This window comes from Ptychodera flava, chromosome 9 (assembly GCF_041260155.1).
Source record: "Ptychodera flava strain L36383 chromosome 9, AS_Pfla_20210202, whole genome shotgun sequence".
NCBI lineage: Eukaryota > Metazoa > Hemichordata > Enteropneusta > Ptychoderidae > Ptychodera > Ptychodera flava.
The window spans coordinates 11657582-11729670 of NC_091936.1; the positions used below are offsets into that span (position 1 = coordinate 11657582).

The 72089-nt window shown below is 37.4% G+C and overlaps 3 protein-coding genes across 3 annotated transcripts; 1 reads left to right on the forward strand and 2 right to left on the reverse strand.

Moving 5' to 3' along the window:
- The first annotated feature begins 24618 nt into the window (after positions 1-24618).
- Positions 24619-40670, forward strand: LOC139140396 (cylicin-2-like). Its single transcript, XM_070709611.1, has 3 exons — positions 24619-24829; positions 34880-36423; positions 40659-40670. The coding sequence occupies exons 1-3, from the start codon at positions 24619-24621 to the stop codon at positions 40668-40670; spliced, it is 1767 nt and encodes a 588-aa protein (XP_070565712.1).
- Positions 40671-47091: 6421 nt separating this feature from the next.
- LOC139140419 (QRFP-like peptide receptor) lies at positions 47092-48246 on the reverse strand. Its single transcript, XM_070709643.1, has one exon. The coding sequence runs from the start codon at positions 48244-48246 to the stop codon at positions 47092-47094; it is 1155 nt and encodes a 384-aa protein (XP_070565744.1).
- A 17211-nt stretch (positions 48247-65457) lies between these two features.
- LOC139140442 (adenosine receptor A2b-like) lies at positions 65458-66744 on the reverse strand. The gene has a single exon (XM_070709729.1). It carries the CDS (start codon positions 66742-66744, stop codon positions 65458-65460), a length of 1287 nt encoding a protein of 428 aa, XP_070565830.1.
- Between the last annotated feature and the right edge of the window lie 5345 nt (positions 66745-72089).

Genomic DNA, 72089 nt, shown 5'->3' on the forward strand with positions numbered 1-72089 from the left:
ACCACAAAATTGTTAATAAGAATACTGTATGGGTTGAGATTTTCGTTCCAGGTGACACCAAATTGACAGGCAATGAATTGTGGGATACCGTTACCAAGCAGTAGAAGGAATAGGGCGATGAATGATAAATCATCAACAGTGAAAGTCAAGTGTATTGTGGAGGGTGTATTGGCTACCTGGTGGCTGTTGTCATATATATATATATATATATATATATATATATATATATATATATATATATATATATATATATATATATTATATATATATATATCCCAATAAAGACCAATTTCTATCATAGCTTGAAGGAAGCATAGAACAAATATCTGTAGACAACTCAAAATGACTATGCGACTATGCATATGAAGTTTTAAATGATTTGGGTTAGAAATATATGTGTTGACTTCAATCTTGACTACTCGTATTTACAAGGCATGAGGCATGTATATTCTAATTTAGCTTATAAATATGATAATACAGCCTGCTAACTTTTTGTCAAAATAGGGGATTATTTATTTTAGACAGGACAACAAAAGTCATCATATTTGTAAGGGTGCCAAACTTGTATTACCGGAACCCGCACAAGATGTGGACTTTAGAGTCTCTCCCGATGAGAACAATCTTTAATCAGCAGGAATATGTACATTACCGGACATTTCATAAGCTTTTCAACCTTTGTCTTTTATATTTGTCTACAGATGACTTGGAGATTTGTTTATGACGTGGTTTCTCTGCTATCATATTTTACTTTATTGTAGCTTCATCTTATCAATTATAACGTTTACATTAATTTTCCAGTGAGTGTCTCGTACTGCAATTTTATTATTTCTATTAGCAATTTTAAAATCAATTACTTCAAAAGAAATCATCGTAGATATAACAACTTCTACATTTTCATTTTAATCATAAGTTCCGTTATTTGTATTGAATATTTTAAATTACTAACAACTGCTATTGTTGCAAAGTTATTGTATCGAATGTTCAACACATAATGGGAAATAATTGTTTGAAATCTTACGGAGTCGTGAATGGTGCATTCAAGATTTTCAGTTTCCTTGTATTCATAGTTGCTTGTCTTATCGTTTAATCATTGTAACAACCATATCACACATTGAGACCATAGAAGTGTTACTTTGATTGATCATCAGGTCAACTTTTTGAAAACAATTTCTGCTGTACACTTTCCACTTGAACTAAGAACCTACATTTTTCTAACAACTTCAAGCAGTAGATACATGTATAACACCAAGTAATATCATAAAGAGGGGCTCATGCATTTTCAGCACGAGGCTCTGTTTAATCATTAATTATCACGTGACATTATAGGTTTTCATTCACTCTATTAGCCATTTTCAATTTTCTTGTATGTAAAACTGCATTTCTTTACCAACGCTTAGCAAGCACACTGCAGAATTGCTTAACTTCATAAATGTTACGATATAAAACACAATGAAAAATTCTAATCGATATCCTCTCCAATGAACTCCTTGGCTATGTGGTACTTCAGTGACTCTGTCGATCCACCACCTTCACCACTGGCGCACAGCATACAACATAAATTTCCTCTATCAACAGTGATGGCGTTTCTAATTGTACCTGCGCTTTAATCTAAGGACTCCCATTTTTTACCATAGATTCCCAATTAAGTCAATGGTGGAGACCTTAGAGTTTGTAGGAATCTATGAGAGTTCGTAAATTTTGGGCGAAGGCAAGTATTTTGCTTCGGGGGTAAAATTTGAATGTGATAACTTCTCCAAAATGTTATACAACATTATTTTCTTTTAGTATTTTACCTTTAGAAAGTCGTAGAAAATCGTTATATTTCAACTTATTTACAACGAAATATCATTTATTTGGTATAGTGCATAAACAATGAGTAATCAACACATTGTATTCTCACTTTCCAAGGAATATGTAAAGTCGTATTTTACAGTGTTAATGTACGTCCTTATTACCCTTTCGGTTGTCTATAATTAAATATTCAGTACGTTTTGGCAATGAATGTATGCTTATAATTTGTTGTTCAATATCTTTTTAATTACTATCACAGATTTGACATAACTAACTTTAAGTTTTAATAAATACATCTGCTTATTGTTTTTTTCACATTTGAAAATGAATTTGTATTTTAGCAAAGCAGTGTAGTGCATTTTTCTAGATTTTTTTCAAGGCTGATAAATAAAATACCGTTCAGTCTTACTTTAATTCAGTCACATCGGTCAGTTTTTATGTTCGTATTGACCTAACAATTGACTTAAAACTTGGTGAATAATCTTTGACAAGTACTTTTAAAACATATGTTTTAATTAATGTTCAATTGCTGGTTTTAATATCTATGTGGTGTGAACATATTCTTTCAGATCAACACTACAGGCACTAACGGCCAGTGAGTGTCATGCGTGATAAGATTTTGAAACATTTTAAATTTCTTGTTGATATGTCATTAAACAATTATGAGTTGTTGCTATTAAGTATGATTATTGAAATCTAGTTTTGCTGCATTTTTATGAATTTTGATAGAAAACAAACTCAAAGTTTCATCATAAGATACTTATTACATCAAAGTGTAAATAATTTGAACAAATACGTCTCGTAGTTAGGTAAATCGCTTACCTTATCATTAATTAAACCAGTACTTTAAAGGGGGATAAGGTTACCAGCCAGACGGCTAAGGGTGAGGGGGATACGGTTACCCACCTGAAGGCTAAGAGTTGGGTGGGATGAGGGTACCTGCCAAAAGGCCAGGAGTGAGGGCGATGATTGAGATATTATCAATGATGAAAGTGAAGTGTATAGGCCACCTTGTTATTGCCAATATTACGTCGTTATACACTTTTAATATAATGTCCTCGCGAGAAATTACAGTGCTCGATGTTAAAAGCAGAGCGTTATAAATGATGCCACAAATTACTTCGGGTACAAAGCAATTATATATTTTAATTAAGTTTCTTACATCTAGTTATCATCAGACTACTTTTACCCACAAGATGTATGTTTTGTATAGGGTTGGAACTTACCATTGTACTATAGTTTTAGGTGGTGTTAAAATTCGATAAATAGTATTTGTTTTGACGACGACAATTTAAGACCAACTCAGATCGTTTGTTTAACAGCGTAGATTTGTCAGCATTGATAGTTTGTAGCTTTTCTGATATACAAAGATTACATCGCTAGATTATGTTAGAGTAAACATTTTCTCGAGAGTCTATGGAGTAAATCGATGCTCTGTCAATAATTGATCATCACACGTCAAATGCCTGTCCTTTTTCTTGAGAGACAAAATAAACTTTGATAGTTCTGTACTATTCTCATAATTTTTGTTACTGAACGAGTGCATGTAATTAGCGAAGCGTGTCTTAAAAGTGTTATCAGTGAGGCCAATGTACACCTTCTCCTTATTGACTTCCGTTGAGACTTTGACCTTTGTGAACGTTGACCTTTCTGAAGACACTCGTGGGGCACCCTTGCAGCAAACCCTTAACGGGTCGACTACCTGGCCCTATCTTTGTGAAGACACTCGAGGGAATCCTCGCAGCAACCCCTCAACGGGTTTACTACCTGGCCCTATCTTTGTGAAGACACTCGTGGGCACCCTCGCAGCAACCCCTTAACGGGTCGACTACCTGGCCCTATCTTTGTGAAGACACTCGTCGGCACCCTCGCAGCAACCCCTTAACGGGTTGATTACCTGGCCCTATCTTTGTGAAGACACTCGTCGGCACCCTCGCAGCAACTCCTCAACGGGTTTACTACCTGGCCCTATCTTTGTGAAGACACTCGTCGGCACCCTCGCAGCAAACCCTCAACGGGTCGACTGCTTCTTCACTACTAATACTCTTTCTTCAAGTTTATCTTTTTCCGGAATCTTATCTGCTTCCCCCTCGGCTCGTTACCGTTGGTGTCTCGTGTGTCTCGTTCAGCGATTGGCTCAGACTCCACCTTCTACATTTATAGGCAAAACATCTATTCCTTTCCATTCTATACGGTTCGCAGCAATACGACTAGAATTGTACAAGGCAACCACACTCCAAAAAGATATAGTCTGTATGCCATTCTATTTTTATGGATAAATCTGGAATTACTCTTCGGATCATTACTAAGTTACCTTGCATTATTATCAGTGAAACCAAATTATTCCATTTCTCACTAAATAAAACACTATTCATTATGTTTGAAAAATACAGAAACACTAGGTTGGATGGTGTCATTTTCAAGTGAGAGTAGACATATTTGTAGAAATTTAGATTTGGGAGTTGATGTGTAAAATTTGTGCCGTAAAACCAGATAGAACTATTATTTTGTGTCGAAAATCGAGTTTGATGACCGTTATGATATTTACACATTCCGAAGTACATTCGTGTGAAAATGGTCGATATCAATAAATCTACATCGACCTACATATAATAGCACTTTATTGAATGGTCAGAATGTAACTACATTGTGTTCAAAGGAAATAGAATTGAAAGTAGACGAGTAAAATCGCATAGGAGATGTTTGCAGATTTTTCGACTGTCACATTGGCTTCTGTTGACAGTTTCTTTTTGTTCGTGTGTACAATCATAACTTGATTATGGCTTTGCCACAGTCATAATCCATGCTGTGCTATAGCGCACAGACCTAGACTACGTCCATTAGGCTGCATTCACACATACCTCGGAGGGAGCAGGAGAATTGACGTGGGATTTGAAAATATCAAGGGTATATTAGAGGGCATCTGAAGGGATTTGGGAACTTAAAGGAGGACTCGAAACGAAAATGTCTCTGACTGATATGAAATATGTGTTGGGTTGACTATTCATTGCTGTACGTTTTGGTGGTTTTGTTTTGTGCATCTACTGCAGTGTCATGTTCTCTACACTAACCAGGATGAAAATCCAATTTTTAACTTATCAAGAGTCATATGTGTACAGTCAGCATTGTTATAGTTTTAAATTGAATTCAAGTCCGGACTAGAATTCACTTGTCATCAATAACCACGATTTGGCTCTTTACACATATACAGAGAATTTTGCCAAAAGAGTATTTGTTATTCTGGCATGCTGTGGAGAGTAGAACAGGACACTACACTTGATGCAGTGAACAAAACGTACTGAAAAATCGACCAGAAAGTTACGCTTAGCCTATTAAATGTCCCTTTTATACAATTATGTTAATTATCTCCAGTTTTCGTGACCGGTGGGGAAGTCACCCTGTTTCTAAAATTTTTCTATGTGATCGCTGTTTTTCTCTTTTACGAGATAAAGTTTTCCTGTACGGGAACATATGTCAAAACAGCGCCCATTTCCTGGAAGATGAACACACAGACACACACACATACAGACACTCACATACACGTCGGAAAATTTGTTAAGTTTTATTTTGAGGGATTTCAAAATAATAAGTCAGAAGAGGGAATTTCGACGCGTTTTGAGTTTGTTACTGGGCATTTGAAAAAATCGGAGACCTTTATTGGAACCCATCCCTCCAGAGGTGTTTGTTAATGTAGCCTTATTGTGTAAAGGCCAATTCAAAGCAGTACACTATGTACATTCTATCTTACTATCATACTCACGTATCACAGGTCATCGCGCCGATCCCTATCATTGGCTCATTATCAATATCAGCCAATAATTAAACGCGTATCTTGCGCGAAACTTTATCTGCTTACATGATTATCCATAGACCACCAGATTGCATTCCCCCCTCTCTCTCATAGCCACATTGCCGCAGCCATTTCAACACCCATCACACTGGCGCTCACATCGCAAAATTGAGTTGATTTCATTGACGATAGTTGATCGAAGCCACGTTCAAGTAAGTAATATGGAATATCATTTTCATTTTTGTGTCGCCCACCACGATCCTGACGAACCACACATAATCCGATCAGTGTCTGATTCGGCAGTGTTCTTCTTTTTCGGCCAGAGGGTTCATTGCCATGTACCTGTCAGGTGTACGGCATTTTCCGCAGAAGCTACTTCAGCTCTGTTGTAGTCAGAACTATTCAAAGATGTTTATTTTGTTCCTTTTGTTGGGGGTTGATTGTTTCCTTTTCAGTTTTGTTTGCAGTGCTTTAGAGAATTTTATTTACCTTCAATATATATTGTGCAATGCAAACAATTTTCCGAGTACCCATTTGACGATGCTAGAGTTTCCACGTTGGTTCGCACAGTGACATCAAAAAGTACCAACGATGGTGTTTCATCTAAAACGGCAGATGTCCATACCTATCGGCAAGTTTACAAGCTGTAGAGATCGAAAATTAAATCGCTTATTTCATCAACCACTTGAACAAAAAAGGGTAAACGAATTCGTATTGGGCATCAACATATCAGGTCCTTTAGCCCATGCACTTGAAATCGTAAGCGAGAAGCTTAAGATATATTCACTCCTAAAAATTAATAAACGACTTTTCACTTGCTGAAATAATAAAAAGAGGGAATGTGAAGGTTTAAACTCCCTGCATTTAACTTTTGAAAGATAAACCTACCGTATTCAGGGGATTTTCGGAAAGGGTACCGTACAAAACAAATGGCACGAGCGTGTCCTTGTGTCGTTGTGTGAAATAACATGCCGGGCACCTTTTTGAGCAATTACATATCGTTCAAATATTGATGCATTTCAAAAACTTGCCCGTAGCTGATTTATCTCACGTAATAGACAGTATCCATGATTCATCCATGAAGTATAATGTTACGAATGTTTTTCATCGACACCTGTCTTCTTTTTCTCACACACAAAAGTTTACGTTCTGTCAAATGAATCTGCAAATCTTTATTAACCAAGATTTTTGTTTATAAGTGAATTTCCAAGGAGACCAATTAGCTACAAGTTTCAGAAAGATAATGTTAATTTGATAGGAAAGGACAGAATTATATGAAAACCTGTAACCATCGCATGGTAGTGTCGAAAAGTAGAGATGGTGGTGTCGGAAAGTAAAGATGGCAACATAACCGCTGAAAAATATGTGATTATGTGGAACTTTATGGGATAAATATACCACATTGATACAAATGCCGGTCACTAAGAACAAAGATGATGGCTGTACATGTTGCAGAGCGTTGAGTAAGTATCTTTCCCTATTTAGTTAAACGATGCATCATATGACCCTGGGCATCAGGTCTTCCAAATGTTAGATATTGAGCAAACCATATTCTGTGTTGCTGAATTCCATATGAATGGAAGTATAAACAAATACATTTTATGTTTAATCTTGTGTGCTCTTGTATGTTATTCGAGGAATAAATAGTGCAGAACATCACAGGAATATTTTCAAGACAGACTGTAAAGAATTAGGGAATATAATTTGTTTCCTATCTGACATGTGTCACTGAATGATATCATTTTATTTACATTGTTTCAATTATAAAATAGAGAAATTTAACATACAAAATTATTGCAAAGTCAGTCTACTGTCATAGTTTATTATAATATTACCATGCCCTGTCCATCGCATTTTAATTGCTCGAGCTGAACCACGTGACTGCCCACAAATACACAGTAATGGTATGTTTACATGCCCGTGAATATGAATAATATCTTAAACATAGTAACTTTACAGCTAAAACGAAAATTGTGTTTGTACAATCATAATCAATCACAACATAAGATGGAGCACTTGTAGGCCAAGTTTACACACTTTTTTAAAAAAATCTCCGGATTTGCAAAATGTTTGCAGCGCACTACTCACTGACAAGTTCTGGGCCCCGTTGTCGTTCGCACGTAAATTTTGACGGTTTTATGGGTTCGTTGATAATATGATGGAAATAACAGGCTCCGCGCTGACCATTGATGTTTATTTATGGGCTCGGGCTCGAGGAAAGCCAAAATTAACGGTTGAGGCTTACCCTCGCCCTTGCCATTTAAATAAAAGTTAAAGGTATTCTGTCACCTGTTCCAGATTTGCCACAGTTACCATGGTGAGAGAAAATGTAACCAATCACAGATTTTAAGCGGGTGGCCGCTTTTTAAAACCAGCGCCCTCACATGGGCATTGTGAATACCAAGGAACGCCCCTTTGACCATATATGGGCATATTTAGATAGCAGGTGACTTTATACCTTTAATGATCAGCGCGTCGTCCTTTATTTCTATAACGTTTGCATATGTACAACTGATACGATTGAATTGCACTGTAGGCACGACAAAGATAGATGCTGTTTTGATAGACTTCCCTACTACCATTTACTTGATGGATTGTTCTCCAACGTGACACTTGACTTATTAAAGGCTCTTGGATTTACTAGTATGGTCTAAAGTCCAGTGACTCTCAAAGCGAATGTACTCCAACGTGTCACTTGACCTAATATATAGGCTCTTGGATCTACTTGTACAGACTTAAGTCCAGTGACCCTCAGGGCTCCCTTAATTATGAAGTAAAACTTCAACATAAACACTATTTCCATAAAATTTCAAATGAGAACATATCATTTTGCTTTACTATGGCAACCGCTGAAGATGTTACCGGCATTAGTCATTATCTATTTTGGAATGTTTCAACATGACGATGACAGTCACACAGTGAACTGTGTAGAGATACGATTGTATTAATAGCCAACATGATAAGTAAATTCAGGGGTTTATCAATGTATAATATATGGCAAGCTTGTTACTAAATATAACGATACATGTGTGACATTGTTCGCAGCTATCTTAAATTCTAAGAAACCCTGTCTATTTTCAACAAAATATTAGTTCATGTGCTTGAGGTCAGTGTCACCAAGTATCAACTGCGGTATTCAAGTTTGTGAAGGCATCATCAATGATGCCTACATACAAGTAAAGTGTGATAGGTATGTAGTGGTTGGTAGTGAGGAGTGATTTAGTGAATCTACTCAGCTAACAGGGGAGGTCCGAACATGTGTGATGATGGACGGTACCGTAGGAGAGCCCCAGTGGCCAGACTAAATATTAGCACACCCTTCTATAAAGGTGAGGCTGATGCATTGTGTATGCAGACACTAGTATATTACTTTAAATCATAGACAATATTGGCAGAGCTAGAGAGCCCGGAAATCTAGACTTGCTCCAAATCAGTTGGCATATAAATATATTGGAATATATTGGAAGAATAAACTTTAACACACTGCCGCGTTAGTGAGGAACGGCTGTTGCCTAGATCGTGGGGTCATGGTGAACGCGTTGACCCAAATGATTGACCAGCCAGTAAGAGACTGGTCAGTTTCTTCGTCGGAGGGTGCAAAGTGACTAAACCCTTTGTTCCAACATTTGAAAACAGGGTTGCCCCCTTTTCCAACTTTCAAAAAGAGAGTGACCCCGAGACAAAGAAAAACAAGAGGTGAAATTGTTGACAATTGAGTTCTAGTTTAGGAATTTCAAGTGTTCAATTTAAAATATAAATACAGTATTTCGAATGAGCTGTGAATGTATTTCACACGTTCTACGCTTAATCAGATGTCCAGAACTGTTGTTCATAAATTGATGTCAATCACCAATTTCAAAGAGAGAACAGAAGTAAATCAAAAAACTTAGTAGGTAATTAGACTGTTGCCAGTCATCATGTTAAGTGTTTATGAGCCTGTGCTTGGCTCACTGAAAGTCTGTTATATTTGTGAGTAAAGCTTAACATATTTTTGGGGAACACGATTGGAACTAATTTGGGATAATTGGATGGTGAAGTAAGGTCGTTTTAATCTGCAAATGTAAGCTCATCCGCTTTTCTTTTTAAGTTACACACTTGTTTTTATTATATTGCAACATTCAACTATATGGCGAGTAACACTTTTGAGAAATTTGAAAAATATTAGTTCCAATCCTGTTGGGGACACTTAGCTGTATCTTTTGACAATTTTTCGTGATTTTTATTCTGTATATGAACAACAGAAATGCCCAGACGTCGGTTTGTTAACATAGCATACACATGCAAAAAATAGACATATAGGTCCAATAATCGGCAAATACGTAAATTTTGGTTTACACTGAAAATTCCCCTTTTGCAGGCTATTTCAACAAGCTTAACACTGGGAATTGCAATATATCTTTAACCCATTTTACAATCATGATGGACTTCTAAAGAGGAAAAGAGGAGTGGAAAGGTTCAGACTGACACTGTAGTTGATATTACACAACAAAAATAACATCAAAGTCGTATTGTCAGAAATTACAGCTGTTCTTTCTTAAAGGAGAACTAAATTTAACTCAACGTTTTCATTATTATTTAGGTATAAAAGTTTATTTTCAGTGACAATGCATTATTTTAGTTCTCTGAAACCATTCTTTAATAGTTGACCTTGTACTACCTTTAAGGTATTGAATATGAATTTTGGTTTTCCCTGTTACTTTTTTAATGACAGATTCAGAAACTTTAGAAAGGAAAGGATCACTATCAATACTATTAACAAAGTACAATCACGCCTATACCAAAACAATGGACAGAAGCCCTAGAGAGATATATTTCTAAGTTGTAGCCAAAGCTAATGTGCACAGTGTCTGATAGGGTCGTCCCTTTTATCCCTGAAATCGTAAAAGCAAAGTTAATAAAGACAAATAGTGCTTTTTTGTTAACTATCATATTACTCATGAAAAAACACCTTTTATGTGAAAACCTGTGACAGGAAGAAAATAAGTTGCATCAATGAGAATGAAAAACATCTTGTCATTTTTCTTCTCTTTCTAAAACATGTCACTGTATTAATGTATTGTGAAATATTACTGTATGTTCTTTCTCATAATCAGTTCTCATAGAGCAAACAGTCAAGGATCAGAGTTTTTTCATGCTTTGTATATGAACTGCAGATTTTTATTTTGATTTGTACGCTTTGTAAAACAGACTTTGAATTTGCAAACATCGAGATATATCTCCGATATATATCTATGATATATTAAAGTAACGCGCCCGAAGGGGCGTCAAAAACTGTAAATTAATGATGTAATTTGCGGCTGGTATGATGCTTGGCATAACAGAATTTCAGTTTGCAAACATTTAGATATCTATGATATGATACAGATATAGTAACATTACGCGCCTAAAAGGCGCTCCAATAACTGCAAATGAATTATGCAATTCGTGATTAGTACGATGCATTTAATTAAGCCGGTGTCTTAATTCAAAACACACTAATCCCCATTCAGCAATTCAAAGACATTGTAACACCCATCACCAAAGTAAAAAAACAGAATGCCCCCATGAATCTACCCCAGGCAGGAGAAACTGACCAGTCCCTAACTGCTGCCGAGTAAGCTAAGAGGCTTTGGGGCCAGTCTGCCGGAAATCCGTATCCTAGTCGACGTGTCAACCATGAGAGTTATAATACGGCTAGTTTTCAAGCGGGTTCGAACTCATAACATATGGCATCAGTCGCCAAGCGGAAAGGCAACATACAGAACCGCTCGGCTAAATCCCCACTCTCGAAAAAGAGTGGTTCAATAGCCGGCTAAGTTCAACTGTTACATTTTACTGACTGCGACTGCTCTACACGTTGTAGAGTTCGTGAAGCACTCACGCACGTACGCTCACTATCACACATCGCACACACAAACTTTATCGAAGCGAAGCAATGAATACATCGCTTTAACTGGGCGAACGACAGTCTCGGGGACAATTCTGTCCACCAGCAGAGCTATCAACCCAGGGTAGAAAATACGGCTAGTTTTCAATCGGGTTCGAACTCACAACATACGACATCAGTCGCCTAGCGGAGAGGCAACATACAGAACCGCTCGGCTAGAGTATGCATGCAACGAATGTTGGAATTGAATGAAGTGGTACAGCTGTGCAGAATAAGACTGTGGTAATAGCCCCTTGGGAAGCCAGTTCGTCCTATGCCCTATGACCTATGTCAGGGTGTGGAAAGGAAATAGGTTTTGTAGAAGCGCTCAAAGAAGCCAAACAAACTGACCCAAGCTTGAAACAATTTTGAAATTTGGTGAAGTCAGGTAGGGAGGGAGAGAGTAAGTGGTGCGAGTAACGTGACCCGTTTCATAGTCAACGAAGGGTTGATTTACAGTGAATTTCAATGGTCAAAGGTAGAACAGGGACGGATGACTACAAAGTTAGTAGTGCCCAAGAAATTTCACACTGAAGTAATGAGGCTTGGACACGACTTTGAGCTAGCTTGCCACTTAGGTGCAAAGAAACTTCTATTGAAATTCTTACAAAATTCTATTGGCGAGGTTTACATGCAAATTACCTGTCACGTGATAGTTATGTAAATAATGGCGACACTGTGGTTAGCAAAATGTTACCCTATATCTAGGCTTTCAGAAAATGTATAATTTACGGGGGTTCTGAGCTAAATTAACCACCAGAGAATTGTTAGATTAAAAAGGTCAATTTCTTGTTTTAGAATCTTAATGCCTTTTGCCTCGTAAATTCATCTGCGACCTTTAGTCGGTAAGTTGTAAAGGCATAGGAAGGGAGAGTTGGGTACATCATGGATGACATATCCTGATACACAGTAAGACTTGGGAAGACCATATTGACACTAAAGTTGAAGTTCCCAATCGTCCGGATCAGGCAGGGATAACTTCCGAGCCAAACAAATGCTTTGTGGAGATGCAACAGTTTAGAGTTTGTAGGTCATTTTTAGGGGCGAAGGCTATTACAAATTGTGCTTCACAGTTAAGTAAGTTAGTTCTTGGGAATGCAAAGCTATTACACAAAGTTTAGCAAAACCTTGCTATAATTGCAGACATCTTTAAGTGACCTAACAAGGACAGGTCAACCTGAAGTGATTAACTGGGGAAACCGCGGGAGGGATGCATTCACTGATTTTTTGAAGAATGCCTTCAGTCGGTTACCCTGTGCTGAGACTTCCAGACTTCACAAGCCCTTCATTCTGAGAAGAGATGAATCGACAGTGCTCCAGTGACTTAGGCTAGTCTGAAATTGTTTAGGCGAAAAACAGCATATTTTGTGGTAGAGTAAGAATGTTTGGCATTAAAATGGAAATGCGTAAATTCCGACAGTATCTCTATAGCAAAGAGTTCTTGATTGAGAATGACTGCCAGCCACTTATCTAGGCCTACCTGAACCTTGCCTAAGTATGAAATGGTCAACTGATTCGAATGGACATTCAAAGCATACAATGGACGTGCTGATTGGAGCCGTACCTTTGACCTAACAAACAACGTGAAGCCCGATACTGTACAGGGTTCACACTGCACAACAAGGTGCCTAGATTTCTGGAAAGAGCCACGGTTGAAGAAATTCATAGTTTATACCTAATTGCCTAATATACGCTAAATATCTGCGTATTTGTTCCCGTATTCATTGACCGAATAGAACAAAATGTAATTTTCGTTCCCTTTTTTCCATTGTGTCTGTATAGCCTCTGATGAAGGTCGTCCGTGTACGTCCGAAACGTTAGGAAGAATAAACATCTATTGTATAGTAGCAGATGGGTCTTGTCAACTATTTTTCACACCTCATGTATCCATTATCTACAAGTACCCGCTGCAAATTTCACATATGGACTGTGGTTGGACTGACCCACTTGATATTCACCACTATAATATTAATGTTTGGAGCCCCTTTCACTATTGACCAATATCGACCTGGAAAGAACTTCAAGTCGTCGAATAATTTTCTTTTTCAAAAAGAAAGCTTCGGAAACGCTAAACAGTTACAAAAATACTATTTTAACCGACAAGACAAGCCCACGTTATACTTTGCGAAAGCAGTTTATCTAATGCTAAAATTAGAAACTGAATTGAACATATGTGATTGTCACGCTATAAACATAAATTTCAATTTCGGCATAAAGGCATGCATAGATATCAGACAATCCAGTAAGAGATATATCGCCTTTGGCCGGTGAACAAACTAAACTGCAATAGAAAAAGGCATGGAAGCTTATAAACACGTCACAATTTGTTGACCTACATTTCAGTAACTGTTGGAGATAGGTAACTTCTCAATTAAAAACCTCAATTCGAATGACACCAAGAGACGCCGCTAAGTTTTACTCTTCCTATGGCTACAATAGGAATCGTGTATAGAATACCAGCTCATCTATATTTGTAAAAAGCTTTATTTCAAAATCATAAGTATTAATTCGAAGCGTTTATGATGAATGTATAACCCTTTTTGATGTTATAAAAAATCAAGTATTTCTATTCTGGTTGCGGTACAGTGCATGTTTGACTGATCAGGCAATCTATACTTTCGATCATGTATACCATTCCATGTATTTTCAGGTATTGCTTGAGCAAAGATGAGAACCAGAGTATACCTTACGAAAGCTACAGGAGGAGAGGGCAATATATAAGATTTGCACTGCAGCATAGTAATGGTTTTACTGAAAACGGGACTTACTAGGTTGTCCGATAGCACTTGTGTTTATGTTTATTGCAGACTTTGAGAACATGTGAGAGTGATAGGTAGCATTGTTGCGTAAACGGTAGGGAAGTTTTAGCATAAAACAGTTTCAGGAACTCATCGACAATGTGAATGTGAAGACTGAAGATAACACTATCAAAGATTCCAAGATACCGCTGCGGAAACAAGTCAGCCCTCAACTGAGAGCTGCTACCCAGCAGAATGGTAATCAACATTTGACGCAAAGTGATGGGCCATGAAATAAAATAACAGTATGCAAATACTGGTCTCAAATGTGCTTATAATGACGATGCCATAATCGCTTCTTGTGACTATGAATATTTCAGCGTCAGTAACAGTAACCACGCCAGCTTTACCAACAATTACTACAACTACATCAGCATCAGTGTCGACTGAGGGGCTTCCCTTGCGGCCCACACTCACATCTGCAGGGCCCGATCTGATTCATAAACATACTAAGACTTACCTGATTAACAACAATGGCATTTGCAACAATATTTGGAAATGTGAGCTCGTGATAAGATATCTCCCTGTACAGTGTAAGGATACTCTTGTTATCATAACCTGCCTTTTGCCATGGACAAGTTTACTCGTTGTATTACAACTGTATAAGTTTTGGCTTACATTTTCTTTTTCCACTTTCAGTAGAAGTTGTGTTAAGCTCAGTTAATGAGATTTTTGAAAAATATAGGAGTTTCATACGGGGACCAAGCGGTGGAAAAAAGGCAGGCTACTTCCTGTAGTTTTAAGTGGAAAAAAAGGTAAAAGTAAGTGACTCATAGAGGGGATTTACATAATATTAAAGTCAAGAGCTGGAATAACAGGCAACTAGAAATGCCTTTCAAATATGTGATTGAAGATTCTGTACTCACATTAACGATAACATCATGAAACGTATTCTATATATAGTGAGTAAGGCAATCTCCGTAGGGCTCCCGATTGACACGGTAGAGTAACTCAGTTTTGATAGGGAGAATATTTCATTCTCACGAGTGAAATATTTTGAACTTACAGAGTGCACAGCATATATATGGGACATCTGGTTGCCTTATTATATTAAGTGATGGTCTGATTACTACATAACATGGGAAATGGGAAGGAATAAATATTTTGTACACGAATAGAGAAGATGGCTACGCTGAGCGAGGCTAACGAGATAAAGGCAACTATGACCACGTCAACGGAAATGCCATTACAGGCACAACTAGCAACTTATCCACTACAGCCAAGCCAGCAACAATGAAACAGATAGGGAAAATTATTTACCAAATACGCAAAAATCAGGCTCAGTTGCGGGCAGGAAGAAATTGGCAGAGTACAATCATCGAAAGATATTATAGAAACGGGGCTGTAGACACAACAAGATTAGCACGCAAAGGTGATCGAGCAGCAGGCGCCTTAATAGGCGAAACGAAAGGAGGCTGCATGTTACATGTTGTACAATGATTGGCTTCTTATTCTCGGCGTTATATGTGTCCGGTTTACTGCTCTTTGTATATACTACTCTAAGTGCTAAGGGCTAGTCCAGTCAGCGTCAGTGCTAATGCCAAACACGTCAGCGCAATCTGCACACAACGATGGTAGGGCCAACAACACTGAAGCATTGAAAAAAGTTTGGTATATGATATGGAATACTTTTCAATTGATCTTTTAATTTGAAATAATATTTCATGACGACGGGCACAAAAACAATTATAAACACATTGTATGATGGAGCGGTCTGAGCTAGATTGACTAAATGTCCGTTCTATGGCTTCCAAAACAAATACTCAAGACTGGACATTGGTTAAAAACCCAGGAAAACCATCTGTCAACAGTGCTTTTAAACTAGTAGCTTCAGTAACTGGAGGCATTGCTACCAAATATTTTTTCTACAGAAAATATTACCTCAACTCCAAATATAATAACGTATGTATAACAATGACAGCAGCAGCGGTTTGTATGGCAGTTCAAGATGCAGCCTGCTGAATGTGATGACATTTACAAGAGGTTCCATTCTGGAATGGTCTATTACACAAACGTTAGGATCACTTATGGACCCCCTCTCCCCGCGGAAGCGAACTCTTCATTGCCAAGTCACTTATTGCGCTCACTGCGGGAAAATGCACAGATAAAAGTGTCAGTGACATTATTTTCACTTCCTGCAGTTTGACCAGTTGACTTTTTCGGCCTTTCTAAAGTTAACGAATTCTTAGAGTATATCTGTAAATGAAGTATTCGACACATCGCCTAAGAGTGACAGTGAAAAAGACCATCCGTTTGAATAACAGTGTTAGCGTATTTTGATGAGAACCGCGTCGAGGTTTCGGTATGGTCCTACCTCTAATCTGGATACGAATAGAGTCTACTTCGTCATACTCTGTGGTCTACTACCGTCAGTAGTGTCTTACCTTATGTTAGGCCTGGCGGTAAAACAGTTGACTCGTAGTGTTATCAATAAATCGCTGATTTTGCCAGCTGCGCGAACAGTTTGATAAAAATACCATGTGAGTACAGCCAATAAAGCTATACAGTGCATCAGTGGATATACAAAATGGGGAAAGACGGTTTCATCAGCCTTTATATGAGAATATATCATTCGTTTTATTTGTGACATCTACTGAAGATTTTGCCAGCTTTATTTGTTTATGTGTGCAGGAATCTTTTAAAATGGCAGTTAAAACTACATTATCAACTGTTAGAAACATATTTTGGCATAAATTTAGAGTTTTCACAACAGCCCATATGATAAGTGAAGTCTCTGACTGATCAATACAAAAAAGCATTGATGAAGATGAAAGGTTTGTCACATAATATAACGCTTCCTTTCTGGCACTGTCTGTCTTCCACATTGAAGTATATTATTTAGTGGATAGTACGTGCGGTTTGATCCCTAAGATTTATGTCATTCTATCCGTATCGTGGCATAGGAAGTAGCAAAACTTTATTCCGTTAATCTTTCAATCTGGTAATTTTAAAAGTCGTGTCAGACTCGTTTCAATGAGTCCACTTTATTTTTTTTTTCAATCGTTTATTCTTCCACTGTCTTTGTGTATAACTGACAATACTGTATGTCTATTCACAGGGTCTATGCAGAGACTTTACCCGGAGAACGAATGTTTTTTGGAACGACGTAATTGGAAAATTTGGAAAAATGTTATTTTATGTATGATTTTCAGCATGTATTATGTGTCTATTTTGAGTTTCTTCGATTTTCATGGGCTACTTCATTTGGTTAGACTTTGCTCGGCTATCAATCTGATTAAAATCGGATGTAGAGTACGGCGACGTCTACTTAGCGTACGCGGTATTCTCTTGCTGTAGAGGCGACAGCAAGTGAATGCCGCGTAAGTGTAAACGTCGCCGTACTCTACATCTGATATTAATCAGATTGCTCAGCTATCAGCCATTAAATCTGCACGTACACTGTAGCATATAAATGATACAATTTATATTCTAATGTTGATCCATATCTTTGACCTGACAAACAAAATGAAGCCGCATGTGTGCAGGGTTCATACTGCGCACAAGTGGCCTGGATCTGTGAAAAAGATAGCGGTTGAAGAAATACAGGGTGTATACTTTTTGTAAATATTAAAATTCCACGGTGACTTCATAACTGCTATTGACCTGGGGGGTAGGTTCATGTTGTCGAATAACGTTTTGTTAAAAAAAAACGGTTTCCACAAAACTTAAGTAAATTGAAAAAGAACTGTTTAACTGATAAGACCTGATAACACCTCGGTACTAAACGAAAACAGCTTTTTATCGAATAATTATCGAATGCTAAAATCAATCTGACTGTCATGATTATTTTGATGTTTCAAAACAGAGGTCTGCACAGATACCATCAGAATTCATCCAATGGGACATCCATTTGATGGTGACTTCATATTTAAGGGCCCAAGCGTACTTTGGCGTAGGCTCCTATCGTTATTGCCAGTATTTTTCTTTCCTCTTCTTAGGGACCCAAGCCCACTTTGGCGTGGGCCCTTTTGTAAGGGACCTTAATCAAGCGGACTTGAGTCCCAATTGGTTTTACTGGAGATCAGCTTTGCAGGGAGGCATTGCTGAAAAAGACAGAGGTCATGCTAAATCTGATGACCAACTATGGCCAGCATCTCTTGCTACAACCAATAACGTAGTAACTAACCGATAACGTATCAAACCTGATAACAAAGTCAACCTATAACGTAGTAACGAATTGATAACGTAGTAATTTTTCTAACCGATAACGTTGCAAAAATTTACCAACAATGTAGTAATATTTCCTAACAACAATGTATGAACAATTAACTGATAACGTATCAATGAACCGATAAGGATTAAATACACTGATAGCTTAGAAAAGTCAAACAATACTGCATTAAAACAACCAATAACGTATTAATTAACTCATAATGTATCTGATCAAGCAAGTGATAGGGATGGAATGATCAATCGATCGATCGATTCGATAAATTGGTAGATAGTAGATGGATCGAGCGATAGATCGATCTGTTATCACATTGTTTCGTACTAATTTTCATTTTCTTCTATTTATTTTTTTCTGTTTAACGTAAATTCCTACAAATTTCTGCAGCAACACAATTGTGTTTTGACTGATCATGATAGTATGAACGACTAAGTTTATCTAAATGTTGTCAACATGCTGGAATTGGTTTGGGAAGTTGTTTCTAGTCTTGCTGTTAATACAGTAGCTATACAGTTTAGGTGTAGTTGGGTAAAATTCAAAGAGATAATACAAGTATTATAAAACAAAGGCAGGGGAATAAGAGGCTGTTGGTTTTAATACACAGAGAACCCTCCCGAGAAAGAAAACTAATCTGTATCGGCTACAATTCAAACAGAAAGTATTGTTGTAATAGCATGAAAAGAAACATCTTTCCAGACCAATTTAAGTAGTGTAGCAACATTTAGATCAATTTAGTCGTTCATACTGCAACAAGGTTTATACAGCCCAGTAGTAGGAACACTTTGCTTTGCATGTAAATGTGATTACCACCAAAAAATGTTGTATTTTTTAACAACGTAGTCGGACTAGCTACAAAACGACAGTCTTTTTTTCCTTCGGGACTGTTTTCTGGCTCTAACAGACCACTTGCAATGCCGCAATCACCAACAGCCAACGTCGCAAATTTCTCATACATATTGGATAGGTCACCGATAGAAATAACTGCGTATTAAGTAATTAATAAGAGCATTCGTACAATTGACGATTTTCATTTATTGAAAATCTCCATTGGGTGTATTTGAAAAAGGTTAACATATCAATGATTAATGTACCGGAAACTAATTTAAATGTATGAGCGAACTCTGGTAAGCGTTTTTCCTATCAGCACTTTACTATGTACGACTACTCAACAATTATGCGATGTCTTCGTAATAATAAGATGCGACTTGACGTGAATTGGCTTGCTTACAGGAGTAACTTGCAAAATTGATTATAGGGAATTAAATTTAACAATGAGTCCAGATTTACATGTAATTCAGTCCCCGGATGAGAGTTACATTGTAAAGACTTATTGTCATTTGGTATACTGACGTTGTAAGTAGCGAAATCTTATAATTGGTCATATTGAAATTATTTTTCCAAGTCCTCCCAACTTAGAAAGTGCGCAGTACTACAGAGTTCCCATAATGCATCATGATTTGTACCAACATAGATTCCCCTGTGGAGTCTACTATGTCTCATATGTGTAGACAAATTCCTGCACTAGTTGTAAAAATTCTGAAAACGTACTTTTAAGGACACCTTTCTCCTCAATTTCCATTTTAAAGGATTAAGAAAATCGGGCTTGATTGAGAGAGGAGATAGCATTTTTGTAAATTTAACACTGATTGTGTCCTCAGCCATACAGAATCAAGTGATGGAAAGTAGGGAGACTAGTTGCACCTATTTTATGAAACAAAAGGACATTGATTTTATCCAAATAGAGAAGACAAAAGAAATTTACATGCTAACTTTTTGCAGAGAATAACCCCTTCAGTTGGTCATAACTTGCTTCCCAAAACTGTGACATTTGTGGTACCTGCAGAATGTGACTTTTATGGTTAATTGACGGTTTCTTTATTATTTATACTACAATATTTCAACGTAATTTTAATAAATATAATTAATCAATTATCATTGCTTTTATGCACAACTAAAAAAGTTATAAGAAAACTAATGTCGTTGGTACAAATCAAACAGCATTGTGGGTTTTTTACTGTACTGTGAAGTGTGTCAATTAAGACACTCACAAGCGTGTTGTATCTTACAATTCAACCTGCAGGAATACTTATTAATTAGGACGCATTTCCCAAATTGATGAAATTCGATTCTTTATGTCTGGGTAATATCACGGAAATAGTATACTCCAAGTATTTGTAACTCTGAAAGTGTAACTGATTAATCACGAAAAAGTGAATGCTACAACACTCATTAATATTCAGTTAGTTTCCATTTATTAATACTTCATCTGTTGATTGATACTTTATTGGTTGACTTGATGCATTATCAGTTGATTTGAATCTTTATTCTTCGACTTGGCGACGTTATTGGATGATTTGATACATTATTGGTTGATTTTATACGTCATCGGTTGATTTCATACTTTATTGTTCACTTGGTTACATTATGGATTGATTGATACGCTTTAATCATTCAATCGATAGAAAGTCCGATCGATCAATGGCTCAATGTATCAGTCGACCAATTGGTCGATCTATCGATTGATCTATTCCCATGAATCATTTGATCCAATACGTTATCAGTTGATTTGATATGTTATCAGTAAATTTGTTGATTATTGGCGAGGAAAATTATTACATTATCGGTAAATTTTTACTATGTTATAGGTTTGGAAAATTACTACGTTATTGGTTTGTTACTTCATTATCGGTGAATTTGATACATTATTGGTAACTTTTTACTACATTATCGGGTTTGATTCGATATCAGTTAGTTACTACATTATCGGTTGTAACACTTCTTCATGGAAAAAGCCCAAAGGAGAGATCCAAATGGTGACAAAAAGATACACAAAGGCCAACAACCTGGTAGTGGATGGTTATGACCTGGCCAATCCCAACAGCTACATCCTCTACCTGAACATCAACAACCTCTACAGCTGAGCAATGAGCTAATCGATGCCCAGGGGGACTTCTAATCGGTGGATGACTGTGGAAAGCTCATGGCGACCATTGCCACCCTCTCAGAGGGCGGACCTGAAGGCTACATCCTCGACCACAAGTACCCTTTCAAGATGCATCAGGATCACAATAATACCCTTTAACCCAAGAGTGCATGGTGGTTTAGGAAGAATTGCTGTCGGTACACCAGCGAGGGCTCTTTGGAGAAAGGGGCACCAACTGAGGTTGAAAAGCTGGTCGCCAATCTCTGAAGCAAGGAGTGCTACATCCTCCACTGCCGCACCCTGCACCTATACCTCTCCTAGGGGCTGCAGCTGAAGAAGATCATGGAGAGCCTCCACAAGCGGGTCAACATGTGGCTTGTATGTGCACATGTGGAAGACAAACTTCGGTGCCTGCTGGCAAGCACTGCCTATGCATGGGGCAACATTTTCGATGATGAACTCGCAGCAGTCCAGCTTGTCAAGTGCCAGCTTGTGCTAAACTGCCTTGTTTATGCGGGCATGAGCATCCTTGACCTCTCGTAACTCCTTATGTACGACTTCTTCTACAACCAGATAAAAACCCGGTGTAGGAGCGCGGACATTGACTAGCTTCTCCTTGAGGTACATACAGAGGACGTCTACCGGGACATGGCCAGGTGCCAGGCCCTCTGGAACACGTCCAACTACCTGCATGATCACTTCATCTACAGCCAAGAGAACCAGAAGGTGCTAAGCAAGATGAAGGATGGGTGCACCGGACACCCTATTACTAAGTATATGGTCGCAGGCTTGCATCCAAAGATATACACAATCCAAGAAGCCAAAGTGCGGTCATCAAGAGGGCCAAGCAGAAATAAAAGTGTGCTGATGTAGTTCATCGACCATGAGCAGTTCAAAGAGGCCCATTTCAGCAGGAGGACCTTCCGCCACAGCATGAATGTGCTGTACTCTGTAGGACACCATATCTATGGAGAGTGCTCGAACGAGGTTTCTCTGTTCCCCTTTGACAGCAAGCGCTAGGTCACCAAAATTGAGCGGACACCCTCGCCCATGGTCACATATGAGAGCTGTCCAAGCAGTTGTTCCCCAAAAGCTGGCCATGGCCAATCAGATCTCACAAAACGGGGGAGGGGGCAGGCACACCTAAAAGGTAGTGGTGCACCTACGATGGCAAGCATATTTTTCAGTCTAATAGTGAACATGATAGAGCTATAGCTACATCCAGTGGGCAGGCTTATACAACTTGGCTATCCAGCCAGAATCAACACTGTAGATGCGGAGGATCATCTCACTGCTGAAAGGATCGAGACCTGTAGTAATATAGTAATATTCCACTCTCACCGGCTTATGGGGTTTCCCAACTTATTCGATATGCAAGAGCATGCAGGTCATATGGTGATTTTGCAGAGAGACATAGCCATCTCTCTTACAAACTGTTAAATCAAGGTTACACCAGAGAAATACGGCTAGTTTTCAATCGGGTTCGAACCCACAACATACGGCATCAGTCGCCTAGTGGAGAGGCAACAGAGAGAACCGCTCGGCTAAATCCCCACTCTCAAAAAGAGTGGTTCAATAGCCGGCTAAGTTGTTACATTTTTCTGACTGAGACCGCTCCACACGTTGTAGAGTTCGTGAAGCACTCACGCACGTACGCTCACTATCACACATCGCACACACAAACTTTATCGAAGCGAAGCAATGAATACATGGCTTTAACTGGGCGAACGATAAGCCTCGGGGACAATTCTGTCCACCAGCAGAGCTATCAACCCAGTGTAGAAAATACGGCTAGTTTTCAATCGGGTTCGAACCCACAACATACGGCATCAGTCGCCTAGCGGAGAGGCAACAGAGAGAACCGCTCGGCTAAATCCCCACTCTCAAAAAGAGTGGTTCAATAGCCGGCTAAGTTGTTACATTTTTCTGACTGTATGTATGTAGATATGACGTCACAAGATTTGTCTCGACATTCAAACGCTTTTATGGCAGGTATCACAGGCAGGTAGATAAATACAATATCTCTCTATGACAAATTATCGCTGATGGCGTCAGTGACATTGGGCCTTAGTTGGTGACCACTACCTATTTGACTTACAGATTGATATATGGCGGGTGCCACATGTGCCATGATGTGGGGCAGGATTCGCTTACTATTTTCAACACCTGATATCACTTCTTGGTCTTTCAGCCAGAGATCCATATATCTTTCTTTCATGAATTTGACTTTGTTGTGTGTACCGTGATTACTGTCTGTTCTGTTCTGTTTTGTTCTGTTTTGTGTCTATGTTTATAAGTATTGTACTACGAATTTTGACCTAGTGTTATCGGATTATTGATAGTATGATTGCGATCACTTGAATATGCCTCACTTGTTAGGAATAGTATTGGCAGTGTGTACTCAGACTAGCTAGAAGCTGTACAGCCTTATTTTGTAAGATTGTATGATTATTCATATGATGATGTGCATAAAATTTCGTTTACAAATACTACCTAAAAGGTGCGCTTATTTTGACCTTGTTTTTTTACACAAATCAATTAATGCCCTTTTTGATTGCCAACCAATTTTCAATGTACACATCCCCGGGTGTTCAACTACACAGAAAAGAACATTTGACTACCTGGTTGTAGAGTTAAATATACCAGCAATGCACTTTTTAATCTCATTCAAAGACTGTGTAATAGATTTTATTAATGTCTGGCAATACGATGATTAATGTTTCTCCTATAAGTTTTAAAAGAAAAGCTCAAAGCGTTTGTTTTTGATCTGTTATTTGCTGTCCTGGTTGTGCGTCATTTTTTTAACTGGTTTCTTGTCCTGTAACAACATTTTATATCCTTTCATGAAAATCTCCCTACAAGTGTGGATGTATGCGTTATTTAACTGTGTCATATCTGTGTTGGAGTTGAAAATAAATAAATAAATAAATAAATTAAATTATATATATATATATATATATATATATATATATATTATATATTATATATATATATATATATATATATAAACAAACAAATAAATAAATAGGCCAACAATGGGAATTGAATGAATAAGAGGTGACATAACAATTACCAAAGACTGACTGAGGCTGTTTGCCGTTTCCAGAGGGGGAAGTTGATAGGCTGAGAGAAATTTGGAGGGATCACGTTACAGCTGATCATGTCTAAAGGCAAGAAAGAACAATAATCTTAGCTACCTTACTCTTTCTAAGACATGAAATGACATACCCAACACTTTTCAACATGGCTATAACTAATGACTTGATTTTCTTCACAGCAACAGAGAACAGAAGTATGGGGAACGAGTTATCCAAATCAGCAAGGCGTTGTTGTTGTTGGGGTCAAGAAGAGGCATTGTACGATCCAGACCAAAATGAAGTAAAAGAAGTGTACGATTCTCATCTAAATGAAGCAGTGGCAGATTGTGATTTTGAAGGAAGTGAAGAGTTGGCAAGTATGTGAACCGTTTTTGTAGAAAAATGCTTGGTTGATGATTTTTTTCAAGCTTTATTTCAATTTATCATGTGGTATTGTATATACAATGTGGAAAAATCGAAAGTTTTAATAGTTGTTATTTTTGAAACAGATCTTGCTTTCAAGTTATCCAAGAGTTCCTTCGAATTTTTTAATATCCACAGTTAATTTATACCACTCCGAGGAAAGACAGTAATGGCCCTGAATTCTAGTTGGAGTAAACAAACACAACAAACATTTAAAACTTTTCCTAATACTGCCACTAGGATGCCCTCCCCATATTAAAGCATAGCAAAAATGTCAAATACTCCAGACTTGATTTTACACATTGATTGGTGAATTATTTTCTTATTTTGTGTGAGTTGTAGTTTAGTTAATTATTTTACATCCCCTCCTTTTGTTGTTTTCATTGTCGCATTCCTTTCAAACATGTTTCTTTTCAAGTAACTCTGATTGAGATTGCAGGAAATGTTCTCTGTGAAAGCATAAGTGTATGTATATATGTATTCATGTATGTATTTATGTATGTATCTACATGTGTTTATTCAAATATATATGTGTGTGTGTGTGTGTGTTTGTGTAAACACGTGTGTGTCTACATATGTGTATGTGTGTAAACTGTGAATGCATGGATGTATATACGTCCGTATGTATATGGATGTATGCATGAGTTTATTCATACACATGTATACACACATTATATATATATATATATATATATATATATATATATATATATATATATATATATATATTATATATTATATATATATATATATATATATATATATATATTATATATTATATATATATATATATATATATATATATTCGTGTGTCTGTAAAATATATATGTATATGTATCTTAGTGTGAGTGTGCGCTTGTATGTAGAGGAACTGTTGTAAAATACCAGTATGCACTCAGCACTGTGATGGATGTCCAATGAGTTACCTTGATGTGGATTATGCATGTCTTACATAAAATGTCATTAATTAAAACCTTCACTCGAATATGGTACATTATCCTCTTTTTTGCTGTTTTACAAGCAGTTGTTCATGTAATATTTTCTTGAAAATCAAAACTTTATACGGAAACTGGCCTACAACTTCACACATGTACCCATGGCCCTGCATTAAACTTTGGTGTCAAGATTATAAAATACCCAGAAGATCCAATATAGCATATGGTTCCTGATTTCAAAAGGGGGACCTGATAGTGAGGATGTGGAAATATGACTTGGTCACTGTGACCCAACCAGAAATGTCAATTACTGAGCAAACCCTCAGGTTAGCAGTTTGCCAAATTATTATTTTAGCCTGTTGTGATTACTACAAAAAAGGGAAGTGTTCAAAAAGTAAATAAATACACTAAAATCAATTCCAATATACAAACCATATTCTTATGAAATTGAAATCTGAATTATCAGCAAATATCACTGTGATGTTGATATTTGAATCATATTCCAGCATTCAGAAAATACTTCTTTTAAGCAACTAGGAGACTTAGTGTTTGAGGATGTTTTCATGACATATTTTTCTTGTACATTGCAAACTCTTGTATTAGTGCCTGAAGCATGTATGAACTTCCACTATTTAGCCTAATAACACAGCATGTTTTCATGATTGTACAATATACTGTTATTGTACACATTGACATTCCAGTTCTTGCCAGAATTCAAACATCAACAATAACAATATGCAAGCAACAAAGTAAAGTCTGAATTGACAAGCTCAATTACCACATGCACAAGCCAAGTTTGTCGTCTCCGAACAAAAAATACGGGATTTATTCTCTGGTCGTTCTACGTCATGACAACCCGCGTCTATGTCATCAATTTTGGTGCGTCGGACCTTTTTTGCGTCGATCTTCCGTGTGCTCGTCAATGTAAACAAACAACATGGCGGCCGGTATTTCTCCCACGATCAAAATATGTCTGACGTGAAAATATCGTAAACATTAGCGATGATTATTAGAGTCTGACAAAATATATCACCTAGCCAAATTTTTGAGTCCTCGTGTTTTAGTTTTGTCGCCAATATGCATGAGGGTTCGTATTCGTATAGACCCCGCCGACGCCTGAACGTTCGACGCACTGTGTACTTTCATGCGGTAGACATACGGTTTCCACTGCAACAAGGGGGTCAAGTGCGGTGTCCAGGCCTCCAAAAGTCATGCAATGAAATCGATACTTTCACAGACTACGACAATAATAATCCGAACAATGTAAACACAAGAGTGTACCGCCTGTATATTCGGAAGGAATTAGGTGAATAATTTGCGGAAACAACGAACTTGAAGCTGGCCGCGTTACCGCGGGTTCCGTAAGAATTGTAACCAGGGTCTGGCGCGACATTTACAGTGTTCGCGCTGTCGAGATTCACTGGATTCAGTCGATTTTTGTTCCCGAAAAATAGCGTATCTTCGTCTAAGGTAAATTTCTAGGTATATGCTATGTTTGAAATAGTGTATAACTTTGCTGAAGGTACGTGTATACCTAGAGGTTGTCTGGCATTTGCTCCATACACGAACGAACGTGAACGCCGTGTTCCTCGAATTCTCAAGTTTGCTTGTACATGTGATAAGTATATTATTCCCTTCTACTTCTACTCGTGATGACACGGTCATTACGTCACTTTGACTCGTGGTGACATGGTCATTACGTCACTCGTATTTTCCTTCGCTGAACGAAGAAAAATATAAGGGAATATCTAATTATACTATGAAATCTCAATATGCTTTACAGGTTTAAACGAGAAGCTGCGGATGACATTATAAAGAAACACGAAAGTTATAGCTACTTGCCATTTTAATATTATGATGAATCATTTTTGAAGGTATATTAGAAAAATTCAGAATATTCTACATCAAACAACTTGAAAAAAGGTAAATAAGATTATGTTTATCATCATAAAATGCAGAAATTATATTATGCTGATTCCTGAATATGGAGTACACCATGTACAAGAATACAATTTGTACATCCAGACCAATGTTGTAAGATGTACACAATTTATCAGTTGTATTTATTTTATTCCAATATCTTGAGGACCAATGTTAAACAAGGTCCATATTAAAATTTACAAATCAAAACACACATTTAAACAATTTCAATTAATTCCAAATCACAATTTATTATTAATTCCAAATCACAATTTTAAAGTAAGAGTTTGCTCGTTGATAAAATCCATTACTGTGAATATAAAGATACACACCATCTTTTTGTTAGGGCTGACTTGCGCCGTTCTCGAATTTCAAAAGCTGTTTATAATTGTTTTTGTCTTTAATTTTTTCAAACAAATTATCAACTATTGTCAAAACCGGTATTAACATGACATGAAAGTCATATATCAGTTGATGTCATGCCCTGCCGGCCAGCATAACTTTGAATACAAAGTAGAAAATACTCACAGATGTTTTTGTAATGGTATAACTTGAACAACTGAAGATTGAATAGGATGTAAAGGACAGAGCTGCAAATAACCTTACTTTGTTGAGAAACCTTTAAATGTAAACTGTATCTCATTTGATCACTTAATAATTAAAATTGTGTATATTAGGGACATAGACAAATTTCACAACCCCTTTTTGTCTGAATTAAAAGCAAAATAAACAAAACTTGATAAATAGATACCTCCTATTTGACTGCCAAATTCTGGTGTATTCTTTGGCCAACATCAGTGAAAAATATTTCAATAACGATAGTGTCACGTTAAATTTAGTATCTGCAGACGATCTTCTAAAAGTGTAAGAGACTAAAACCCTTAGATTCAAACCGAGCCGAGCAACCCTGGATCAATCGTAGACAACAAACCTATTCACGATTTCGGATTCTCTATTCACATGTAACTGTACTAACAAGCAACTGTTCGTAGCATTTAAAAGAGATAAAGCCTTTACAGAGAATGATATCAGCTTGTTTCATGTACATCGTACACAGTGTTCATCACTACAGGTCGGGCATGGACTACGCCGTATACAAACGGTAAACTAGGCTTGCATGGCAAAACCACTAGCTTCTGTGTACTGCAGCTAGTATGGCGGCAGAATAACAGGGGTTCCTATGCACAATTGCCAAAGAGGATGATCGACGGGCTACCGATACTTAAATTCTGACAAGAGGTATAAAATTCCGAAGACCTCACACCACTTTCAGAAGACATAATAGATATCACTGAAGCTCAGGAAATTTGTTTTGTATACGTAAAAAATGATTTAATCACACTGGAGTCTATGAAAGATACAAATGATAATAAAAATCCGAACGGCTTAGCAAAGCCAACATATCGAGAGGCATCGGCGATGTACGCACTATGTGAGACGTCGGCAAAACATCATCGATATTTCGATGAAAAATCCTACCTAGATAATTGCAAACAAACCTCCTTTGTCCAATACACTGGCTGAAACTGCTTAAATATGCTCGTATTTTGGGAAAATGCTTCATTAGTATGATGTATGACTGCTACCAGAATATGCTCGACTGCCGCTGTGTGGAATCAAGAAGTAATTTAAAAAATCATCAACCATGCACTTTTCTACAAAAACGGTTTACGCCGTTAGAAATATATAGTATTAGGTATAATTCTACATATTTTGTTAAAAATTCTACTAATGCTAAAGTTTTTATTACCGAGAAAGACATTATCAGTATGCTTGATTTCCTCATTGACAAAATATTTGTAGAATTTGGAGGACATGATTTTCCATCAGTGTATAGGAATTCCTATGGGTACTAAGTGTGCTCCCTTGCTTGCCGACTTATTTCTGTTCTCATACGAGGCAGAATGTATCCAAAACCTAATCACACAGAAAAAAGTCTCTGTAGATAAAACTTTAACCTAACATTTAGATACATAGACAATGTTATTTCAATGAATAACGCCAAATTCAGTGACTTTCTCGCTATGATTTATCCTCCATAATGGGAGATTAAGAAACTACAGAAACGGCCTCTTCTATTTCATATCTGGATATTTTCCTTGAATTGACTCTTATGGTCACCTACTAGGCTATATGACAAGAGAGATGATTTCAACTTTAGTATCATCAATTTCCCACACTTCATCAGTAATATTCCACTCTCACCAGCTTTTGAGGTATGCATTTCCAAGCTAATTCGATATGCAAGAGCATGCAGTTCATATGGTGATTTTGTAGAAAACATGGCCATCTTACAAACTGTTAAATCAAGGTTACACAAGAGAAAGACTTGTCTCTACATTCAAACGTTTTTTTTGGCAGGTATCACAGGCAGGAAGGTAAATAAAATATCTCTCTTCGACAAATTATCGCTGATGGCATCAGTGACATTGGGCCTTAGTTGGTGACCACTACCTATTCGACGTACAGATTGATATATGGCGGGTGCCACATGTGGGGCAGAGTTCGCTAACTATTTTCGAAACACCTGACATCACTTCTTGGTCTTTCGGCTAGAGATCCATATATTATTCCTTCATGAATTTGACTTTGTTGTGTGTATCGGTGATTTACTGTCTGTTCTGTTCTGTTTTGTTCTGTTTTGTGTCTATGTTTATAAGTATTGTACTACGAATTCTGACCTAGTGATCGGGTTACGGATATATATGATTGCGATCACTTGAATGTGCCTCAGTTGTTTGGAATAGTATCGGCACAGTGTACTCAGACTAGCTAGAAGCTGTACAGCCTAATTTTGTGAGATTTTTAGCTCACGTGTTCACACGTGGACTAATGTCATAGCGATATCTGTCTACCTGTCCGTGTCAGTGTGTGCTAGTGTACGTGTGTCTGTCTGTCTGTCTGTTTACACGATAACTCAAAAACTCCTGAACAGATTCAAGTCAGATTTGGTACACAGGTACCACATGCTATTGCAAGAATCGATGAGATTTTGGTTGGTGTGGTTTGCATATTAATGAAGTTATGCAATATCATTTTTTCTGTACAATGATTTCCCTATTGAGACGGTAATGACAGTGTAGACATACATCAAGAAATACTGCACAAAATTTCATGCAACTTTTCACAGATGACAATCTCGGAACATTATGATGATACTGTGAGTGTCATGTCAATTATCTGCTCATTTGCATATCTAATGAACTTTTGTTATCAGTCACATACTCTGAAATTCCTGCACCAAACTTAATGATACGTGCAACAAATATTGATCTGATATATCTAAATACACTAAGAAGCATTGGGCGGTGTCAAGTTAATAAATAGCTCATTTGCATATTTTATGAAGTTTTATAATTAGTCATATAACTCAGATATAACTGCATCAAATTTGGTGAATTATGCTGCAGATACCTATCTGACTGATATCTAACTGTGGTGTAAAGTACTAAGTAGTGTAAAGTTAATTAAGGGTTCATTTGCATATTCAATGAACTTTGTAGTTAAGTATATAACTCTGAAATTACGGCACCCAAGACAGTGAAAGCTGGTACAGATATTGATCTGATAAATATCTAATTGTACTGACAAGCATTTGGCACTGTCACGTTAACAATTAGCTCATTTGCATATTCTATGAAGTTTTGTAATTAGTCATATAACGCACAAATTATTGCACCAAATGTGATGAAATCTGCTTCAGATACTGATCTGACAGATATCTAATTGTAGTATAAAGCATATAGTTATGTGGAGTTAATTAAGGGTTCATTTGCATATTTAATGAACTTTGTCATTAGTGATATTACTCCAAAATTACAGCATTACATTTGATGAAACTTGATACAGATATTGATCTGATAAATATTTAATTGTACTGAGAAGCATTGGGTGTGTCAAGTTAATAATTAGCTCATTTACATATTAAATAAAATTTTGTAATTAGTGATTTAACTCTGAGAGTACTGTGCGAAAGTTGATGAAACCTGCTACATATAATGATATAACAGATATCTGATTGTTCTTATTACACGCCTCACACGGATGTCGATTATATTGGTATGAATTTGGTTTATTGACAGGAATATTGAAAAACATAATACAATAAATCCTCGTCAGAGATAGCTACTCTGGCAGTAGACCGTATACAAGGTCTACAGTCTTAACAGAAGTCTGTCTTCCGCTCCGCCTTGTGCTCAATTGAACTGCTGTCAGAATATACAATGTCTGTCTTTGTTTTTGTGATTTGGTTAGTGATTATCCTGAGGTCTGTAAATGTTGCGTAACATCTCCTTGCTCGTTGATTTGTCACTTTATATGAGGTCAAAGGTACAATTCTTTTACACAACTTCATAACAGTCAAAAGTATGTAGTTATTCATGTCATATTGTATTCTTTCATGCGTCCAGTAGTGTCTGATAAATGTCAATACATGTCGAGTCATCATCAATTTCAATGCTTGATAACTAAGTTTGTAATTTTGTCAAACTCAAAGTCATTCCCCCCTCAGGGGTCACATGAGTAGGTCAAGTTGTTCTGGTGAGTAAATGCTAAAATTTTTTAGTCTGTGTACTAGATATCCAACATTCTGTGAAGCCTACTACTATTAATGAATCTGTTGTAAAACACGTGAGCACATTCAGTTCATATCTGGTATGATTATTTATATGATGATCTGTGTATTAAATTTCGTTTACAAATGCTATCTAAAAGGCACACTTATTTTACACAAATCAATTAATGCCCTTTTTGATTGCCAACCAATTTTCAATGTACACATTCCCGGGTGATCAACTACACAGAAAAGAACATTGGAATACCTGGTTGTAGAGTTAAATATACAGCAATGTACTTTTTGATCTCATTCCAATAATATATAATAGATTTTATCAATGTCTGCCAATGTTTAATGTTTCTTCTATAAGCTTTATAATAATTAATAAAGTATTATATAGAAATAATAACACGAATAATAATAGGTTCAATTTCCGTGAAAATTTCACCATAAGGGTATTTTGGGTTGAAAAGACCAAATATGATATCGGTTTTGATGCCCCATGTCTCCATGGTAACCATTTTAGGTGTTGAAAATTTCAGTTTTTCTAATATCCCATGAAAAGTTACTTTGATTGAAATGAAAATTATCTAGTGGGGAAGTTCGGGTCAGAGAACACAAATGCCAGACTTATTTTAATGTTTCGAGTTGCCATAGTAACTATTTTGGGATTGAAAATGTTACTTTTTCCCTAATTCCTATTAAAGAACTATTAATTGATGTAAAAAATTGATAATAAGGGGTTTTCTTGTTAGCACACCGAAAAAAAATCACACTCATTTTAATGTGAGATGTTTCCATGGCAACCATTCAGGAGTAACAACACCTTTTTTTCAGAAGTCCCACAGCTTCAATGAACTGTTTTTAGATTTCTATATAATACTTATAGCCCCTAAACTTGTAATAATAATATAATAATAATAATAATAATAATAATAAATAATAATAATAATAATAATAATAATAATAATAATAATAATTTATTTCACCATAAGAAATGTTTAACATTTCATGAAAATGATTGTATGTACAATTGGTGGGGACCATGAAATATAGTTCAGCAGAACTAATCTTCCTTCATGGCCCCAACAAAATATATGAAATCAATTATTTTATATAATGAAGGTATTTAGAGTTGCGAAAATATTATACATGTAGAACAAAATAGGTGCATACTCTGATACTAAATACATAAAGAAATAACTTCAAAAATATTATATCGGAATTGGTGGGGAAAACAGAGCAACAATGAATATCACAATTTAGGAAAAGAGATGAAATCAGGAAAAAAAAAGAAACAGTACAAAAACATTTATAACTGAAAAACACTTGTTGAAAAGAAATGAAGTCTGACAAATTACGAAGGAAGAAAAACTAAATCAATCAACCATAGAATGGAGGAGGTTTTGTTTCAACTCCTTTTTAAATTTTTGTCTTGATGTTGTCTGTTTAATTGAGGAGGGAAGTGAGTTCCAATGTTTTGCAGCAGCGAACGTTATTTGATTTTGTGTGAGTGAGAGATTATGTTTTGGGATACAAACATTTCCAGCAAGGACTTGACGAGTAGAATAATCATGCACAAGTGGTCGGAAAAATTTAGTGATGTCATGGGAATAACGATTATGTTTTAGATCAAAGACGAAACTACAAGTTAAAATTTACAGAGATTGCTAATGTCAAGAATTTTTAGTTGATGGAAAGGTGGATTAGAGTGGGCGCAGAAATCGGAGAAGGTAATAAGGCGAACAATTCTCTTTTGTAACTATGGATAGGTTCAAGGTGAGAAGAGTAGGTATTGCCCCATTAATAGAAAAGCTTAAAGCGTTTGTTTTTGATATCGATGTTATGTGTTGTCCTGGTTGTGTGTCATTTGTTTTAACTGGTTTCTTGTCCTGTAACAACATTTTATATGCTTCCAATAAAATCTCCCTATAAGTGCGGATGTATGTTATATTAAACTGTGTCGTATCTGTATTGGAGTTCAAAAAAAAAATAAATAAATAAATAGAATATTTGACAGAAGCTCCCTCACGGCAAACATTGGAATTTAATGAATAAGTGGTGAAATAACAAATACCAAAGACTGACTGAGAAGCTGTTTGCCGTTTCCAGAGGGGAAGTTGATAGGCTGAGAGAAATCTGGAGGGATCATGTTACAGCTGATCATGTCTAAAGGCAAGAACGGGGCAGTACACGACAGACAGACAGACAGACAGACAGGCAGACAGACAGACAGACAGACAGACAGACAGACAGACGGACGGAAGGACGGACGGACGGATCCACAAATATTTACCTTTTCCAGAGGAGAGGCTGATACGCTGACAGAAATCTAGAGGGATCATGTTTCATCTGAGGACGGGGATTTTATTACAGGGGCGGGGTTTAACTACAGTTTTGCATAAGGAAGATGGCTTCCGTAGATGAGACGGGCCAATAGTGTTGTCAACAACATTTTTCATTATTTTGAAATTTCTTCGATCCCACCCTTTTGACCTTCAATAATGTTAGTTACCTTATCTTTCTAAGATATGAAATGACATACCTCACAGTTTTTAACATGGCTATAACTAATGACTTGATTTTCTTTACAGCAACAGAGAACAGAAGTATGGGGAACGAGTTATCCAAATCAGCAAGACGTTGTTTTTGTTGTTGGGGTCAAGAAGAGGCATTGTACGATCCAGACCAAAATGAAGTAACAGAAGTGTACGATTCTCATGTAAATGAAGCAGTGACAGATTGTGATTATGAAGAAAGTGAAGAGTTAGCAGAGTCTCATTCTTACGTAAGTAGAAAAGTGTCAAAAGACGATTCTGAGCGAAGTAAAAAAGCGTCAGGGTACAATGCTGGCAGAAGCAAGACAGAGAAAAAGTACATTCCAGGCAAAAGTAAAAAGGTTGCAAAGTATCATTCTGACGGAAATAAAAATGTGGCAGAGGAAGATTCTCATCGAAATGAAGAAGTGGAAAAGTACAATTCTGGCGGAAGCAAGAAATTGACAAAGTACGATTCTAACAAAAGTAGAGAGGTGGTAAAGGGCACTTCTGATGGAAGAAAAAAAATGGCAGAGACGGGCCAGAGTAAAACTGTTGCAGAGAAAGATTCTAAGAGAAATAAAAAAGTAACAAAGTACGATTTAGGCCAAAGTAAAAAGATGGCAAAGTACCATTCTGAAGGAAGTAAAAACACGGGAGAGAAAGATTCTGACCGAAGGGCAAAAAAGGCAGAGTACAATTCTGGCCAAAGCACAACAATGAAAAAGTACGGTTCTGGCAAAAGTAAAAAAGTGGCAAAATACAATTCTGAAGGAAATAAAAAAATAGCAAAGTACGATTCGATCCAAAGTAAAAAAGTGGCAAAGGGCGATTCTGGCCGAAGCAAAACAGTGGAAAAGTACGATTCCGGCAAGCGTAAAAAGATGGGTAAGGATGATTCTTACCAAAGTGCAAAAGAAGTTAGAGCTGAGTACAATTCTGGTCGAAGCAAAGGAATGAAAAAGTACTATTCTGAAAAAAGTAAGAAGGTGGCAAAGTACAATTCTGACGGAAGTAAAAACATGGTAGAGGAAGAATCTGATCGAAGTGAAAAAGTGGCAGAGTATAATTCTGGCCGAAGCACAACAGTGAAAAAGTACGATTCTGGCCAAAGGAAAAAAGTGGCAAAATACAATTCTGAAGGAAGTAAAAAAATGGCAAAGTACGATTTGGTCCAAAGTAAAAAGGTGCCAAAGTACGAATCTGGCCAGAGTAAAAGAGTTGAAAAGTACGATTCTGGCCGAAGGAAAAAGGGGGCTTACAATGATTCTTACCAAAGTGAAAATTCTGGCCGGAGCAAAAAAGTGGCATCGTACGATTATGCCCGGATCAAAAAAGGGACAGAGAACAATTCAAAGCAACCTAAAAAAGTGGCAGAGAATTATTCTAGCCAGAGCAAAAAAGTGAAAAAGAATTATTCTGGTGGAAGTCTAAAAGTCAAACAGGACAATTCGGGCCGAAGCAAAATAGTGACAAAAAACAGTTATGACCAGGGCAAAAGAGGGACAAAGTACAATTCAAAGCAACTCAAAAAAGTGGCAGAGAATGACTCTGATTGGAGCAAAAAAGTCAAAAAGAATTATTCTAAGGGAAGGAAAAAAGTAAAAAAGCAAAATGTAAAAAAACAAATCATGGGAGTGGCAGAGTATTATTCTGAAAACAGTGAAAGAGAAGAAGAAGAAGAGAGAGGAGGAAGAGAGGAGGATGAAGAAGAAGAAGAGAGAAGAGGAGGAGGAGAAGAAGAGAAGAAGAAAGAAGAAGAGAGGAAGAGAGAAGAAGAAGAGAAGAAGAGGAAGAAGAAGAAGAGGAGAAGAGAAGAAGAAGAAGAAGAAGAGAGAAGAAGAGAAGAAGAGAGAGAAGAAGAAGAGAAGAGAGAAGAAGAGGAGGAGGAAGGAAGAAGAAGAGAAGAGGAAGAGGAGAAGAGGAGGAAGAAGAAGGAAGAAGGAGGAAGAAGAAGAGGAGGAGGAGGAGGAGAGAAGAAGAAGAAGAGGAGGAGGAGGAGAGAAGAAGAAGAAGAGAAGAGGAAGAAGAGGAGGAGAGGAGGAGGAAGAAGAGGAGGAGGAGAGGAGGAGGAGGAGGAAAGAAGAAGAAGAAGAAGAAGAGAGAAGAGAGAGGAGAAGAAGAAGAAGAGGAGGAGAGAGGAGGAGGAAGAAGAGAAGAGAAGGAGGAGGAGGAAGAAGAGGAGGAAGAAGAGAGGAAGAAGAAGAGAAGATGATGATGAGAGGAGGAAGAAGAAGAAGAAGAAGAAAGGAAGAAGAGGAAGAAGAAGAAGAGAGGAGGAGGAGGAAGAAGAGAGAAGAGGAGGAGGAGAAGAGGAGGAGGAAGAGAAGAAGAAGAAGAAGAGGGAGGAGGAAGAAGAGGAGGAAGAAGAAGAAGAAGAAGAAGAAGAGAAGAGGAGGAGGAGGAGGAGGAGGAAGAAGAAGAAGAGGAGGAGGAGGAGGAGGAGGAAGGAAGAGGAGGAGGAGGAGGAGGAGGAAGAAGAAGAAGAGGAGGAGGAGGAGGAAGAGGAGGAGGAGGAGGAGGAAGAGGAAGAGGAGGAGGAAGAGGAGGAGGAGGAGGAAGAAGAGGATGATTAAGAAGAGCAGGAGGAAGAAGACGACGAGGAAAGGACAATCAAGAAGAGGAAGAGGAAGAAGACTAAGACTGAAGTGAAGAAGTAAAAGAGTGTTTTTCTGCTCAAAGTGGAGAAACTGCAGAGTATGATTATTACTAAAACGACCCAGTTACAGAGTATGATATAACAAAGAATATGTCCTTCTGAGCTGATCATTGGGAAGTCTAAAGATGCTATTCTGTGTTACCTATACTAAAAGTGCAAACCGGGAGAGATCGTTCTCTTAAAATTGCAACAGTGGCAAATTCCCTGTGCAGATTTTCTTCACAGGTGGATCTCCTCTGTCTTTTAATTTGTTAGATGCGGTTAAAACTTGTGAACATGCTAATTAGCGTACATACTATTTTATACCGTACAAATGGTGCACAGATAAAGGAATTCTATAAATAAAGCTAAACGAGATATATTTGCATATTGACGTGATTTCCTTAAACCAGAGAGCCTTACCTACAATGTTTGCTACAGAATTTTCAAGTTAAAAGTCAAACTTGGTGAGTGTTATGATTTTGTGCATATTTTAACAATTATGTAACCCATTTATCATTAACAAAATCTTGATATGCAAAGGCAAACCTCTTGTAGAGCTTATAGGAAGAGCAAAAGACCTTGATAAACAAAAATTGTGATAAAATATATGCAGAAAACTCAAACTTAATGTGCATTTGCTCGAACAGAGAAATATTTTCTTTAATTGCCAGTACTATTAATTATACTTTGACATGCAAATTTCTTGGAGAAAGGTGTCGACATTGGCTGTACAAGCCCAGTTTTCTCAGAAATTTGTTTCTTGTATAGACATGAAGATGAATGAAGATACACCTTTGACAGCCGAATTACCATCCCTTGTCATCGAAAAATCACTACGCTTGAATCTTACGAAAATCGGCGCGACACACTCTAAGAACGCGAATTATTTCGCCGTATCTATTGATCAACTTGCATATTTGACACAATAAAGCTACAATCTATTCTATTCTCCAATGTTCATACAGTAACTACTCTTCCCCTCCGCAACTTGCAAAGTCATTACCATTCTGTTTTCTTTTTTCTAAGCTTCAAATGTTGACAAGTCGTCTATATGCTTAGAAATCATTTTGGCGGTTGGAAAAGTCAGTATGATCGATTTATGCCAAAGCATCTCCAACTATATGCCTACTAATCACAACGCCACATTAGTCACTGTCAACCCTAATTTGAGAATAGTAGATTTAGAGTTTAGACTATTCATTTCATTTACCACGTCTTATTAATCTACTTTCGATTGTAATCTTTTTCAATATTTTCAATCGCTCATTCAGAAAAATTCACCATTTTCTTATATCGACCACTCAACTTTCTCGTTTTTTCACATCTGACAAGACATTCGCTTCGGAATTATTTACACTTCGGTCACACGTACGAGATTAGCTCGTACAAAATTTGCTGCTAGGACTGTCCAAAATTCAGAATAGTATGAGTATGACTGATATTCCTAAAATAAGCTGAAAGAAATGTTATTTCATTTTCTTTGGTAAGGTCATGATAAGATTGCCAGGTACACAATGGTTGGAACAATAGAAAATGGTGGGTTGAGTATGCCAAATATATTTGTTTTATATAATGCCACCAGGGTTGACTGGATCAGAAGGTATTTTAGTGAACAAAATAACCACCCGTGGAAACTGTTTTTTACTAGAGTACTGAAGCCAGTTGGAGGGTTAAAGTAATTATTGAAATGTTAATTTTAAAGTTGATTTACTACCGTTGAAAATCATAGGTTTCTTTTACACAATCTTGATAGCATGGGAAGAGTTGATATTGAAAATACCACACAGTGAAAATAATTTGAATTCCAGAAAAACTCTTCTATGAAACAATAAGGACATTTTGATTGGCAAACGTTCTGTGTTTTACCAGGAATTTGTGGAAGCAGGAATTCTATATCTAGAACAACTGTACAATGACAATGGTCAAAAGCTGGACTGGGATTCTGTACATAGTAAAGGTATCCCTCAATCATCCATATTGAAATGGTTTGGACTAAAAAGTGTTATCCCAGCCAACATACAAGTAAATCAGCAAAGTACTGCTGATGATGACGATGAAGTAAACATTGTATTGGAAAATAACAGGTCAATTAGTGTTGAACTGTGTAATACAAAAGTAATCACACCGATAATTAATGACATTAATTTCATACAACCAAAATCAGAATTGTACTTTGAATATGAATTTAAAATCAATATTGACAACTGGAACCAAATTCATCAACTTCCATTCAAAATAACTATAGACTCTAAATTGAGAGAGTTTCAGTTTAAAATATTACACAATATCCTATATACAAATGCTAGACTGAGTAAAATGAATCTGCCCACGGTTGAGAATGCTCTATGTTCTTTCTGCAAAAACAACAAGGAAACTTTACTCCATATTTTACATGACTGTCAACATGTGCAATTATTTTGGGAATCATTTTTTATGTTATGGAGACAAAAATTAAAATTGAGAAAAAGACCAAAAATATGGCAGATCATACTAGGTGATCCCAAACTTTCTGTTATTGTGAATTTCCTACTTCTTATTGGTAAAAGGTACATTTATATCTGTCGTAGTAAAAAGGAACTACCCAGCTTTATAGCATACAAAAGATTTGTTAACTCTGTACAAAAGACTGAGTTTCACATTGCCTTTCGAAAAGAGAAAGTGTCTGCATATAAAAAGAAGTGGGGAATTTACAGTTCTAATATCCACCGAGACCCATGCACAACAGGCATGACACATGATAATGATAATGTATGATGAATGTTCAATATTTTATGGGCTTCTGTAATGTAAGAAAATTTTTTCTCGGATGTAATAAGGCATGTATTAAAACTTTTTGATAATTCCAATAAAAAATATTGCTGCTAGGCAGCGTAATTCCACGATTCAAGTAGTACGCGACTTCTTTGGATCATCCTTGAATTTGTTCCGGAAGGATCCCATTATAGTTTTAGAAGTCAGATAACGCTATAACCCTTGAGCTACCACAATCAATCTCTCTTCCTTTAGGAGGTTACAAACGTTGCAAAGGGCCTTTGAAATAAAAACACGAATGTTGCCACCAGATCGATTTCCCGTCTGGCATGACATACTGCTGAATGGCAAATTGCCTCACCAGCATAGAAAGAATTATAGTGAAGGGACTCAATTATAATCACATTGTTTTTCAACATGTTTTGTTTTCTTTCTCCCAAACAGCTTGGCCTATGACCTTAGTCTATCCTTTATTTGTATTTTGAGACCAAAATTGATTATCTATATTTTTCTCTGTTATTATGTGCTGTTGTAATACTGTTCGAATTGACCGAGGTAATGAGAAGAATAACAAGCAACCTCCGAGGCAACCAGGAACTGGGACCGTACGACACATGCACGACAAGAAAAGCTTGAAGTAATTTGTAATTGTATCTTTTTCTGTTATTGTATAGAAATTTTGAAACACCTTGATGAATGCTTGGGCACCATCCTTAGAGACAGAACGATGTCATATTTCTGAATTCTGTCTTATTGGTGTGATGCCATATAACAATTTTCAATGCAAGTATAGCTCTCCTACATAACTTTATCTCATTTGCGAATGGACCAAAAGATTTTCACTTTTACATGTAAATGATCGTCGTCCACTTATACTCTATCCAAAAGTGGTGCCACAAGATACTAACACAAAGTGACATTATTCGTCCTCACCTTTAAGGACACGCCCGTTTATTTTGGTACGGTAATTAGCAAATTACTCACCCGTGACAACACCCTTGACAGAAACGCTTTAAAGGAACAGAAATTGATGTGAGGATCTCTTGTCGTCACTCATTCTTCTTCTTTCCAAGAGAAATATGCTGGCGTGAAGAACCCGAAGACGGTTCCTGGGCTTAGATTAGATTACTTTCTAGTAGTTTTTGTTTTCTTAGTTAGATTAGTTAGAGTCATCTCGGAGTCTCATCCTTGGAATTAAAGAAAGTCTCAAGCTGAATCTTATATCTTGGTTTCCTATTCAGTACGCGCCCTAGTAATTGAAGCTCAACTTTCCGAGTGCCTCAAGAATGCAAGCCAGGCGAGTTCCAGTCCGCGTTCTATAATTAGCCTTGACACTGTTTTATCATTTACAATATTACGGCCCTGTCATCAACTACACTTGCCCGTGGCATACCAAAATGTAAATCATGCAGCTGCTCATAATTTCCCTACACTCATAGTAATGGCGTTCCGTAATGTTCCTCCAATGAAATCTTGGAAACTTTCATTTTCATCAAACGTCACCCCCGAGTTTGCAGAAATCTGCGAGAGTTAGTAAAATTTAGGCGAGAAAAAATATTTTTGTTTACTGGGGTACAATTTAATATTGTAATTTGATCACTGTCGAACAATACCATAATGACAGGAATATTATTTATCCTTGAAATTTTTCACTCCGTTGTTATATATCGATATAATTATCAAACAACTTCATTTGTTGAGATAATACACGTACCATTAGTAATCAAAATACTGTACGGTTTATCATTTCTATAAAAGTATACGTTAAGTCAAATGTTACTTCGTAAACTTTCTCATTATGTATTCGCTTGTCTACAATTAAGTACCAAGTAAGCATCATGGTTGAAAATGTCTGTTTCATGATTTTTAAATGGCATTGCAATAAAGTACTTTAAAGGAAAGCATCACAGATGCGCTGTTGAAAACACTCAGATTGTTCCATGGACAGATCTTTTTTATCTGTTTTAATATTAGAAAGTGGTTTCTTCGCAACCAAGCGTCAAAGAAGTTTGTCTTGGCTCATGAGTGACTCATTCCGGTTATAATTGGTTTGTCTGTAGAGACTTATAGATTTGACTCTGTCCTAGGGCCCTCCGTCCATCCATCATTCGTCTACACAGATATGTTGAACATGCCTGACCCACTTTCTTTCAAACGTGGTACAAGGATAATACACTGTAGGATACATATGCGCATCGGTTTCTTTTGTGATACAATTTGATATAGCAGCCGGGCAGCCATTGTTTAGTGATATTTTATTGTCGAGAGCCATTACTGAGACATGCCTTGACATATTTATTTTCAAATGATTTAATAAGCATGTCAAATGTCTTCATGATACGATCCAACATGGCTGCAAGACGGTTATTTTTCTTGCGATTGTTTTAATGTCCGGAGGCACTAATAAGACACGCCTTGACAATTTATTATAAATTTACCTAACTCTGATTTTATTGCGTATAAAATGGCATGTTATTTTTTTCATCATGAGAGAACCCAGTTGTTGTTGGTCATGTGTTAAATATATCCTATAGCTTTGGCGGAAAGAGTTATCGCACGGAATGTTGGGACTTCTGAGCTTGTTGCTAAGTCACATATGCGTCTCGTACACTCATCTGAAGACATGACGCCTACTTCCCTTTAACTACGACAATTCTTCCCTTCCTCCATTAACACCTTTCGAAGATGATGTAACCACAATTACCGGTAATCATTTCTCCTCTACAGATTCAAGGTTTAGGTAACATTATTGGATGTGATGACTGTTCGTTCTAACATCAGCTGATACCCTTAGTATTAGTTTTACCTTGAATTAATTTGATAACTGTTAAGTCTACGGTCACCTGATCTGATTACTGTTAGTTTTACCATAAGTCAACCTGATGACTGTTAGTTCTACCATTCGTCGATCTCATTACAGTAAGCTTTACAATGAGTCATTCTGATTGCTGTTGGTTCTACTGTCAGTCGATCTAATTGCCGTCAGTTCTACAATGAGTTGATCTGATTACTGTTAGTTGTACTATCACCTGATCTGTTCACTGTTAGTTCAACCTTCAGTTAAGCTGATAAATATTAGCTAATTAGCCATGACTCACTCTTCTACCATTTGTCAGTAGGAAGACCAAATTTCTCTTGAATACTGCCCGGTCCGTCTATTATACCTTTTCTTTTTGCCAAGAAACAAATATTCTATCTTGATTGCAAGTTTCTACGATAAAACGATCAGTGACATGGCTTATCTCTCATCTTTCCACTTTTCATGGAACTAGTTTAAAATTACGAGGTGTGATACTGTCAGGATCCAGCCAAACATGTGATAAAACAGCGTCTAGTTTTAAAGCTTAGACGACACTATCAGATATTTTGAGATGCGATATCATTGTCGTCTTGTTGTAAGCATAGATGATACTACAAGCTTTAAAACCCAAGTATCGAACTCTATAAGCTTCCCTAGATTATATATATATATATATATATATATATATAGATATATATATATATATATATATTGGTGGATTCCTTATAACTTCAGACAACCATAAAACAGACTCTCCAGATAACTGCTGGGGCATACACTAAAGTGCTCCTGAATCCGTGGTACATTTCGCCTAACTAATAAACCAATTTCCACCTTCAACAAGAAAATCAAAATTGAACTAATTTTCATATTTCAAATGGTGTTATAATCTTGATTATTGACTTTTAGGCCAATTTTTAAATTTAAAATCTTTGGTCAGAGACTGAAATATAGGAAATATGTATCTACTGCTGTTAGGATGGCACTTTGCGGCCATCCAAATTTCCCTCTGACAAACTCTATTTCCACCAAATTGGGGGGAATGCACTATTTGCGTTTTTTTTCAACTTCTAATATACTATCCAATTTTCAATTTCACTTCGGCGTTGCGCAGTATCTTTGGATACTATGGCGGAAATAACTGTGTCAAATTGGAATTAAGGTGTAACATTTGTCTCTACGTGACTAAATGTACGACGGGGAGTCGGTAACGATATATTGCACAAGATAATTTTAAAAATTAGCGGGAATAACATCGTCTCACGACCAACATAGTTATACTGGAAGAGAAGCAAACATTACACGGATTCCACATGATTCCAACTTAGGGAACTTTCATTTCGACGCGGAGGGTCGGTAGATAGCAGGGAATTTAGTTTTACAATACAACAACATTCAAAGACACTTTGGAAAAATGCATTTTACGAACGCTGTTTGTTTACACCAACAAAATCGAATGATACGTAATACACAACCATGAATCGATGTATAGTCGATATGTGCATATCCTTAATAGTTTACAATTTCTGTATTGATACAACTGTCCTGGATGTCCATTCGATGATAACTGAAGTGGGTGTCTACATCAATACAACTGTAGCAGTTTACGAACATTCGATGATTAGAACAAAGGCTTTAAAACGAACGAGAACAGTAAACTGGTATATACATCTGTAGTGACACTTTTTGTTTTACAATTCAATCATTTGATTCTGACGAGTTATGTTGAGTGTCAAGTTCACGGATGTCAACTCCCTTTACGGGGGTAGTGAACTTGACACTAAAGTTAGCCCCCTCAGAATCAAATGATCACTTTTACGCGGATTATACACGTTTCTAGTTATGACAGTTTGCCTAAAATTAATCATTGGCTTCTGAGGGGTCACTTTTAGTGTCAAGTTTACTACTCCCTGTAGAGGGTTTTGACATCCACGAACTTGACATTCAAAGTAACTCGTCAGAATCAAACGATTAATCGTAGGCTAAAGTGCCATATCCGGAAGTGAATATACCATTTTACTTTTCGTGCTAGTTTCAAAACTGTAGTTCTATCTACAGAAAGGTCGTAAACTGCCACAGTTTTATCCATGCACTCATTTCCTATTTTTCTAAACTACTGAAACTACATGGTTTGTTTTACATTTCGTTCAATATTGTTGTTATTGCCATAGTTCCACAAAAAGCTTCTGTAGAATAGCGTTCCCAACAGTGTTTTGTAAAGTCTGACTCCAGCCTTGTCGTAAAACTAAACCCCCTGATTTCCGCCGACACCTCTGTAAAATATGGAGGCTGCCTTAGTTGGTCACGTGGTGCCAATTTCTAATTTCGATTTGCAGTTAATATTGCACAACTAGCGGTTCACGTCGCTATTCCTACTCGGGAAAACCAACTACAATTTAGTAATTCACCCAATTCGTAATTCCCATTTGCATTGTTGATTACAAATAAGGTTGGCCGCAAAAGATACCGCGCTGAACGTGTCATTCTTAATTCAGAAATAGAATGCTAACTGAGCAAATATCAAGATAGAAATTTGGTCCACCTTTAATGTAAACGGTCAGGTGAAGCGATGAAATCATGAAATTTGCCCATATTTCGACTTTCATTCTCTGATTTCAGGTTAAAGAATAGTTGGCCGAATAATGTCACGGATTGTTCACGTTGCTATTCCTATTCGGAAAAACCAACTACAATTTAGTAATTCACCCAATTCGTAATTCTCATTTGCATTTTTGATTACAAATAAGGTTGGCCGCAAAAGATACCGCGCTGAACGTGTCATTCTTAATTCAGAAATAGAATGCTAACAGAGCAAATATCAAGATAGAAATTTGGTCGAATTTTAATGTAAATGGTCAAGTGAGCCGATGAAATCATGAAATTTGCCCATATTTCGACTTTTATTCTCTGATTTCAGGGTGAAAAAACGGTTAGCCGAATAATGTCACGGATTGCCATGGATTACGAAAGACCAGCGACGGTAGCACTTGATGCACATGTGTGTCTCGGTCGCTTTTAACGTGATGTTCCTCGTTATTTTGTTGAGTGACATTGTTAGAACCAAAATGGATAGTTTCAAATGTTTCTTCTGCCTAACTATTAAACCCCGGAAATTTGCTGAAACACACCGTACACTCACCGAGCTTGTAGTAAATGTGCTATTGTCCCAAGCAAAACGTTGGATTCCGTTTGCAAAATTGGTAGTTAGTGGTAATTACAACCTGCTTTTTATTAAAGTCATAAGCACTGATGAATGTCAGCGATGAATTATACTCTATCCTCCATCACAACCTTAAGTTTGTTTTCCACGAAAACTAAAGTTATTTTATTTGGTTGTACATTACTATAAAATTGGACACAATTAATTGAATATAGAAAATCCAAGGCAATTGCAATTAAGGCGAAATCAGAGCAACTATATGAATTGAGATACAGGTGGAATCAAACAGTCATCAAGCAATACTCATAGAATTATTGCAAAATAAGTTGTCAGTGCTCATATCTATTTTCCAAATCAAATAATCCGCAAAATCAATCTTTACATTGGACTAGTACTCAAATCAGAGATAGGAAAATACATTTTCACTAGTAAAGCAAAAGTAGCAACAACTAGACAACAAACAACAACTTACAAGAAATTGTTCAGCAGTTACCAGGAACCAGTATAGTTCTCCTATAATGTATGGCAATGTGAAGTTCACCTCTAGCATATATGGTAAAATAGACTTTGAACATTAAATGTTATTCTAACAAAGGCATTCGCGGCAAAGAAGTGAAATAAGGCGATGACAACTAATTTAGCACAAAGAAAATTACAACGCTGAACAATTTATAGATTGTTTTTCAGCATTTTCGAAAACCCGATTAAAGCCGTACAGACCAGAGGTGGCCTCTTAGAGAAATAATACTGTAATTTCCTCCAGGCCTAACATTTGAACGAAACTGTTACGCTGTTATGTTCGAATGGCTAGATAAAATACACACATTTATAGATGCAAATCTTGATATCGTTTTACTCTTGCACGTTGATCGTGTACTCCGAAAATATGTCATGCATTATTTGACTATACCTTGCTATTAATTTTTAGTTTCTGCCGTATTTTCAAAAGCTTCGTTTCCATAGCATTCAGAATGGGAACAAGAACACAAGCCATTGTCTTCAGTTTGAGTGGCGATTGTCTGTATCTTAGGTTGGATTTGGTCGACGCTGTGAGGTCGAATACTTTCTTTGTCCGTCGATGGTTCATGTTTTCTGTCGCCTGATGAAGATTCGACTCGGCCGCCTTCTTTTCCGGTTGATTTACTTCCCAGGGCTATTTCTTGCTTTGAGCCCCCTCCACGGCTGCACCGTCCGCACCCAAGGATAGTCGCAAACTCCCTGCGAAAGTTGCCGCCAAAGATGGCATAGACAACGGGATTCATCCAGCTGTTTGCCAATGCCAGAGACGTGATGAATGGTCGGAAGTACTTAAATCCGGGGCCGGCTACCAAACTCGGTTTGATGTATATGATCGTTCGCATGATTCGTATTGGGAACCACGCCAAAGCAAACATCGCCATAACGATAATAAGCATCCTAACTGCTCGTCGCTTTCGTCTTCTGGAGCTGTCGTTCGGTGAGTTGCCAAAGTATAATACGCCAATCACCTTTCCATAAAGTGCAATCAAAACCAGCATTGGTAGGATATATAAAATTGTAAAATTGAGAACTGTTATAACTTCAAGATGATCCGATAACAAGTAGCTGCAACTGCTAGCACTGTAGGTTGCATTTTGACCGGCAACTCGGACAGTCTTAGTTTTGATACCATTTATCAGGGCGTAGTTGATTGAATAGACGGCCGACGCAGTCCAAGCAAGTAGAATCATCAGACGAGCTTGATTGATAGTAACCTGTCGCTTCATCGGAGTGACGATTGCGCGATAGCGGTCGACGGCGATGCCCATAAGTGTGAAAATGGTTGAATTCAGGCACGTCCACGATGTGGTCATCACGAAGTCGCAGACGAACTCAGAAACTACCCAGTCAAGTCCGAAGCTCCTGACGGGAATGAACACGGCGCCGACGAAGACATCGGCGAAAGAGAGTGATGCGATGAGATGGTTAGTCGGTGACTTGCGGAGTTTTGGTCGACAGAATATGGCGACAATGACCAATAAATTACCACCGATGATAAGGGTGGAATTGACAGCATTGAAGCCGACAAAAATCAAATGGGCAACGCTTGGCATCTTGCCACTTAACTCGAAATGCCGTTTCTTACGATTCCTGAGAGGAACCTCTTCGATGAAAAAGCTTACTGGACTTGAATACTGACGCTATAACAAATTCACGTTTATCTGTGACGCAGCCACAAACTCTCCAAACTAAAAGGGTTCAACCTTTTTTTCAAAATCCCACGCATCATCATTTCACATGCGCATATCTCTAAATCTTGAACTGCGCATACCATAAATTGCGACTGGTGTCCTGATTGATACAAGTAGATACTCAGAGGAATCGATTTAGAAATCTTAGGGACGGACCATTAGATCTTGGGAGGGGGGTGGTCAAAAACAGAAAAAAAAATTTTCAGAGCAAAAAGTTAGGAAAAAAAAATCTTCAAACTAGTTTGCAAAATAAAAAAAAAATAAACAAGAAGACAAAGGCGTAAAAAAAAAATCTGCAAAAGTCTCTAAAATTTTGAATTTTTTTTAGATTTTACCGACAGGAAGCAACTTTCTGTATTTTTTAGTACATCCTCCAGGCACATTTTAATTTTAATTTATACATTTAGAGTGACTGTATCCCTTATACTGGAAGTTGTGATTATCTTATCTTTTCAGGACTTTTGTATTCTGATCACTTGAAAATTATGAAATTATAGAGCCTGTTTTCTACTTGTTTCCTGCGTACAAACCAAGCAGGTACACAAGGTAAAACATTGAAACTATGGTATGGTTGTCAAGACGATAGTTGTATTTGCCTTTTAAGATCAAGGTAAACAGATGCAGGCCACATCAGTTTCATTTTTTTCACAGCATTTTATTGCAATGATGAATGCAAGAATGGGTGAACAAGTAGAAACACGTCAATAATGATAAAACAACATATCAAGTCATGTATTATTTTGCTTTAAAAAGGCATTTTCAATTCTTTTTTCTCAAAAGACAGCATCAAAAAACAACAGCAACATATGTTTTAACATTCAACAATACACTACGTAGAATGCCATCTATCCAACAAATCCCAACACAAAAACACACAAAAGGGTTGAACTTTGAAAGTTTCTCGATAGCAAATACTGAATAAATCTGCATGAATAATCGTTTTTGTGTAGCAAATTTCAAAGAAATTGGACAAGCCCTTTCAGAGAATACAGATTTTTTGACCATTTTTGGCATAAATTGCCCAAAAAGACAAATATTGAAATTTCAACACATCTATACACATCCAATCAATTTGGACATGCTGCTACAGAGAAATAGATGTTTTGATCAAAAAAGGGCAACAATTGCTCTAAAAACACAAATATGCAAATTTAACTATATTATTTAGCTTATTTTAGCTTCTCAGCTTGTCAAAATCAATTGTAAATCATGAGATATGCATGATGTTTGGTGGGGTGAATGTAGGCATTTCACCACTCAGTAGAAAGGGAAGCCAGGAAGCCAAAATAGTCAATTTTCAAAACTATAGGAAGCTACTGAGGAGCAAGAAGACCATGTTTCAGAGGAAGATGTGTAATCCGAAAAAAATGCTCCCATAGTGCCACCAAATAACATCAAAAGCTCCAACAGCAGGAGGGGGGACACCCCCCTCCTGACCTCCCCCCGCAAAATACTCCCCAAGTGCCACAAATAACACCATTTTAATCTCTATTTTTCAAAAGCTCCAACGGCAGAGGGGGACACCCCCCTCCTGACCTCCCCCCGCAAAAATACTCCCCAAGTGCCACCAAATAACACCATTTTAATCTCTATTTTTCAAAAGCTCCAACGGCAGCAGGGGGACACCCCCTCCTGACCAACCCCCGCAAAAATACTCCCCAAGTGCCACCAAATAATAGCATTTTAATCTCTATTTTTCAAAAGCTCCAACAGCAGGAGGGGGGACACCCACCTCCTGACCTCCCCCCGCAAAAATACTCCCCAAGTGCCACCAAATAACACCATTTTAATCTCTATTTTTCAAAAGCTCCAACGGCAGCAGGGGGACACCCCCTCCTGACCACCCCCACAAAAATACTCCCCAAGTGCCACCAAATAACACCATTTAATCTCCATTTTCAAAAGCTCCAACAGCAGGAGGGGGACACCCCCTCCTGACCTCCCCCCGCAAAAATACTCCCCAAGTGCCACCAAATAACACCATTTTAATCTCTATTTTTCAAAAGCTCCAATAGCAGCAGGGGGACACCCCTCTCCTGACCCCCCCCCCTTGACCGCTTGCATGGCCGCTTATGGTGCTTAGCACCACATCTTTGCCCTCTTTATCTTCAGACAGCGACGAAGTAAAAAAAAATTATTAATCTGAAAATTTACTCTGAAAAAAAAATTTGCACAGCTAATCTCAATTGGAAAAAAAAAATTTCAGAAATTTACAATAGTAAAAAAAAATTTTTCACAATTTCATTGTGACCATCCCCCTCCCAAGGTCTAATGGTCCATCCCTTAAGCAATGTCACATCGACTTCAAAGCGAGATGCCCCCACCCCCCACCCCGATAACGATAATACCGCCCTCTCTCAGGAAAATTTTCAAAATGGTTAATCTGAAGCCGCGGCAAGGATCAAGGACTTTTCTGTACAGAAACGGAACGGAAGCACATTTTCACAGCGCTTCCGATGTCTTTTTAACCCGGATATTAACAGTAATCATGAGATAAGTCTAGGTGCGATGGGAGGAAACTAAAAATTACGCTTTAATACCGAGAAAGTAACAAAGGAATATGCAAGCGCCGGAAACAGAAAATATGCTCGTTGAGTTAATAATCGGAACGTGTTCAACGGTATCGGGAAGCTGCTTTCAAAACAGTTCATGAAGTATCCCGTAATTCCAAGGGATACGGAAATGAACACATTCTAACCCGGGGGAAACTTGTATCAGTCAATTCATTGATGCATCCACAGATGTAATCTTAATAAAAATAATGTTTACGTGTAAAGTAACATGAAGGCGTTAGGCTACTCTTGAATTATTTTACGTAGCATGAACACATATTTCTCTTGCCACTGTGGCCTATTTAATTGAAAATCAGTGAAATCTAAGATTTTCACTCATTTGCAAAAAGTCTAGTGTTTGCCCTTCGTGTATTTCAATGGAATACTAGATTCTTGCATGAGTTATAAACCGGTTTTATGACGTGCCGCCCTCACTCCACATTAAAGCATAATTCTTAGAACCTTTAGAATTACAACTTCAACCCTACATTACTGAAGTTCAGGATTCAATAGTTTACATTTTCCACGAATTAGTATGTGTTTGAATGATATATTTATTCTTTCCTGGCATTTGCTTTGTGATTTTTACTAGTTACAAATCTCGCGAGCTTTTCATTATGTAGCATTTTTCCATGATTCCCTCCATTTTTCCTTCGCCCAGTGGTTACACGTCCTTTTTTGTCCGCTTGTAATCATACTGACATTTCTTTCATTTCCTGCACATTCCCTATAGTTATCCATCTCTAAAGGAGCCTGTGAATTACATTTTTCTAGAATCCTCGTTTGAATAGCCATGGTGATATCCGTGCTCACGAAAACTAGGGAACATCGGCCGTTGACATTTGTTGATTCCACTGAACACGAATCTGCGTTCAGACTTCATTCGAAGCGACCAGCGTTGCAGAGTAAAGCAAGTCAATTTCTCGAGATTAGAGCCGCTAGACACAAATTACGCCAAGGTTCGGTACACAACAAAACGATATCTCTGGGAGCCCTTGATGAGTTCTTGACTGCGGATGCTGTGCACAAAGAAACAAGAAAACGCCTCATCAGCAAAATTGCTTTGGGTGAACAATTCATGCTAGTTTCATATGACTCTCATTGTAGTCACGGTTTTTTGTCCAATCGCAGGCAAGGCGTGTGCATTATGACTGACGCAATGCCAAGGGCATCGCACGCTGTTTCAATTTTACCTTTCAGACTGTATATGGCTCGAATGAATACGTCGCCAGATGAATGAGTGCGCCAAATGCATGCTCAAAAAATGTGTCCACCATACAGAGATGACAGGCAGTATTAGGGATCATAAGGTATTGATAATAATTAATTACATCCCTGATGCCATAGGAAAGCGCATCTCAGCTTCTCTAACGATAAAACACAGTATTTGCCAAAGTGCTAGGCATTACGATGGCGCGCTTAAAGCCACCGGTTACGATGATCACCAAACAATACACATGCGTCGACCAATCCACGAAAAGAAACGTTAACAGGCATGTTAAAGCGAAATATCAAAAATGTAGTTCCACACATCTTTCATTAACAGTTTACTGAAAATATATCGAGAAATAATATTCTGTTGTACCCAGAAAAGAATTTCCTAAAAGCTGTGCATGTTATATATTCAACAGAAATAACGTCAAGTAAAGTTACAGCGGTATATGTATGGTAAATATGCCGAGCATCGTCCAATTTTACAACATACGACTCATCATGAGCAAATACAATGCAAACCGTCTCATAACTGCGTATGAATGTCGGTATAAGTCTATTTGCCCACTTCAAGATGATTGTCACATCCAACCAATCGATCCTTGATGTTTATTGACGAGGCTGGTACAAGCGGTGACTACTCTGTGAAAAGTCATGTTGGGCTTACAGATTCGATATTAAAACTCTATGTGCTAACAATATGCAATGTTTCAACAAAAGGCGTGCTTATCTATAATCAATTTGTACCCAAAGTCTGAAGACATGCTTTTCAACGTATCATTCCGGACACCATCTTGAGCAATAAGCTATCCCGCACTTTGCGTAATGTAATGTTTGCCAAACAGTGAAATTACTGAGAATTAATGCTGACAAATTTGACCGGTATTTTCATGAATCTCGTTGGACCCCATAAAAGATATTTTATCTAATGGGTGTCTGTAATGATATATTCTTTAATGTGAATAGAAGTGAATAAATAAATACTTGTCGAACTTTTATACTTGATGCTAAAATCGAAGCGGAAAGAAAAAAAACGTGTCCTTCCGTTAGAAATCCCAATAGGGTAAGTCAGGAACTTTTTGTTCTTTTTTTATTCGACGAGTGTTTGTTTTTCACATTGTGCATGATGCATCGCGATGGGCAGGAAGTTGCGTGGACCTTGAACTTTCCAGCGAATCAGCTACTCTGTAGCCCCAGTTTCAGACTCCTTAGGTAGCTGTAAACGTCACATATAACGTTCAGAAACGCAGCACATTCGAAGAAATTTTACCACGCTAGGAATCACAATATATGACCTGGCAAGTGTTAAATATTGCATCATTGTATGGCCCAGTTTTGGTTGAACAGGAGCGGGACTCTTCACAAGTTACTGCGGTGATGTCATTTCTTTCTCCGCCATGCGTTCCTTAATTTACCTGGAGACTGTTGTTTTCACATACCCTGTAAACGCGTGAATTTATTCTAAATTTTGTGCAACAAAATCATGGCAAATGGTCTCTGACTTGTGTATAGAAATTGTTGGCAGAGTATGTCATAGTGACAAAGTAGATTTATTCACTTATTTTTTGCCATATTCAGATGAAATAGGGTCATCGATTTGTACAGTCGTATAGTGTTGCATGATGATGCGTAACACTGTGCTCTGGACTCGGCGATTGCAAATGGGTGGGCCACTCTGACGAGCGGTATAGACACGATGAACGCTTTTGGTTCGTGAACGTTTACCCAAACAGGAATGTGGATCCTACGAGTACGCGTTCGCGTAACTTGTGGACGAATATGTCAATTAAAGTATAAAGCGCCAATATTAGGACTCTAAAACTTTTTCAATGGTCGTTTGGACTACGAGTGTTCATTTTTAAGCTGATGAAGTATCAAAGTTATCACCGGCCTTGTTTTGTTTAAAATCGGGAATTTTGTTTCCGCTAAAGAGATAACACAGGGGTGGCGGCTGTTTTGAATTTCAAATCTCTGTAAAATTTTTGGTAATGGGTTTATCTTGTATAAAAATTGACACTGTGACCCCCGATTTTTAGTCTTGATTTTGAAAGTCAAGAGAATAGTTGAAAGGCGCGAACTACCTTAACGGACGTGTATATTCATGGTCTACAGATGCTAATAATTATGCTATTATTTGAATTGTCTACCGGTTAGCGACAGTTAAGGTTCTACTGCGGTCGTCCTCTAACTTCTCCTCGTTCAGAGATGCCGCAAAGTATAACTTAGAAAACAAATAATACAGAAGTGTCAGGATAGCGTAGAAGGGCAATTACTGTGTCCCATCACAGGGTAAGCTTATTGCAAGCAGAATGCCTCTCGGAATTATGGTTAATAAATGTCATCTATTAAATATTGTTTTATTAAAGACGTATACATACCGGTGTCGTGGGTGTGCTTAGTACTTTACCCTCACTATCTCAGTAAAGCATTTCAACGAAAACCCCCTTCCTTAGTCTGTCTTTTACCTTAGGTTATTAGGTCAGGGCGATAAGCCCCCAGGTCGGTGGTCTGCAGAATATACCAATGAAGGGGTTTAGGGAGGTTAATCAACCGATATGGACTGTTTTCTTTGAAATACCATACAGAGACACAGGAAGGTTTAAAGGTTTAATGCATAAAATGTATTGATCATAATTTCCAGACGAACATTGCTTGCAATACCCCATGGTCCTTCTAACAGCGCTCAACTGTTGATGTTCGTATAGTTATTGTAAGGAAGCTTTCAAAGCACCTTAAAAGTTACTTGCCCGTAAGGATATCTGAATTTCTCCTGGATATGTACGTACAACATGAAGAGCATGACAACGATTCTGTGCCTATAAACTTACAACGCTCAAAGCTGTAAAGAAAACGACTTTGACATTGTCTGCTTCTTATCACATGTAGCAAACTTTTGCAAAAATATTCAATACCCAGTCACGTAGCCATCTGTCAAGGACTGTCCGATCGATCTCGTGAGCTAGCCTCAGTGAAGTGTGCGTTCACAATCAATGTCTCTACAATGGTGTTCGTGACAAGCTGATAGTTGGTGCGCATCGGTAACAGATATCCATACTCCAACTCTCTTACATTACTTTGTGGTCTGCTGTGTTGTGTGTGGTCGACTCATTTTGCAATCTGTGCACTAGGACACCACGGGAGTGTAGTCTAAATGAACTTTTCGCCGTCTTGTTATCGTAGATTCTGGTATCGAAAATTAAATTTCCCCTCACAGCTACAGGGTATAGGGGCCACTTTGAACGTTCCAGTAAATGTTAGGTAAAGAGATTAGTGTAAAGTTTCCGGAAGATAAGTTTGAGCAGAAGTTTAACACCTTAAAATTCTTCTGCTAAAAGACGTGTACAGATTACGTCAAACTTGTTTATGTTCAGCGCATGCTCATATCTGGCGACCAAGAATCATCCGAAGGCTCACAATCAAACTGAATTAAAGGCAAATACCAGATATGGGCAGAACGTGTTTTTGTGCGCCTTCGAAATTCTGCCAATTATTTGCGATGGGATTTTAATCTTGCCAGGATCGTTATACAAGTAACTGCTGAATTGAACTTGATCATTTCACTCGAAAATGCATTTCACAAATCGCTGATACAAGGTCAAGCTGACCAAAACTCTCACATTTTACATTTTCATGAAGTAACAAAACCAAAAAGACCAAAGAGAAACCCAAGAGTCAATGAGTTGACAAAACTTGTGTAATGATTTGAATTGCTTACTAGATGCAACAACCAAAAGCCTACTTTGATGATAAAATTGAACTGTTAGGGTTGTCGGTTGGTAATACTAAATCATTATCAATGGAAGAGTAGAAACATGAGGTCGAAGGCCGAATCCCGGTCGAAATGTAAACAATGGATCGAAGGTTTGACACAACAAATCGGCGAAAAGTTCAAAACCAACAAAATAAAACATCCACCTTCAAAGAAATAATATGGGCTGTGCGAAAATACCTTCAACAGTTCAAAATTTTACTCTGGCAATTACATTTGATTGACATATGCAAAATCTAGGCGAACATTCACTGTCAGGCAATTCTCCTCAGTCACGTCACGGTTGCCGCATTTACGTTAATTTTTCAGCTGAAACTCAAATATCGGCAAATAATTTTGTTTTGTGATATTCATTGTACATGTTTAACTCCAGTCTTCTGTCACGCATGTTGACATTGACTTTGTGTGTTTTAAACAACCATGGCATTGTAAAAGATATGACCTGTAAGTTTACACTTTTAACACCCTGATAGGTTAAGAAAAAAACAGCATTTAGGACTATTACGCTACAAAATAGATAAAGCTTACATTGTGTGCCAGAAAACACCGGTGAAAACTTTTAAGGCAATGAAAGAACAATAACATGCATAAATCCTTTCCAATAACCATAAAGTAGAACTTTATATGAAAGCAATCTTTGCCGAACCGGAAAAAAAAGGTTTTACAGATTTTTTTTAAATAAATATTTGTAGAATAAATGCACACTACGTAAAACTTTTGCACTCAAAACAACATTGCAAACTTTCTTAAGCCTTAAATAGCTATTAATGTACTCCAGGAAAAAGGCAAAAATGGTAATTTTTCCCTATAAAAAATTCTTTTTTAACAATTTTAAAGGTTATATGATTATTTTTAAGTTTTTGGTGCATTATCTAAACGGATTTTTACTAAATATCATATGAACAATTTTATATGCTTTCCATTACTGCCTATATACAGAGCAGGAAAAATTATAAAAAAGCAACCTTCATTGGTACAACAGAATTGTGGGTAATATATTATGCTGGCACGTGATACTATAGTTCGTCAATCAGCGCACGGTCCCTCGTGATAGAGGGACCGTGATCAGCGGTTTTGTTTTTTGTGAAAAAATTGCTTTGACACTATAGTGGACAGACAAAAATTGTTTCAAGGTAAACTTTGGAAAAAATTGCTGCTAGGATGGGTGAAAAAACAATTGAAAAAAAAACAATTGTTGCGAAACGCATTTTCTCCAGCCCCCCCCCCCGAAATCAAATGATCCACCCCTTACGCGCCCACGCATGGACATATGGGGCTACTCAGATTTTGTGTCGGCTCTTGACACCCCAATCCTAATCGGGACAAATCGGTCCGATGCTAGGACCACGTCGAGCGTTCAGATTGCTTTTTAATCACCAACCGTAAAAGTTACCTCCGTGTAGCGGCGACTCAACTTTGTCTGTGTGGACAAAATATACAGTGTGAACGCGAAAAAAGTAACTTTTTTCTTAGCTTACATGTATCATCTTACGCCAGGCCCAGATGCGGCTCTGAGCCAGAGTGTGAACCTATCATATTCATGAAAAATAAAAAACATTTTTCGAGATCGACTATGAATTGAAATATAATGCCGACTCAGTGCAGCTAACTCTCGTACCTCACTGTGCCAAGTTTTGCGGCTTGATTAAGGAGGGCCAGTGGGCTTCTGGCTCAAATCATGGTGAGTTCAAGACCCAGAGTGGCAAGAGTAGCGGACGCACTGTCAGAGGATGGTGAGGTCGAGATTCGTGAACGGTGTTGTGCCCTTAGCTTGAGTAAATCACTTTACTCATCTTTGCGTAATGCAAGTCCCATTGATTTCATTATTTTTTTCTCTGTTTAATGTTTACTGGCATTCTCGATCTCTCATTCACCATGTTTCCAACATCATAGATACCTGACGTTTCACATAATGCAAAATTGGCAAAGTAACGTCTTGAGAGAACGAATATTTCTCTTCAAAGCTGCTATTTGAATAAATATGGTGACAAAGGCTTAAACTGAAATACAAAATGCAAAGTTTGTCCGCCGCAAACCATATTGAGAATTCTTCAACATATGCACGTTCCATACTGAGTCCGTGACAATTATACACTGACGATAGACGCTTAAAGCTAAGAGCAGAAGACAATTTGAATAGTTTCTAGTGCCTGGCTTGACAATTAATGTGGATACAGCTGAAATCGTGCAAATATTCGAAGATCCGTCGATTCACACATGCCTCAATATGAACACTGGTTTTCAGCGCATGCTCACTCAGTTTATCCACTCACATTACGCGAACACGGGCAGTCTTCTGAAAGTGTGGAACTTAAGCGAAATATTTAATTCCTGTTAATTTTAAGGTAGGAAGGTTTCTTTTTGTGGGTCTTCAAAACCCAGTTACTTTGATCGTCTATATTATCGTCTACACAGTCTATATTAAATATTCTTGCCTGAATCACTTCCATTCAATTCAAAGGAATATTAACCTTTTTAATTTAACTTAATTAATCCTTTTCCTCGTCATTACTTGCTGAGCTAAGTCAGAACACGTGATTTGACACTGAGAATAGTTTTTAGACTCAGAATATCATACGTAAAACTTGGTTTAGTTTCACTAACTGTATATATTCTGGAGGGCTTTTAGACTGGAACCCTGTCGCTTGGCTTTTCTCGGCAACAATTGCTGGCATTCAGCCACGATCTACGTAACAGCCTACCACTAACGCGACAGTCTGCTAAATTGTATTCCTTTAATTTACTCTGTTTTATATTCATATGCCCACAGACTTGGAGCAAGTCCAGGGGACTATAGGTTCTATGTACACTACAAATAGCTTCAGTCCTTGGTTGTCAGACTTAATCACATTCTAGTATTTAATGCCGGTTTTAAAACGTTTTCTGTATTTCTTTTCTCTTACGTCTTTTTTGTTTTACAATTATATTCATTATGGATGTCATTCTTATCTTTGTGTCCATTATGATCAATCGATCAAGCAGTGCATATCAGGTGTTGGAGAACACATACTCATTCAGTCCGGTCTTGATATTCATTTTATCACGTCTTTTACTTTTAAATGTTAACGTGATTAAAAGAAAAACTTTTCCTAGCTGAAAATTTCTTCGAAAACAAAACCACATTGAAGTATCTCTCTATTCTTTACGCAGTCGCACTGCGTAATAGTCACGAACAAACACACACACACTCAAACACATAGACAGACACACAAAGAGAAACACAGGCAGACGAAGACACATGAACAGATAGACAGACACAAACACACACACACATATGTACACACATACTCAGATTTGCTATCGTGCACATTTCCCCGTTGTCAAATAATGAAGAGATGAATTCGCAGGAATGAGATAAAAATAGAGACTGACGAAAACTTGAATCCGATTGATCAAATTTTGGTCACAGATTTGAATTGAGATGATAAAATATAAAATGCTAAATGCTAATTATATGCATGGATACATAACTCAAACCACAATCTTTAGAGTTAAATTACGCTATCTTCACTTCATACGCAGATTTCTAAAATCGAAATCCTGACAACCACTCTCGATTGCAGATCTAACTAGCTTCATTCAATTAGCTGGATTTTCAGATCAAACGTTGAGTTTAAGACTCAACACTTTGTGGCATGCAATTGATTATTGAACGGTTCCAAACATGCTCTTACAGAAAAAGGGGGTAAATGTTGTATAGTATGCAAGAGGATGGGATTACAATGATTCATCAAATTTCAAGTTTTCGCCATTTACGATATTTGAAATGAACGGTAACACTGAAGGTCAGTGGGAACATTGAAAGCACGTTTTGATGTGCTCATCCTCGTTGACTACACTTTGTATTGAATCTACCATTTTCATTGAAGATCGTTGATTTGCATATGTGGATTCACCGTGTTCAGTAGTATTGGCGCATGACGTCGGTGATGGCGTACCCATGTGTTTGACGCGAGAGTGCGTCTTCATCGATAACGTAAACCATATGCGTAAACCAATAACCTTCATTTTGACTCGCTAGTGCAATGACACATCGTGGCATATTTACGATCACAGTTTACCGGTTGGCTTTTTATCGCACATGAGCGCCAACAGTTATAACGTAGCTTTCTATAATATATATTTATGAATGTATGTATATATATATATATATATATATATATATATATATATATATATATATATATATATATATATATATATGTGTGTGTGTATATATATATATATATATATATATATATATATATATATATATATATATATATATATGTATATATATTATCATGTAGTTGAGGAGTCGTAAAGACAATAAAAGTCAGTCTTTTGTCAAAGTTTGTTTCATTTCAATATTCATGTTTGATTACTGCCAAAAGAGTATTTACAGTTTTGACTCGGCAACAATAGTCAAGAATACACCATCTCATCTCACTTAAAGGAAGGGGTCATCGGAACGGCACTGTGGGACTTTCTAGTTTACAAACAATGTATTTCGTGTACGATATCCAGATGCATTTCGTCAACACAGCTGCAACATTTAAATTTTATTGAGTACATTGTGACAAACATGTTCTTAATTTCATCAATGGTTAACGTACCTTAATTAGATACGGCGTTTCACATTCTACCTGCGTCATCCAGTTTTTAGCTACTATAGACTATAGTCTATAGAAGCTATTGGGATGGGTATCCGTCCGGCGTCCGTCGTCAGTCTGTATGTATGTATGTATGTATGTATGTATGTATGTCCGTTTGTGAGGCGTCCGTCCACTCAAATATCTTGAGAACCGCAGTACTTGCTGATTTGATATTTGTTGTGTAGATGAAAAATATGATTTTGAGAAACTATTTTTTTTAATTTTTTGATGTCGTTGAAAATAGGCAAATTAATGCCAAAAAAGGCGTTTTTGGTAAAAAATCTTCTTCTTCATAACCGCTGGTCAGACAGCTTTGTTATTTGGTATACAGGTCCCTAGGGACAACCCAACGTAGATTTGTTCAAATTGTGATGAAATATGCAAATGTGTATTTTTAAGGAATTTTTTTGTCATTTTTGGTCAAAGTTTGACTTACATTGTATGTAATTCTTGTACTGTATAAACCCTATCAATTCACCCAGAAAAAAATAATTAATATGATTTTAAATAATTGAATTAATTAGGAAATCATCAAAGCCAAAATAATTTTAGTGTGGAATTATCAGAAAATTCAACTTTTTTTGACAGTTCATAGTGAATTGCGGATTAAAACATGTAAAGGCAACTTTCCTGAATCCCAACTTTGATATATTCTGAACCACCATTTATGTTATCTAAAAGAAATTGCGCATAATAGTTTGTCATGATAGGGTGGTCAAATAAATAGAGATACAGAAAGTTCTAATTTCCATTTATGGTTGACTTGGTAAGGATAAAATAAGATTACTTTTTGAGGAAAAAAATAGTGGTCAATTAAAAGAGTGGCCAAAGTGATAGGGTTTTTATGGTAAAGCTGGGCTGTAAGATTCCTCATGTGCTATTTATAGCAATTATGCAATCTGTGTAAACAGTGCAATGAAAGTGTAACATGATTCCATATAATGCTTTTGATGACCTTGAACTTGTTAAGTTTCAAAAATTTGTCTCTTCAGTGTGCTTTCTCTGAGTACGTACAGTCTCAACTTATTCAACAGAACTTACAATGTTATTTGGTATACAGGTCCCTAGGGATAACCCAACTTAGATTTGTTAAAATTGTGATGAAATATGCAAATCTGTATTTTTACGGAATTTTTTTTTTCCATTTTTGGTCAGGCCATCCTGAAATGAGCTATCAAAGATATCCACCTTCTTCATCAATACATGAGTCACAAAAGGTTATTCTCTACATAACACAGCAGAGCTCTGTCAACTGTTGAGTCGCTTGTTTTTTCAAAACCGCTGGTCAGACAGCTTTAATATTTGGTTTACAGGTCCCTAGGATGACCTTACTGAGATAATTTCATACAGTCAGGAAATACTTAATTTTGTATCTATGTCTGTAGTAGCTTCAGGGACTTTGGCCCTATGTTTTTAACATACTATAGCAAGCCTTTGGTAGTCTATTGTCACTCAGTTTTATCCAGTACATAATACATCTTTTATAATAAATACAGCATAATGGCAATCTTCCACATTCTCCAAAAACAGCATAATTACTAGCATTGCTATTAACACCTGGTAGATATCTACAAAATCTCAGCTGAATACGCTCTAACTCATCAGAATATTCATAACCCCATATTTCGCTTCCATAGCAGATAGCAGGTACAATTACAGAATCAAATAGTTTAAAAGCACTTGAGATAGAAAGCCCACCTAAATTTTTGATAACAGATTAAATAAAGAGGCCCTTCAAACCCTTAAGTGCTAGATTTTTCTTCGCTGGAGACCAAGACAAACGCGAAGAGAATAAAATACCAAGGTAATTGTAGTATATGGCTATTTCCACATTCTTTCCTCCGAAAACCCACTTTTCATAGCTTCTCAAGTATCCCCCATTACGAAATACCATTACTTTAGACTTGGACAGATTTACTTCCATGGCCCATGGTGCTCCACATTGGTCGTATGCATCCCTTGCGACCTTTGATCACAGTTCCGACGACACACTCCCCTTAACGAATGGAATTCCATGCCATGGAAATGCGAGACCTATGCCGAGTGAGGGCGATAGACTCCGCTATGAATCGAGGTTTACTAATACCTCACAGCAATAGTCCCCGCATGATGTGTTTTGTTGAAAGATTTTATTCCATCGTTCCTTCATATGCAACATAGCTACGTAGTCTTGGAGCGTCTGCATATTTTAAGGGATGGACTGTTCAATCTTGAAAGGCCATGGTCAAATCTAAGACATGCAGTTTATTCACCATCTAAGTTCACTGTTTATCCGTCAATGGGCAAAGCATACATATTTTGTTGGTTTTTTTTTAATTCCATGGTATCTGCAGTTTTTGGTTGCTTGAAGATTATTTGCTTGGAAAAAAGTACAATTTCAACAATTTGCAATTAATAATTATTTAAGCTATTTTGGATCCTTCTTTCAAGATTAAGCTACAGAACTTTCAATTTCAATGCAGCAAAGCCCTAACACAGCATTTTATCATAGCAAGATTACTTCATATGCATGGCATACTCGGAAAAACTACCAACCTTGATCCACCATTGTAAGGTGTCTAACAAGATAGAATGACTCGGTGACACTTTTACGGACGCTGTTCATATTTTTATAATACTTTTCTGGTCGACTCTATAAGTTCCCTTTTGGGGGAATAATCCACAATTTAATTTCACCATAGAGTAGAATGGTCATTTTGAATTTCATACAACAGTACAGTTTAGGGTCCGTGTTTCTTTATTATCCTAAAGCCTGCACGGTAACCCATGAATGTTATTCTAGAGTAATAAAAATTAATGGTTTTAAACTTCCAAAATGAAGAATTTAAACAAAATTTTAAAACTCTCTGTTTCGAGGCGCATACTACCTTATTAAGATGGAAAGCGCCTCAAAATTGAATGAAAAACAGTAACGTTTTTGGCTCAAATTTTCCGTAAGCAAAACTTTGAATGATTCCCTTTGGAAATCAAGGATACAAAATCAGGTGTCACTTCGGACAATTTATACCAGAGAAACAAATTACCCAATATTTACCGACACTTCATCATGAAATTCATAATGGCCGCCAACCGTGTGTTCAATGAAAAGAAAACGAATTTCGAGTTTGGTGAGCTTCAAAATGAGTTCCTGAAAGTGCTAAGACCAAAAAAAATTTGTAAAAATTTGAAAGTCCGAGTATCTGTCCCCGGGGCGCATTCTACCTTAAGTTTTAGGAATATCAAACATTTAAAAGTATCATCATTTTCACAAATTTGAGGAACAAATTAGTGTTACCGTCTCACCTTTTGAGATGCATCTTGTATATCATTAGATTTCATGCAGACAGTATTGCTTTGTTATAAACTTTAACCTCTAAAGAAACTAGAAAGGTGACTGATTACTGTCCTTTCATTATTTGAAAACTACATTTGTCTCTCTTTCAATTATAATGAGACTTATGAAATGGATTGCTTACCTATAGGAGATAGATCATAATGTTCACGTAAAAATTAATAAGAATGACTGCCAAAACAGAACTTTTCCTGTTTTGTTCAAAGTGAAATAATTAATGTTATCTCCTAAAATTTAGTACGGTAACACCATTTCATTTTTGAATACATTGTTCGATGTGGCTGTTTCTTGTGAAAGTTTCCAGAAATGACAATGCCATGTTCTTCCTTCTCCAAATGAAGGGACATGGAATGTAATGAAGATGCTTGACCGATTGGCGGGTTTTACCTTTCGCTGATCACACGTTGCCTTTTCTACAATTGCATTTCTAGATAGCAGAGTTAAACAAAAATCTGTTAGTTTGCGAGACGTCTTAAATACAATGTACATTAACAATAATATATTCGAGTAACCATTCCTCACATGTTTTTTTTTTCTTTTATTAAAACATGCTAGATTCAGTAAATTTTAGCGAAACGCCTGATCTACAAAACAATCTTACTAACAAAACAATGCCAACATACATGCAAATTGTGGTTTACTCGGGAATTATCTTCCCAAGTTAATTATTAGATTATTATAAGGGGTTTCTCTTTTTTGTTTTGTTTTTGCGTTTTTGTTTGGAGAAGAAAACGATACAGTCGCACACGTGTTACTTCATTCCGAAGCCATGGTCGTTAGTTTTAATAGTCTACATTGCCCTACTTGATCTTTTCTCATCCTAAACTTCCAGTAACTCAGACAATAATTCAAGAAATACATCTCCACTGAAATGATTGCTTGACATTACAGCTTCAAATATTTTACTAAATACGAACAATGCATTCTTATGTTTGTGATTAGAGAATGTTATTCTTTGAGAGTATTCGTAGTCCGCATGGACTAACAGACGGTGACGTCATCAGTTGTCCATAGAAATACAAGCTTGATGTTGTTTTCTGACGCGAGTTAAAAAACAATGACAGTGTCGCTGATGTTGTATTTACTCTTCCGGAGTGCTATTTTCTTCAAACTTTAAGAAAGGAAGAACACCCGATGATAACCTAAGATTACCGCTTGTTCCATAATGTCTTTTACCGTCCTCTTTCTTACTTACTGAGTGCAGTAAGTTATGACGTTATGTCGTAACCTTCTTTCTTTTACAGTTTTGATAACTGTTTCAATCCTTTGCTCTCTTTCTAAAGTAAAGTTTCTTATTCTACTCCCAAAGTCATGTCGAAATGCTAGTTTTAAACTTGCAAACACACGCGTCTATGTATGCAATGTCCAAAGTCATTGACAGCAAGTCTACCTCAGTCCGGCTAGAATTCATTCTGATAATTGTACATTGTACTCTATGTATTGTATTGATGGCCGGTACTTTACATTTCAACATTCTTTGGAGAGAAGCATAAGAAAATATGTACTCGTTTTCCAGAACAAAAATCAAGGAAATTTCATCAACAGCTATAGCTTGTGCCCCTTTAAGAGACGATATTAGGCAACTTCTGAATCAAGGTTGCTGTGATGATTATCTTCAGTTGCCATTTCAAATGCTTCATTGTCGGCGGAAAATGTTTCGCCCCTTGAGTTTGGCCTTGCGTCCGAGTTTATGTCGTTTGTCAAAATGGTGTCGCCGGGTTTCAAGTCTTGGTCCTCGGAGTCCGGTGATCGAATTGATTCCTCCATCGTGTTGATGTTTGAGTGGACGCCCGCGTCCTTGCTTTCGTTCGTCTTCTTGCCATCGTGTGAGTTGCCGGCGTAGTGACCCTCCGGTCTGGCTTTCGCTTTCCAGCGCCCGCAAGACAAGATGTCGGTGAACTCCGAACGAAAATTGCGGCTGAACAGAGCGTAAATGACGGGGTTCATCCAACTGTTGGAGAAGAACATGATCAAAAACAAGGTGAAGACGAACCTGGACGCGATTAAGTTGCTCAACTCTGGCACGCAATAATACAGGACTCCGAGTGTGCGGGATTGGCCCCATGTGATGGCGAACATTACGACAACGATGACCAACATTCTGACGGCCTTCATCTTCCGTCGCCTCGAGTCAGCAGAGAGTGACGTTCCGCAGCAGAGAGTACCGATCATTCTGGAGTAGTAGTAGACTATGATTGCCAGCGGTATGAAGTAGCCCAAAGTTATGTCTATGACGGACGTATACATCATCAGGGTTCGCTGGTCGGGTCTGTAGGTGCACGTATGTATCGTAACATTCAGGCCGCCTATTTGCACGGGTACAGTCACCATGCCAGCAGCGACGATTTTGTTGGACGTGTAGGCGAAAGTGAACAGCCAGGTGGCTACGATGACGACTCGAGCTTGCGTCAGTGTCAACGGCCCTTTCATCGGGGTGACGATCGCCCTATACCGGTCGACCGCTATGGAAAGCAGACAAAAGACGGTAGAGTTGAGACAGGTCCACGAAAAGCTGTACATGAAATCGCAGAGGATCTCGTTTTCGATGAGACCAATACTGTAGTAGTTGAGAACCTGTATCGGAATGTAGAACGCCCCTACCATGAAGTCGGCAACGGACAGCGACACGATGAAGTGGTTGGTCGCCGATTTTCTCAGTTTCGGTTGACGAAACACGGCGATGATCACGAGTGCATTGCCGGTCACTATCAGAACACTGTTCAACGCGTTTATACCGAAGAATAACTCGTCAGAGATGTACAATACGTCATTCTGACCCTCACCATGGTCCAGGACAACGGCATCGTCGTCTCTGTCTACGAACGACGAGTTTTCCGTCCAAGAAATGTTGTTCAGCTCCATCTGTAACGAGTTACGGCAAAGTAAGAAACTTACGTGTTGATTACTTGCTTATATTATAAGCACTGCGATTAATCGCGTGCGTGAACACGATTCTGAAACAGTAAATCGATCGATCTATCGAGTGCAAAAACTCGCGTTGGCGCCCAGAAGAATTCGAGAAGAATTTTAAGCTTCATATGCGATGGTCTTTAGAGTCGTGAAATTCAATAAAAATGGAAAGCAAGGGAAAAATCAATGATATTGCATTCATTCTTTCCCGGGAGATCCATCTGCTGGCATATTGGTTGATAATGCAGAAAACGCAGCGATTATTCGATCAGTAAAATCAATCAAATAAATTCAAAATACAGCCTTCCCAAATATATAACCTAAAAAAGGAGTACTTACGACCAATGCCATGCGGTCGATCATGAAACATGTTTTGAACACTTACCTAAGACACATTTAGGTCTTGCACATATTTTTCCCCACAGTTTAAATATAGGTACTCGGTGATGGCTCCCTTCGATCTGTCATCGATCACCGCGTTCTGCAACTGAGCTGTCGTCACGGGGCCCTTTAAAGCTGAAATGACGTCACCCCTATTTGCTGTTCGCTAATTGTCTCTGGATATATATAGATACCCACGATGGCCGAAACCTAACTTTAAATGAGAAACCAGGCTGCAAATCGTCACGTTTATTTGGAAGTGTTGAAATTTCGAGAGAGACTTTCAATGACTCTAACCCCTACAGGCACATGTTTCATCATAGAAAAGTGCCCGAGATGTGCCTTGAGTTAATATTAAGCTTATTGCACGTAGACCTCGCAACAAAAATTCATTCCTCAACATTGAAAACTTGTTGCCTTGACTTCAATTGTCTTCAATCTTTACAATCTCAACGTTATGATCGGCTTACCTTTTGATGAAATTGAACCTTAAAAAGAAGAGTTCATTGCCTGTCACTGCCTTTCCGCTCTGAAGAACAATTATACATGGTTACAAGAGGAGTATTCACGCAGTGTAATCTAGCTTTAAAAACAGCGTCGCCAGGATGTAACATCTACATCGCCGTGACTACGTGAGGATTAACGCGGAGTATCGAACAGCTACGGAGTGCTATTATTTGTCCTACCTTCGCGGGTTATGTGCTGCGATAATGATTTGTTGTCGGAAACTCTCTTAGTGGGACTCGCTTATTTTTTTGATAATGAAATTGAAAAGAGTCAGTCTCGGCGAGTTTTCAACAAAAGTAATGAAAACGGGTTTGTTTAGGCGCCAAACCATTCAAAGCAACTTCGGAGATTCTTTCGTAAAGGGTATGGTTCGAAAAAAACCCCGACACTTTGTTTAGGAGATAATTGAGAGGAACTACTTTTATTTCTTTCCAGAAATTGCGAACTACTTGCACTGAATCTCGACGGCGAGCGAGATGCACCATGTTGAGATTACGGTATGACTAGCCCGTCAACTGAAATACTTCAGCTCTTGTTCAAACCTTCCTCAAGGAAACTTTCAAACGATCTCTTTCAATATTAAGCATAAAATTCAGAACTCACCCTGCAAATTTGTGTCCATAATAACAAATTACCTATCATTTAACGACGTTAGAAGTTTAAAATGGCTGCCATCGCAGTGCTAATTCTAATCAGAAAAATTAAATTTTCGATTTATACAAAAATAAGACGATGAAAATTTCGATTACGCGCTCTGAAATGTGTCCACACAAACGGTACTAGGAAAGTATTGTAAAAATTCCAGATCTGTTCCCGAGGCGCTTTGAAAACTTCACATTGGCCGAGTTTGTAAAATATCAACATGTTTACTCACCAGAAGGTAACACAATGTTTTAGAGTTTAATTATGGTTACTCAATAAAAAGTCGGTAAAATTTATAGAGACATGTCTGAATTATGCATGTGAACTATGCAAAACATTCGCTGTCCGAAAATTAATGCTCAGCAAATAGACGTAGTTTACTCGTATTTGATTAAGGAAGTAAAAGAGTTTCTGTCAAAACTGAATAAAACTGAATAAAGTTTAAGAACATAAATTATCATACGTAAAAGAAAACTATTTTCAGTTGCGCTAGCAATTTAATATTGTGCCATATGTGATTTTTTTTAAATCACGAACTTTTCTTTCACTTTCACTTCAGAATGAAAGATCTCGAGAATATTTTTGTATTTTTGTTCTAAATCATGTCCCCTATGGGCTTTTACACTATAGTGCTGCGGTGATAGATTGCAGTTTGTGATCGCCGCTTGTGGCACGCAACACAACACAAACGAAAACCACAAAAAGAGGCTGGCAGTGTCGATTGATTTCGCACGCTGTCACATGACTTCTAAACGCAGTATTGCCGGAAGGAAAAAAAAACGTTTTATCGATGGTCATGTCATCTTTTGTCCGGGTCCTATTAAAGACCGTCCGAAAACAGTAGTGGTGAGTGTAGCTTGCCTGAACAAATGTACGGTAAACATGCATACTTTGTATGTGACCACGGAATATATCGTATACGACTCTATGCCTCTGCTGAATTCGGCTCTTCGCTGTAGCCACAGCGACTAAGAATAGTCTAAATAACGGTTAGCTAGACCTCCGTCCTGTCAGGGGGCAAAACTGAGCAAGACTTCAATAATCTAAATTGCGTGAATAAGTTCAGCTATTTTACAGTTTGTGGTATCCAAATGTTTGAAGAATTTTCTGAGGTAGACTTCACCCTGCTGGGGACAGATATTTACTCTGACTTTCAAATTTTTACGATACTTTTTGGTCTATCACTGACTTCTGAAGGCTCGTTTTGAAGCTCCACCGGCGTAGTTTTAGAAAATCGAAAATCTATTTTTCCCCCATGAAGTTAACGAAGATATGGCGGCCAATTTGAATGTGATGTTTAATATTGAGTAATTTATTTCTATAATACCAAATTCTGCACGGTGACCCTTTAATGCTATTCTTAATTTAAAGTTTCCATACTGAAAGTTTGAGAAAAGAATTTGTCTTTCATTGTCGAGGCGCGAACTGCCTTAATGATCATCATTTTTTAATTCTTACTTTTTATTTATTGTTAAGATAACGTGCCACGATAACTGCGTTCCACGTTTGTGTTCTATGTGGATATACTGATGGCTTGGCTTGTATTTCCCAAGGGTAAAGGACAAGAAAAGTGGTGTTTGTAACAACTAGGTTCACAGAGGAACAGAACAGCGTTAGTCCATCAGTCAATTAGTAGACTACTAGAGATTATGTGATTGTTTCATGTATCCAGCCAGTCTCCTAGAGAGTTTGAAATGACGTTTTGCAGACAGGCAGGTTTCAAGATACTGAAATATTACTGAATTCTACAGAACTAAGAAATTGATATTCAGAGACAAGTACTTCTCCCACTAAGGTAAGACCTTACCCTTACGCTTTTAGAGTAGGACACACTAACCTTGCCGTAATTAGTTTAATTTTAAATATTTCGTAATTGAAACTTTTTTGATGGAAATGCTCTCTAAAACCTGATATTGGGGTAATTTAGCCATTTATCCTATCGATTGTAGTTACCTACCCTGTGTTAGCACGTGTTGTATACAATGTGGTTTTGAGAAACTGCGAGTCGAGCACGCCTATGGACAACATAGAAAGCTCAATTCCTGGTTGAGGACTTATCTTTTCAACCTAAGCGACTATTCATGAGAAGAGGCCGGTTGCTTTTTTTCAGAGTACGGTACGAAGAGAGTAGTTACAGGGAACTCGTTAAACTTGTTTCGGTATTTTAAGTCCAGGATTAATCTGATGCTTGTACGAAGATCAGCGGTAAAACGCCATTTGCATCGCACAGGGTTGACAACTTTATAGCGTTGGGTTGATTTTAATACCATGACCAACATCGATAGTCGCACATGAAAGCATAAGTGCAGGTTTTTTGTTCTCTGATATTGACGGCGAATTAAAGATCTGTGTAACACACACACACACACACACAACCACACACACACACATATGTATAATATATATATATATATATATTATATATATATATATATATATATATTATATATATATATATATATATATATATATATATATATATATATATATATATATATATATATATATATATATGATATCACACCATTTGAGAATGACCAAAACATTGAAGAGTAATATCGCTCATCTTTGTTCTTCGATAGTAGTAAAGAAAGCGTGGACAACTGGGATGAAGTAAGAATTTTTACACCCATTTTATTCATTTATCTACATGAAGCGAAGGAAAAATTAACCATCCATGTACTAAAGTATGACCCTGACCTATATACGAACTCACGCACGCGCAACAGGGGTTTGACGCAGCAGTGCATTGTCCTGAACTAAGCGGGGAAATTCCCTTCTGAGTCACACACAACATGTATAAACATGTACGGGAAATTCCGTGTGAGTCATCACCATCAAACTAGCCTATATAAAGGGACCCCCGTTGTCAGTCAGTCGCGGAGTCTAGCTGATGTGAATTTTTTCTACTGCATGACTGAGGTCTGAATTTCCGGTAGGTTTTTTTCTGAACTCGGAGTTCCTATCGGTGCGAACTTGTTCACCTGATAGATAAAATTTTAGTAATTTCCTCTGAACTTAAAATGTGACGGAAGACCATTACTTCAAATAATATGAGACGTTTCAGATGAATGGTACTGATATCTAAAGTGTTCACTCTTTTATCTCTACGTACAAATGTAGTTCCTAAGTCGTTCTCTATTCTATTCCCACCAACAAAACATTCAATACTCATTTCCCCTCCCCGATCTTTATCAATACTTATGATAATATCACAAGTTGTTCTGTTATCTGTTTTCATAGCATAATATCCAACCAAATCGTCAAATTCATCTCCCGTAGCTAACTTTACACATCTAATGAGAACTGTACCATGTTGAAGTATTTTCATATTATCAGTCATCTGTTGATTTACTGTCCTGTAAAGTGAGAACAGCTGCCTCATCACCGTCACTTTTAAGACCCAGTTTCTTTAAAGTTGTGTCCCAAAATAATCTAACTGGAACTCCGCTAGCTGTATACGAGCAATAATTCTCCCCCTCGTTTATCCACCTTCTTAGTGTATTATCTGACTTCATTATTGTATTAAGAGGACTAATTTTAAGATGAATTGGTATACCAAGAAGTGCAATGTATGGATTTGTAGGAGTAAGCCAACTACGAAAATCTAACAATTTATATTTGTTTACATTGCTATCAAAATAAATCACATTCGGAGTTCCTGGTGGTTCAGCAACACCTCCTGCAATTTCACTATCCAATATATCTAAGATGTTACGCGGCACATTATAAGGCATGAATTTCTGACTAGCCGAATCCCATGTCAG

Bases quoted from the DNA above. Each gene is read 5' to 3' on its own strand.
- LOC139140396 (XM_070709611.1), top strand. From the start codon at position 24,619: ATGGCTATAACTAATGACTTGATTTTCTTCACAGCAACAGAGAACAGA. The intron at 24,830-34,879 runs GTATGTGAACCG...TTTTCTTTACAG, and splicing joins AGGAAGTGAAGAGTTGGCAA to CAACAGAGAACAGAAGTATG.
- LOC139140442 (XM_070709729.1), bottom strand. From the start codon at position 66,744: ATGGAGCTGAACAACATTTCTTGGACGGAAAACTCGTCGTTCGTAGAC.
- LOC139140419 (XM_070709643.1), bottom strand. From the start codon at position 48,246: ATGCCAAGCGTTGCCCATTTGATTTTTGTCGGCTTCAATGCTGTCAAT.